General features: G+C 55.9%; 2 protein-coding genes across 9 annotated transcripts in view; both read left to right on the top strand.

Annotated features, from left to right (window-relative positions):
* Positions 1 to 2,129, top strand: part of UBL7 (ubiquitin like 7) — a 15,561-nt gene extending 13,432 nt beyond the window's left edge. For 7 of the 8 annotated variants that reach the window (XR_005723961.1, XR_005723963.1, XR_005723962.1 and 4 more), the window contains one exon: positions 1 to 156. This exon is cut by the window's left edge and continues 92 nt beyond it. Coding sequence is in view for 4 of the 8 variants with exons in the window: in XM_040257242.1 (XP_040113176.1) it covers positions 1 to 46 (46 nt within the window). In the remaining 4 variants the exon portion in view is untranslated. Of the gene's footprint in view, positions 157 to 1,529 lie in introns of those variants that run through there. The other variant, XM_040257240.1, reaches the window with a different exon arrangement.
* Positions 2,130 to 11,066: 8,937 nt separating this feature from the next.
* On the top strand, positions 11,067 to 35,414 carry SEMA7A (semaphorin 7A (John Milton Hagen blood group)). The gene is made up of 14 exons (XM_040257236.1): positions 11,067 to 11,412; positions 25,105 to 25,256; positions 26,033 to 26,074; positions 26,411 to 26,503; positions 26,724 to 26,808; positions 26,972 to 27,082; positions 27,680 to 27,819; positions 28,437 to 28,621; positions 29,502 to 29,610; positions 29,695 to 29,893; positions 32,675 to 32,802; positions 32,993 to 33,147; positions 33,339 to 33,400; positions 33,727 to 35,414. The coding sequence occupies exons 1-14, from the start codon at positions 11,241 to 11,243 to the stop codon at positions 34,086 to 34,088; spliced, it is 1,995 nt and encodes a 664-aa protein (XP_040113170.1). The 5' UTR covers positions 11,067 to 11,240; the 3' UTR covers positions 34,089 to 35,414.
* Positions 35,415 to 68,796: the final 33,382 nt, after the last annotated feature.

Genomic DNA, 68,796 nt, shown 5'->3' with positions numbered 1-68,796 from the left:
CATCCAGGCGGCCCTGGAGCTCATCTTTGCCGGAGGAGCCCCGTGAACTCCCTGCTCCTCCTGACCCCCAGCAAACTGCTAAGGCGGCTGCCCATGGGAAGCACTCTTGAAGGTGCCCCTTCTCACTCGCCCCAATACACCTGATGGTCGACCTTCTGCTTTGTCCAGTGTGTGGCCTTTCTGGCTGATCTGAGTGGGTAGAGGTGGTGGTGGGGCAAGCGTGGTGTGTGGGTTCTGGTGCCACGGCATCAGCTGGCCCCTGCTTCTGGGCCCCAGGTGGAGAAGCTGAGATCCATGTCCCGAGATGCCGTGTGATGCCCACACTGGTGTTTTGGCAGAAGTTTCCAGTGATAGCCTTCAGGCCCTTTGGTGCTCTGGGTGTGGCCTCCTCCGAATGTGCCCAGTCTCCAGGGTGGCTGCTGTGTATGGCTGTGGCCAGGAGAGCCTTGTGCTCCTGGAATGACTAGTCTGAGCAGTGGCCGGGTGGAAGCCCACCCCCCCCATCCCCCGCCATTGCTCCCTCTCCCAAAGGCTTGTGAAAGATTCCTTGTCCCTCCCCTGGCCTGGTCTCACCATGCACTCTGATGCCCGCTCTGTAATGATGCCAGGATCCAGGCCTCAGAGCCGTGCCAGGAGGCAGGGCCCACTTCTCTGTCCTGAAGGCATAAATACAAGAGCAGTTAAATAACAATACTAAACAACAACACCAACACCAACAGGGCCCAGCTTTCATGTTGCAGAGAGGGCACCAACTCCCAAGCTGCTGCTCCATCTGCCTGAGCTCTCATTCCCCTTGGCACAGCATTCCCTGGTACGTCGCAGACATGTCCAAGTTGAGCGGGTGGGTTTCATGTGCTTTGAATACTCTGTCAGGAAAAAACCCTTCCCTTCAGCTGGTGTTTCGGTGGGAAGTTGCTCAGAGGGCTGCTCCTGCCATGTGCCTTTGGCAGAGATTTCATCCGCAGCCTCCATGCTCACGCCATTCATCTTCTGCTTGTCACCTCCTGGGACAGAAGATTTACCCCTGATTAGGACTGTCTACTCTGTCCTTGCTTCTTCAGAACATTTACCTCTTAGCTCCCTTTCTGTCTTAAGGGACCACGCAGAGCAAGCCTGCTCCCTCTGCTTTGTGAGCTGGGCTTCAGTTCAGGAGAGTTGGGCTTCCCAGGTGGTGCAGTGGTAAAGAATCCACCTGTCAATGCAGGAGAAGCGGATTTGATCCCTGGGTTGGGAAGATCCCCTGGAGTAGGAAATGGCAACCCATTCCAGTGTTCTTGCCTGAAGAATTTCATGAGCAGAGAGGAGCCTGGTGGCCTACAGTTCATGGGGTCACAAAGAGTCGGACACAATTAGAGAATGCTCACACACAAGGAATTCACTTGCCCTTGGACATGTCCTCCTGGATTTGGCCCCTCGCAAGTCCTGTTCCTCTTTCCAGATGGCCTCCAGTCTCGGTGACACTTTACAGAGAAGTCCTTGGGAGGCTTCCCTGTTCCACATGTGGTCTGAATATTGTTTTTTCCTTCCAGAAAATGGGAAGTCTCCACATTTCCCAAGAGCTAATGTTGAGAGGTGTTTTTGCATTGGCTGAAAGGACTCAGAGCTCTCCAGGCTTCTTGGTGCCAGGCCTCTTCGTGCCTCACTGGTCTGCCTGGAACCCAACTGCCTCTTTGTGGTCGGGAGCAAAGACCAGGAAGCTCCATCTCCGAACCTGATGTGTCTGGCTTGTTTGTGATGGAAACAAAGGCCAGTTCCATCCTCACAGGCTTGTCTGGTCAAATGGGGCTGACACAGCCCTTCCTGTCCCCTTGACGCAGCCCGCCTTGAGCTGGTTTCCGTGCTGTGGCAACTTGCCCCTGGTCCCCAGGGACTGTGTTAGGTCCCCTTGACACCCCCCGGCCATTATGCTGCGGAACACTTGGGTTGCCTTGCCCTGTCCCTGGAACTGACTCCAAAATACCAGTTACACTGCTTCCCAGAATTGAACTGTCCCCACAGTTTCCCTTTCCCTTCTTTTGTCAGCTCTTTCCTCCACGGTCTGGGTATGTTGGCTTTGCTTCCTGTAGCCATGTTTTAAATAATATATTTTGGGTCTGATAAGTGCCCCCACTGAGCCTGGGGCTTTCCAAGGGCCAAGGACTCCTTCCTCGCTATTGTCCCCTTCATCCTTTCAACAAACATTCATTCAGTCTCTACTCTGTGCCAGTTAAACATGACGAGGGCCTTGCGCTCTCAGAGCCATGCCATTGGTAAGACAGACAAACGTGTTTACACTAAGCCTGATGAGTATAGGCCAGGCCGGTCCTGTGGGCTTGTGCTCATAAGAAATGAAGCTCGGTTGGGTTAGGGTGGTGTGTGTGTGTGTGAGGGACAGCTGCCTGGAGAAGGTGGCATCTGACATGAGGCCTGCCGCAGGTGAGGAGGAATTGGGCCAGAAGGTGTACATTCAGAGTGGGCCGGGAGCGGAGAGGACATGGCTCCTGGAGCCCCAGGTGTGAGGGTGGACTTTAGGATAGGCGGAGGCTGGAGCGCTTTCAGCCTTGTAAGGAGTTAGGATTTATCCTAGGGGCAGTGGGAAGTCACAGGAGAATCTGCACTGGGGGGAGAGCTGGGTTTACAGTTTAGAAAGGCCGCTGGTTGCTGTGTTTGAAGAGATGGGGATTGGGGCGAGCTTGGGCAGGGGAGACCAGTGAGGAAGCTGTGATCCACTTAGAACTGACAGTGTGATGGGCTGTATGGCAGATGCGGAGAAGCGTGGGTGGGGCGGGAAGGACTTGAGTCAGCACTGACATCTTGGCAAAGGTGAGTATATTATGATTAGCTCCATTTATTAGATGGGGGCACCAAGGTTGAGGTTACCTGTCCCTAGTGTCATGGTGGTACAGTGGGCAGATCAGCCTTGGAAGCTCAGGTCCGCTTACTCCAAAGCTGGCAACCTTCCCACTGCTGCCCATGGCTTCTGAGAGTGAAGTGGGAGGTGGAGGGGGCGGGTCTCATCAGGCTGAGGAGCTAAGGCTTCATCCTGAAGGCAGAGAGCAGCCTGTGGATGACTCTAGGCAGGGCAGTGGAGGCCCAGACTCGTGTGAGAGAATCTGACAGCTGCTTGGAGGCTGGATTTGTGGGAAGTGAGACTGGGAGTGGGAGGCCAGCTAGGATGCTCACTGCCTGCAGATGGGACACGGTGGGGGCCTCGACTAGAGTTGCAGCAGGGGGCTGGCGGGGAGGAGAGGGATGGGAGATGTGAAAGACCAGATCTGGGGGGCGGGAAGGATGTGAGTGGGTAGAGGGTGGTGCGGCAGGAGTGAGGCACTGGGCTTGGGATTCGGCGTACAAGACCAGTTGGGATATACTGAGCTGGAGGGGCCATGAGACACCAGGTGGGGGTGTCTGGGAGACAGCTGAAGGTTTCTAGGCTGGAGATAATGATCAGGAAGTTTTAAATTGAATGGGCCTGTGTCAAGAGAGAAAGGCATTCAGCTTTTCAAGGAAAGGCAGGAAAAGGGACACCCACTAAGGAGTTAGACCTTACAGCAAATAGTGACTGTTCAACGTGGGACCCGGAAGGAGATGATGGGCTGCTTCTGGGAAGGCTAGAGCAGGAGTCATCAGAGCTGGACAGAAAGAAGCTGGAAAGAACTGGACAAAAGGGGCATGGTCAGGTGGTATGAAGTACCACTAAGAAGTTTGGTGACCCAGGGGCTGACCTTGGACTTGACTGCTTGAGCCATGGTGACCTTGGCACAGAGCCCAGTTGCAGGGGTTGAGGCCTGAGTAGGTGGGGGCAGCGGAGGCAGGGAGGACAGAGAACCCTGGAGTACCTGAGCAGGGAGAGGGTGGTTGGAGGGAAGATAGGATGGAGAGTGAGCGTTTGCAGTTCAGCAGAGGTGAAGTTGGAATTGATCACGAGAACTTTTCTAGGAAGCGAAGGGGAAAAAAAGGAAGCGACCCCAAAATAGAATATGCAAATATGCAGAGATGGATGAGTTTTCTGAACAGATCCCTTCTCCTGATATAACTCAAATTTGGCTGGGCTGGCATGGGCTGGGCTGGCACAGCTTGCTGGGCACATGGGCCCCGGTTCTGCTCCTTGCCTCAGCCCCATATGGCCTGGGCCCCCGACCAAGCTCTGAGTCCTACCCTGAGGTGGCCTCTCATAGCCTCTGCCACAGCCTTTGGCAGTGAATGTGTGTTGAGGATGGGGGTGGGGGAGTGGTATTTAGGCCTCCCTCTATCTGCTTACCCAGCCTCTCCAAACCCGCTCGGGCCCTGGGTTGGGGTTGGATTAGCTTGGCTGTGCCCTTGGCTCCCCTTGGCCCGGCCATATTTTGGCTCCTATAGACTCTGAAGTTGCTGGTAACAGAATTCTGCCTCCTGTATGCCTGAAATGCCTTTTGCGGAGGCCCAGGCCCTGCCCTACTCCACCTTGGCAAAAGCAGCTCACAGCAATGCAGGGCAACAGTATTCATTTATCAAGCACCCTCTCTGTGCCAGTCACTGAGCTAAGCACTCACATATGCCATCTCAGTTGATCCTCACAACAACCCTGAAAAGTAGACATTATCCCCATTTACAGACGAGTGCTTCCCGTTAACCGGCCGTGACTGTGCCGGGAAACGGGCCATGCTAGAACTTGGGCAGGATTGAGTCCGTGCGATTCCATCAACGCATGCACCTGCCTGACAGGCCGGAAGCCACTCAGAGGGCCTGAAGGGTCTGCTCACTACTTATCCTTCCTGGAAGTAGAAGCCTGAGTCCTGGAGGGAAATCAGGCTTCTAAGTCAGACTGACTGAAGTGTAGGTCTCTTTTCCACGGAGAACCTAATCTCTTGGAGCCTCAGTTGTGTCCTGTTTTACATTTTCCCTCAACATATGTAAGTGGACATTGACAACATGTATACCAGAGATGTCAAGGCACTCAGAGCTGGACTGGTGAATGTTCCAGATGACCGATGGAGTTGAGATCCTGACGATGAGGCACCGCTGACAGGAGGGACGGAGACAGGGACACTCTGAGGTCCTGTGGGAGGAAACCAGAAAACCACTTGCTCTTCTGCATGATGGGGTCTCCTTCCTTCCCCTCGGGCCCAGATCCAGACTCAGTCTTTCTCAACCAGTCTCTCAGAAAGCCACTGCTGATGGATGGAAATTGGTTCAAGGACCACCCTAAGCTAAGATCAACAAGATTTAGCAACCCAGTATCTCAGCCCAACAAGGCAGTGCCTCTGGAGGGGCTGTAATAGGAGTGGAGAAGTCTTTCCAGTCCTTGACTCCTCTCTCTTCTAGGTGCTGTATCTGATCTACACCCCAGTCTCAGAAGGAGATGGTCACAAAGCAGACTGCCTTGGGCGCTCTCAGTAGGTGTTTGTTAAATGACTGGTTGATGATATCCTAGGGACCAACCAGGATTAGAGAGACCAAGTAAAGCCCCACGTGGGACCAAGTTGGAAATGGAGTTATTTACCCTGAAAAAAAAATATTTCAGGGGACATGACCTCTGTGTTGAAATATATGAAGGGCTCTATTCCAAGAAGCGTGATTAGATGTGGTCTGTGAGGACAGAGGCCTTAGAGGACAGATTTGGGACCACTGGGTAGGAGTCTTCCCACTGAGGAAGAAGCCTTTGTTTGTCAGAGCTAAGGAGATGGGCAAGGCTGCCTTGGGGGTAAGCGCCTCCTCACTGGATGTAAGCAGATGCTACGTGACATCCAAAAGGGCTGTTGTAGGGGCTCCCAGGTTGGACTGAACGGGCTCTGAGGGTTACTTCTGACCCCAAGAATTGGGGTGTCCAGGAAAGAAAGTGAGTGTGGGAAATCACGTGTTTGCATGCATTTCTTTTCCTCATTCAGGTGGCCCTAGCAGGCCTAAGGATCACATCAGAACCGGAAGGGTCCTGGGACGCCTCCTATCCTCCAGAGATTTAAAAGCATGTTTATTTCAGCCTACAAACAAGAAGCAAATGCAGAAGATAGAATGAGGAAGCTTTGTCTACTCTGGTCTAGATCAGATAGACCAGAGAGCTGCTGGTTTAGCCTCTCTTTCTCATTTTGTAAACAAAGAAATAGAGGCCTGGCCTGGGAAGGGTCTTGCTTAATGTGAGTCAGTGGCCAAGCTGGGACTTGATCACTGGCCTCCCAGCCATATCTGGTCAGGAGACTGTGTTAGTCTTGATGGATTCCGCGTGACTCCCACAAGATCCTGCTCTGCCTCAGGCCTTGGGCACCGAGAATGAAGCCTTAGAGATGGATCTGAGGGGAGGGGAGGGGAGAAGTAGGGTGGAGCAGAGGGAGGAGTTTGACTCCAGGAAGGCTTGGGAGCATGTAGAGTTGCCCCTTAAACAAACAGGGTTAGTGGTGTTGACCCACTGTGCAGTCGAAAATCCATGTATGACTTAAGGTCCAGCCTCTGACTCTGCTCTTCTGCATGTGAGGATTTAACCAACTGGGGATTGGTTAAATCCCATGCAGTTCCAACCATGCAGTTCCATGCAGTTCCAACCCATGTTGTTCAAGGGTCAACATTTAGTCTCTGCCAACAGTCCGCTCTGTTCTGAAATGGCCACCAGGTGGCACTCTCACCACAAGCCCAATGCCATATGGGCAGAGTTTGGGGGCTAGGAATGCTGGGCTGCCCCTGGAAGCCATGGGGGGCACCTATCATGTTTTGAGGTGACCTGAGTGCCCTTATGGGGCTTCCCTGGTGGCTCAGCGGTAAAGAACCTTCCTGCAATGCAGGAGACATGGGTTTGATCCCTGGCTTGGGAAGATCCCCTGGAGAAGGAAATGTCAAACCACTCTAGTGTTCTTGCCTGGGAAATCCCATGGACAGAAGAGCCTAGCAGGCTACAGTCCATAGAGTTACAAAGAGTCGGACATGACTTAGCCCACATGCCGTGATAGAAGGAGAAAAGTTGTCTGTCTTCTTTGCCACTCTCTTGTTTATCGCTGAATGTCCCCCCTGTGGATTTTTAATTTTTGTCTCTCAACTTGGCTGGCCAGACTCTGATTTGAGCAGTTTAAGGTAGGACCAGTCATATAAAAATGTGTCAAGAATGACTAGGACAGGGAACAGATGCAAGAATGAAATGCTGCTGGGAAGGGTTGACGCTCAGGACTAAGAAAGGTGGTGGAAATTCTGAGAACTTCTCCATTTAGGGTGATTCTGAGCTGGTTTAGAAGGAAGAGGTAGCCCTGGGTAGGAGGAGAGGGCTAGGCATTTGAGGGGAACATCCAATCAGAGGGGTAGGGGTGGGCAGAGCACTGAGGGAAGCATGAGGTGTGGTATCAGAGTCTGCATGAGCCGAGGAGGGCTTCCTCTGCCTTGCCTTGTCCAGCCCTGAGCCCTGACGTGGGCTGCCAAGAGCTGGGCCAAGTCCAGTGATGGCTGAGGCTGTTGTGACCAGGCCTACAGTTGTGATACAGTCATGGGCCTATACATCATGAGCACACAGTAAGTTGGAATTCCCAGCCGTGGCTTACATGACTATAAATATCTGACTTGTGAATTATTTTAAAACCGGGAGTTTCAACAAAAACTCATTTTTAGCTTCTGTTGAACACTAGCTGCCCGTTTCACTGAGTGTACTTTCCTCTGGCCTCAGGGCTCAAGCTGAGTAGCAGCTGCCCTGTAGACAGATCACCCTGGTCTCTCAGCCCCTGCAATGGGTGCTGGTGGTGATTGGGGGACAGGAAGAGTTGCTATTACTAGTAGCTGTAGGTCCTGGCTGGGCACCAAGCTCTGAGCCTCCTGAGGGGCTCTTGTGGGCTTGGGCTCCTTATCCTGCCATCCTCATACCTCCCACCGACCTCTTATTAGGGGTGGGTCATTTCTTTGAAGACCAGGTGCAGTCATGGACTCAGGGTTGGGGAGGGGTCAGAGGAAGCTTGGAGTGTGAGGAATGCTCCGAGTAAGGCCCTGAAAGGTCTTGCTCGGAAGGCTTCCAGGGCCTCCTGCGGCTCTGGAGCTCTGAACCTCACGTCTGTGTGTGTCCGTTTCTCTGATTCTGCAAGGGGTCGTCTTGGATTTGGCACTGCCTCCACAGGGAGAACTGCTTCAAGGCAGTTTTCTCCTAGACAGAAGCCCCTGCCTCATTTCTTTCTCCCAGCCTCCTCCCCGACTCCCCCCCAGGAGGAGCTGCAGGGAGGCGGAAGGCAGGAGGAATGTGCCTCTGCCTCAGACATGTCAGCATCCACATCTGTTGCTTCCTCTGCTGGTCCATTTCCCATCACTAGCTGTGACCATCCTTGGTCCAGGCCCCAAAGCCAGCCTTGGGCACCAGTGAGAAAGGCAGGCTCCTGTCCCTGGACCATTCTGATTTGACTTCCCTTCATTACCATGCCAGACCCTGGCGCTCTGCTTTCCCCACCCTGGGTACCTCTTCCCCTTCATGCCCAGAGTCTAGCTGCACTCTCCTGCTAGAGTTACTGCCCCAAATCACTTTTATGGGCTCAGTTCTCACCTCCCCTGGCTGCCAGTAGCCAACTAGTTGTGGGCTGCCATCTGGCGCTGGCCCTTTGCCCCTAGGTTGGTTGGCCCGGGGTGTCCACTGGTGGTGAAGCAGGTGCTGAGATGAACATGGAGGAGCCTAGCCAGAGGGCTCCCCCTTTGACAGGAGGTGGGACAGTCTTCAGCACTACCCCAACACCCCCACCCCAGCCTGGAAAAAAATTCCCTGGCACCTGCCCCAGTTTCCATCTGCTGCCCTATTGCTTGGGATGCTGAGCCCAGCCCCTGACCTGCCCTCCTCTTGAGCACCTGGTAACCTGGGCCCTGTCCGGGTCCTTCTGAGGACTGTTTAGGTCCAGCCACACACCGGAGGTATCCGCAGAAGGGTGGACTGCACTGAGAGCATTATGATAGAGAAGGTAGGGGTGTGGGTCTCAGAGAGATTGCCTGGGCTGCCATCCCAGCCCTCCTCTAATGAGCTGTGTGACCTTGGGCACACCTCTTCCTCTTTCTGTACCCTGGTTTCCATGTTTGCAAAAGGAGCCCAATAATAATACCTACCTCTTAAGACTGTGAAGATGAAATGAATTCAAATGAGGCTCTGAAACATGCACGGCACATAGTAACCCCAGCATGAGCTATTGCTATTGGAGTCCCTAGCTTGGTTCCATCAGCTTGGGCAGATCCCTCTCCCTCCCTGTGCCTCAGTTTCCTTCTCTAATACAGGGTTGTGTTCTCTCACTAAGGGAGACAGCAGAGAATGTAGGACTGGCTGGGAGAATGTAGGTGGAAGTGGGTTGTGTTGTGAGTTGCTGTGCGTGTGGGCAGTGTTATCATCAATTCTGAATTCTCAGTTCTTAAAGGCAGGGTAGGCAATTTCTTAATTTCCTTATCTTTTCAAAGAGGGCAGACACTGGAGCCATGCAGCTCAGCTGATGGGGCTCTGGGCTGGAAACAGAGTGTCAGTGTTGAGGTCAGCCTGGGCCAGGACATGCTGCTGGCTTCAGGGTCACAGGCTTGAGTGTAGGACCGGGGCGGCTGGGCTGTTCAGCTGTCCATGGCCTCCCTCTGTTTGGGGCTGTGTACCTCTGGGCATCAGGAATCTGTTGGCCCTTCCCAGTGGGCCAGGAACCTAGTTCTGCACTATCCCTGGAGGCATCTTGATTTCATCTTTTGGCCTCTTGGGGTGTCTTAGGGGCACTTAGGGAAGAAGGAGAGGATAACTGGAAACAAAGTATGGAATGGTATGGCCGAACTTCCTGGTGATAGCCTTTTCCTGGGGCTGCAGGCTGGGCAGAGGGTTGGCGCTGGGGCTGGGGCCGGGGCAGCCTGCTCCCTGTGTTTGGTGGTGCCGGCAGTGTGTGAATCAAGTCCAGCTAGGTGTGTGGGTCTTGGGGGCCCCAGTGCACCTCTGCAACTTCCTCCTCAACCTGTCTTCTCTACGGGCAGTCCACCTGAGGACAGACAGTCAGTAAGCAGTAGGTGGGGCTTCCCAGGTGGCGCAGGTGGTAAAAGAACCTGCCTGCCAATGCTGAAGACATAAGAGACTCAGGTTTGATCCTTAAGTCAGGAAGATCCCCTGGAGGACGGCATGGCAACCCACTCCAGTATTCTGGCCTGGAGAATCTCCATGGACAGAGGAGCCTGGTGGGCTACAGTCCATGGGGTCGCAAAGAGTTGGACACGACAAGCGACGTAGCACAGCAGGGCACAGCACCAGCACTGGGTAAGTGGATTTCCCACCATGCTCAGGTTGGGCTGAAGCACAGGTGGAGGGTCTGGGTCCTGACTGGCTCGAGGGAGAGGAGACTCCTTTACAAAGGGCAGACGTGGGGCTCGGAAAAGATGAGCTGATGGCAGAGTTGCCTGGGCAGTTCAGATGACTACAGAGGGATGTGGTCAGACCTGCAGGGGGTCACCACTGGGTCATCAGATTGCCTGCTCAGCTGAGCCCTGCGCATCCTGTGGGCAGAGAGCCCTTAAAGCTGGCCTGACTTTGTTTCCCCAGCAGTGAGTCCTGGGCATGCAAGATGCTTCCCTCTCTTTCTACTTGGGGAAGGGGCCTTCTTAATTATATCCCCCTCCACTCACATGGAAATGAGTTTGGATTTTCTGAGCATACACCAGCTGGCTGGGGGGGAGGCAGCCCAGAAGGCTGCTGGCTGGGGAAGGGAGGAGAGGGGAGGGGAGGGAGCCAGGCCAAGATGAAAATTCTGTGTTCTCACAGCAGAGCAAGGATGGGGCTCTGAGTGCTCCCCACAGATTATTGACCCTCTGCACAAAACCCGCCCCCCTTGCTTAAGGAAAAGCTTCTTGCTTCTGCTTATAGGCTCAGAGGAGCTGTGTCCACTCTGGCCAGCCTGTCCTCTGAGAACCACAGCTTTCAGGGTCCAAACACTTAGCTGACCATTAGCGAGGTTGTCTGAGCCCTCAGGAGAGGTCCTGCCTGACTTCTAGGCTAGGCTAATCCCTTTATGGTGTGGGGGGAGCGACTCTAAGGCCCAGAGAGGGGACAGAACCTGGAGCTCATCACAGAAGACCATAAGTCTGTCTTGCTCGCTGCCCACCCGGGTTCTGCCTGCCGGTGGAGTTGGCCAGAAAGAGGTGGTGTAGGTTTCCCTGGGGCGTGGGGGGGGGGGGGGGACCTTCAGCCCCCCCTTTGGGCTAGCCTAGTCCCGGGGGGGGGGGGGGGGGGGGGGGGGGGTCAGGCGTTTGACTCCGCCTCCTCGCACTGGCTTCAGCTCTCGCTCGGGCGCTGGCTCAGTCTGGCTGCTCTCCGCCGTCGCTCCGCTCCGGGGATGACACCGCCTCCGTCCAGATGCACCGCCCTCGGCGCCCCGCGAGTCCGCGTTTCCAGCCCTCTGGCTCGGTCCAGGTTCCCGCTGCGGCTGCTGCTGCAGCTGGTCTGGACGGCTGCCGTCTCCCAAGGCCACCCGAAGAGCGGACCCCGCATCTCCGCTGTCTGGAAAGGTAGGTGGCGCCGCTCGAGCTGCGGGGCGCGAGATCCAGTGCCGCGCGGGGCGGGTGCGGAGTGTGCGGCACCGGAGAGAGTGCGTGCGCGCGGCTCTGTGGGTCCCGGGGTGTCCCCGCCGGTAGCGTGTGGGTCCGGGTGAGTGTGTGAATGTGCGCGCGGCCACACCGGAGCAGGCTGTAACGCTGCGGCGAGCGAGCGGCGGGGGCCGGAGCCCAGCTAAGTCGCTCCAAGTCCTCCCGCAGCCGGGAGCCGCAGCGGCCGGGCTCAGGGGGACGGAGAGGGCCCTCTTCTCGGCCCTAGGCACTCACCATCCTCCAGCGCCCGGGCCTCTGTGCGGGGGATCCTTTCTTCCGCCGGGACCCCCACCCGGCTCTATCTTCCAGAGCTGCGGGCTCTAGCTGCGTGCGGGGGAGCCAGTGGGGCCGGCAAGGGGGCGCGGACCCTTTGCCGCCGCCGCTGCGCTCGGGCTGCGGGAACAAAGACCCCGCTGCCTGCCCCCGCCCCCCACCCCGGCCCCAAGCGCGGGCCGGGTAAAGGGGTGGGCACCCTGTGGAGAGCCCGGACAAGGTGCGGTGCAGAGGCTTCGGGCACCCGGGCGCTGCCTCTGCAGTGCTGGGACCAGCCGCTCCCCCCTTGTCAGCACGTGGCAGTTGTCACAGGGCTCGGCGCCAGCATGGGGGCAGTACCCGATGGGTGGGGCGCGGCCATTGGGACCCCCAGGCAGAGGACCTGGGGAAGGAGTGCAGCTTTTAGGCCCTCATGGTTGTGTGAACTTGGGGGACCGGAGTCTCCCCCAGGGGCGCCTCAGTTTAGACCACTGTACGTGGGTCGGAAAACCAGCTGGGTGGTTTGAGGGGTTTTCTGCCTCGAGGGACTGAGCTCCCCTCCTCTGCAATGCACAAAAATGCTTCCCCACCCCCCTGCCACTGGGCTCTGTCCCCATGTTCGGCGTCGGCGCGGCCCCCCTGCGGTGGTGGTGGACCGGCAGTGGGGGTTGGGGGGCTGGTAGATTTGGCCCCTCCGGGAGCTCTTTGATGCCTGAGGCGGTTTGCAGGGATTGCCAGAGCCTGAGCATTATCTGGGGCAGGTATTCTTAGCAGAGAGAGAGAGAAAAAAGGAAAACCCACTCCAAAAGCAAGTGGCCTGAACTGCTGCTGCGGTGGATGGAATGTGACTCGCCCAAGGTCACTGTGCATTGTGTGAGCTCACATTGCAGAGAGGGGGCTCTGATCTGGCAGGGACCAGAGCTTGTTCTGAGTTAGGAAGCGGAGAAAGATTTAGGCCGTTTCTTGGCCAGTTCTGCTACCCAGACAAAGATACTCCTGGTGCAAGTGGAGCGGGGCATCTGACCCCTGACTGTCCACTTAAGGTGGACACCAACACGCCCCTCAGTCATACCAGCTCCGCCCTGGGCTCTCTCTTCCTTCTTAGTATCCTTGTCTTTCCTCAGTCCGCTTAGCTGTCTTGGACAGCACGGCGTTTGTGCACTTTGAAGGGGATGATGGCCACATCTGAGTGTTCTAAAATCTCCCCCTGCCTGAGTGTTCTGAAATCTCCCCTTGTGCCAAACCCCTTGCCTTTGGCTCTGCTTTTCCCCATCCCCCAGTCTTCCCAAGATACCCTTTCACACACATACTTAATGCACACCCACCTTTTAGCACTTAATGCTGCCTTCCCATCTCATCGGGCACTTAGTTCCCACCCTGAGGCTATTTAAAACTGATTTCTGTCCTCTTACCCACTTTCCAAAGTGCTCTCTCTGCTGCACGCAGTTCACTGTTGTAGCCACACTGGCCATGCCCTCTGTTGGGTAATGCACTATTGACCCCCACTTGGGTCTGCCAGCCCCTCACCTTTCTTGGCCAAGAGCAATCTGTGGTCTTCTTCACTGGTGCCAGGCACCCCACAGGCCAGACAAACCCTGCCATCCACCTGTCCCCCAGGACCACCAGCTGGTAATGGTATGCCTAGCTGACAGCTGCCTCCTATTTCCCATGGAGTGACACATGGCAGTCGGACAGGAATGGGCTTGGGCAGGGCGAACCCAGGAGTAGGGTGAGAGGAGGACCCTCCCAGCCTTGCTGGAGGCCTAGGTCCCTGGATACCAGTGGGGTGAAGGGATGGGGATGGCGGCCTCCAGGAATGACTAGACCAAGGATAATGGTGGTTCTGGAGTTGCTTTTCCGTGAGGCCTAAACTGGGGTTTTAATTATAAGCCAGGACAAGTGTGAGGACTGGAATGGATATAGAGGGATCTTTTTCTCTCATTTATTTTCTGCCTCTTGAAACCCCAGGTCCTAGGGGATGATTAGATAAGGGAGTTCTGGGAAGGTCCCGGCCTGCTCTTGTCAGGGGGGTTGATGCCTCTCCAGCCTGATAAAGGTTGGCCCAGACCTGCCAGTTGCCCTTGAGCTCTGTACTTGTCTCTGACCCTCAGAGCTTGTCAGGGCTCTGGAGTTTTTCCCCCTAGAGCTGTCACTGAGACAGGGGCCAGTCAAGGGTGTGACTTTGTGGACCTGACTTCCCTGCAGCAGGAGCTGGAGGGGAGTGGTTTGCAGGTGAAGGCAGGAGGTGGGCATGCTTGTGTACCCCTCTCCCATTCCATCCCTGGTTGAAGGAGATGGAGGAGACCCAGAAGACCCTGATCTCCAAGGTCAGAGGTGAGCCAGCTTGTCCACAGCAAGAAGCAGAGCGCAGTGACCACTTATCCAGCTGGTTCTGCCATCTCCCTTGTCCAGTTAAAAAACAGGATGTTATTGTTGACTCGGCAGCTGCTGGGGGAGCCATTATGGGGCCACTCCCCAGGGCAGGGGGTTGTTGTCACCTCCTTTAGGGGATGAGGTCACGGCTGGGGCTCCCCAAGCATCACCATTTCCAGTGGAAATCCTTGCCCCCTTGGGGACTCGGATGTATTCATCATCTTCAAGGTGAACTCCCCTTGCAGAACAGGGTGGGGGTAGGGGGGACAAGTCCCAGGAGGAAGGGGAGTTTCTAAGCTGGATGAGATGCTTGGTGATGTCACCGGGAGTTTCCTGCTGGCTCTGTGGTCCCCCTTTCCTGAATAATGAAGATTCTAAGAGCAGGCTGGGATGTAAGAGATCCGGCACTGGCCCAAGATGACCATGATGAGGGAGAAAGAGATGGGAAGTTGGAAGCCTGGTTCTGGACCCAGCTCTGATGATTTTCTGTGTATCTCTGGGCAAGTGCTTGACTTTTTCTGAGCCTCAGTTTCCTCAAATTTCCAAAGCAGGTGTTTAGTCGCTAAATCGTGTCTGACTCTTTTGTGACGCTGTGGGCTGTAACCTGCCAGGCTGCTCTGACCATGGGATTTCCCAAGCGAGAATATTGGAGTGGGTTGCTGTACCCTCCACCAGGGGATCTTCTATGACTCAGGGATTGAACCTGCCTCTCCTGCATTGCAGGTGGATTCTTTACCGCTGAGCCATCAGGGAAGCCCAAAGCTTCCCTGTAGGAAGGAGCTGGTGGCCCAGTGATAAAAGAATCCACCTGCAATGCAGGAGATGCAGATTCAGACCCTGGGTCATGGAAGATCCCCTGGAGGAGGGCATGGCAACCCACCCAGTATTCTTGGCTGGAAAATCCCATGGCAGAGAGCCTGGCGGGCTGCAGTCCATAGGGTTGCAAAGAGTTGGATATGACTGAAGCGACTAAGCACATCCTTATCAGAACACTAATCCTTTGCCTTTCTGGGGCAGGTGGAGGCTGTAGTGGTCTCTTCAAACCCAAGCAGTGAGGAGAAACCAAAACCTGGGAAGTCAGGGGAACTCCTTTAGTTTTCTGTTCTTTCCTATCATTTTCCTTCATAAGTTGATGGCTGATCAGCTGGAGGAAATGGCTCCTTTGGTTTGTAACTCCGGGGGTGGGCATAGTAATTCAGTATTTTTGGCATTTATCATTTGCTGGGGCCAACCTTGTGCTGGTCCTGGGCCTAGGGAACCAGAAATGAGAAACTAGATGACTGCATAGGCTTCTCTGTGTGGATGAGACAAATAGGCAAGTCAGCCTGCAGTTACAATGCAACATGTCAGGGCCTGTCACAGAGGGCAGCTGTGGGGGTCAAGGAGGTACCTAATCCAGTCTGCACAATCAGAGAAGGCTTCCTGGAAGAGGTGATCGCTCAGGATGGTACATGGAATAGGAGCCAGCTTGAGAGGGGAGGGACAGGAGGAAGTACCCTGGTATGACAGGATTTCAGACCCCAGAACTTGCAACTAGGATGGAGAGGCAAGGAGCTGGGTGGAGGAACACTGAGTCAGCCTGGCCTAGGGGCTCCAGGAGGGTTTCTTGTAGGAGGGGGATGTCTGAGCTAGGCCACCTGGCCTTCCACAGCCAGCCCAGCAGCAGGAAGGAAGGACCTTGGTGGGCAGGGAAGACCTCCCTGTGTCGTAGCTCCCTGATGGGAAGCTGGGGCAGGTCCAGAGACCCCAGAGCTTTCCTGCCAGCTCCTGACCACAGGTGTTCCCTGGGTGAGGAGGCCCAGTCCTCAGCAGAGATGCTTCACGGGCTGAGGAGCTCGCCCAGCGTCAGCCAGGCCCTGCTGGTGTGGGAGGTGCAGATGGCCTTCCTCTGCCCAGCTTCCACTTCCAGGAACCTTCACCTCCTTACCCAGGGTGGATCACTACCCAGGCTGGGCACTTGGGAGAAGCAGGGAGAGCAGGACACCCTTCTTTGAGGAAGGCTGAGCCAGGACCCCTAATGTGCAGGTGGGAAGCCGAGGCTCAGCCTACGGGGTGGGACCCAGTGGCCTGCAAGGGGCAGTGGTAGGAGTGGGTGGCCCCCGAGTTGACAGCTCAGGCCCCAGCTGACGTCCTGTCCTCCACCCCCAGTGCCACTGCCGGGCAGTCTAGCTGTGTCACAAGGGGCTGACAGTACTTCCTCTGCTCTAGTTGACAGCTCTGGTTCCTCCTTTCTTGGTTTCCTTTTTTGGTCAGTCCTGGCTGTCCCGGAAGCCACCTCTCTTCAAGGGTGGGAGAGGAAGGGGGTCCTCCTAGAGCAGGGACTGTGGCCCCCAAATGTCAGAGGACTTGGGCTTCTCCCTTTCCTAGCCAGCCCAGGCTTGAGGGACCATTTTATCCATCCCTTTCTTGTTCCCGATGGTCAGTCTGCCTCCAAGCCCTTTATTGCACCCTCACCCACCTTGGCCATAGCTCTTGCCTCAGCATTCCCCACTCCCCATGCTTTCCTGCCTCAAGGCCATTGCCCTGCTGCTTGTTGCCCTGCTGGTCATTCCTCCAAGCACCCAACTTGCCCCGCTTTCTTCTTTTTGTTGGTTCAATCTCACTTCCTCCAAGGGCCTTCTCGGATGACTAACTCACACAGCCTGATGTCAGAAAACAAACGTCAGAGTTCACCTGGGCTAACCACTCATTCCACAGATGGGGAAACTGAGGCCAGAGAAGCCAGGGACTGGCCCAGCATCACCCAATGAGATGGGCGGAGCCGGGACCAGGGCAATGTCTTCCTCCCAGGACTGTCCTTGGCCTCAGCTCTTGGCCTCCCTCCACTTGTCTGTCTGTCTTCATGCTGCTGCTGCTGCTAAGTCGCTTCAGTCGTGTCTGACTCTGTGCGACCCCAGAGACAGCAGCCCACCAGGCTCCCCCGTCCCTGGGATTCTCCAGGCAAGAACACTGGTGTGGGTTGCCATTTCCTTCTCCAGTGCATGAAAGTGAAAAGTGAAAGTGAAGTCGATCAGTCGTGTCTGACTCTTAGCGACCCCATGGACTGCAGCCTACCAGGCTCCTCCATCCATGGCATTTTCCAGGCAAGAGTACTGGAGTGGGGTGCCATTGCCTTCTCTGGTCTTCATGCTGTGGCTCCCCAAACCCATTTCCAGTTCAGCTGGACCCAGACTCTCCCTGCCCCAGCGCTGTCTGCTCCTGGGAGCCTCAGCAGCTTGACCTCCTCCCTTCAGGACTTTGGATTTGGGCCAGCTCCACGCATTCTTCTGGTCTTTTCCTCGGGGCAGCTGGGCCTCAGGTCCTGGGAGCAGGTTGATCTGTGTCACTGCATGGGCTAATCGGGGTTTAACCGTCACGGCAGCCGGGGATTAGGCTGAGGCTGCCGCATCTCCGCACCCCTTCTGCCAATCATGGGTGAGGGCTCTAACCCAGCACCCCTGGGGGCAGCCCTCATGAAGGAGGGCAGCTAGTCTCCTCCCTGTATCTAGGTCTGTGTTCAGTTGCTTTTCCGGTGAGGGCAGAGGAGAGGTTCTGGGTTTGCCCTTGTAGGGCCTGCTGGTACCTGCAGAGGTGGTCCTGCAGCTTGTGACTAGAGAGGGCACCTGGGGAAGTCAGGAGCCTGGTGCAGCCAAGGACTGGGACAGGAAGTGAGAGCAGGAAGGGTCAGTGTGGGGTGGTGCAACCTGGGACGACTGCCTGGTGGAGGAGGAAGAGTCAGGCTAGACAGAGGAGCAGGGACGTGAAGTGGGGCAGAATGTGGCATAGATTGCTGCTTGTATCCTTGTCTTCTGGGCCCAGGGCTCTTTGCCAGCCTAGTGAGTGAGGAAGGTACCCTGTTGGTGGCCCAGGAGCCTGTCCTAAAGTGTCTCCGAGTCTGATCTTGGGGTTTGGCCTACCCTAGTCTTGCTTCTTTTTAACGTCCTCAGCTGCCCACACTTGCCTGTCCTGACCTTGCATTGGCCCCGGGGACTGGGCTTCACCCTCAGGACCCCACAGTCCAGGTGAAATTCCGCCAAACAATGTGATCTGAGAGAAGATGGTGTGTGCCAGATGGTGTATAGAACAAGGTCAGAGGGAGGATGGAACCGTGAGGCCTGGAGTAGTCTGGGACACTTCCTGAAGCCGGCGGGGGGAGAGGGGGATTGAGGCTAGATCTTCAAGCCCAGGTAAGACCATGTGCACAAAGAGAAGGGGAAAGGCGGTCGGGAAGGGAGAGCGCAAGCGAAGGGGTAGAAGCGGGATGCAGCCATGCAGCCATGGGAGAGAGGAGCAGAGATGGGCAGGCCTTGACTGCCCAGTGGAGGAGGTGGGCCCTGCTGCGACATGCAGTTGGGACCCGTGGTGGGTTCTTGAGTTGGGAGGTAGAAGCAGTGTTTTGTTTTGTTTTTTTACCCAGTGCAGGTTGGGCAGGAGCCTGGCCGGTTGGATGGTAAAGAAGGGTCTCTGAGCACACCCTCCCTTTGCTATAGCCTGCCCACACTGCACTGTGCTTCTATTCTGGGCAGAGATCATGGGATGCTTGTGTACTGGTCAGCACGCAGTGCGGCACACACCCCCAGGTCCCTAGTCCCTGCCTCCCTCAGGCCTGCACACCCACGCTTTCTTACACACACACTCTCTTTAGAGCGTCGTGGATAGAGGTCAGGCAAGTAGCCTCTGACCAGGTTCCACCCTCTCTGGTTCTCAGTCTCCTCATTTGTATGAGAGAGGCTGGCCTAGAAGCTTCCAAGGGCTCACCTTTGGAGCCCAGTGTTATAAACACAGGTTTCAGGTTCAGTCTGCCTGAGTGTCAGCCTCCACACCACCAGTGAGCTGGGTGATCTTGGGCAAGTTACACAACTTCTCTGTGTCTGGCTGCCCTCATCTGTAGAACGTACAGGGCATAATAAAAGAAGCTGCCTTCGAAGAGGTCAGTGATGATTGAATGAGTTAATACATCTGACACTCGAGTACTGCCGGGCACTTAGTAAATGCTGTGAAACAGTTAGGTGGGGGTATCATTGTTGCCTGTGTCATCTCCCCCTTTGGCATTTCTGATTGCTGATGAAATGCAGCCCTGGAAGCCTGGCCCCTGCCAGCTCTCTCTAACTGCCCATGCTGGCTGGCTGCCCTTGCTCTCTGACCCCTCCCTCCTTCCCCTCTGGCCCAGGCTAAGGCTGAGCTAAGGAACCTTCTGTTTCTCAAGGCCCCCTGTCCTGCCTGCCTCCTTTCATTTGGGGTGGTTTAGCCATCCTTTGCCCTCTCCCTGATCCCTACTCTGGCCCTGGGCCCAAGGGCAGGCCCAGTGTCTCTGCCTATCCTCTCCTTTGAAAGAGCTACCACCTGACTTCAGCTTCACTCTGGGGCTTTTAGAACTATTGAGCTGAAGAACCAGTGGAATGTGGGCAGAATCCGGACAGGACGTGGCTTCCTGCCTTCCCTGGGCTTGGAGCCTCCTCCCCTGTCTGGCTGGGCCTCTGTGCTAGCCTTCCCTGAGCCCCCAAATCTATCTTTGTTCAGCCCCGCCTCCAGCACACACTCAGCATATTCTCCACACTGCTCCTTACCCTCAAGCCTTTGCCCCAGCTCATCTCTCCAGCAAGCCAAGCCTTCTGGTCCTTCGAGAACAGTGGTGCAGTGCAGAGAGCACACAGCCCTTGGTGGCATGGAAGGCCCTTAGTTTTCCTGTCTGTAAAATGGGCAGGACAGGTGCTGTCCTGCCTTCTTTGCAGGGTGGTTGGGGGGATTTGGTGAGCTAGTTGGTGGAGGCAGATGAGGATGTGGTTTCATTGTTGCCTGGACCTTCAGAAAGCCGTCTCTGACTTATCCAGTACTCACAACCCCACGCTTTCCCCCAAATGCCCCCAAGCTTAACCCCGAGTGTTTTGATCTAAGTCACTGCTGCTGCTGCTGCTAAGTCACGGTGGGTCATAAAACCTAGACCTTAGCAAGTACCAGGCCCTCCAATCCACTGAGGAGGAAGCCACACTCAGGAAGGCCGAGTCCCTGGTCAAGTCACGGCCACCCAGCTGCCTGGCTGCCACAGGGAGCGCAGAGAGAACCCAGGCTGAGTCCGTACGTGAGGTATGCTTCCCTGCCACCCACGGCTGACCTTGATGGGTGGGAAGACCCTCCCCCGTGGCTCAGCACACAGCTCACTGTTCCCACGGTTGATAAAGAGAGGCACCCCTCCCATGACCCTGAGTACCGCCTCAGGGTTGCCACCTGCCCCAGCACACCAACTCTCTGGCAGCTGTCTGGAGCCCTGCCTGGCCGAGTGTTGCCAGCACCCCAACAGCAAGCACAGCCCTTCCTTAGCACAGGCCCATGCCATCACATAAACTGGGCTTCTGGATACAAGGAGCGGCTTCCCAGGCCCTCCTCCCTGCCATTCTGCGAGAGGCAACGATGAAACATTTGTTCCTTTGCCCCTCACCTCTTCCAGTGGAAAGGTTTCTGTCATTCAGAGTCCTACCTGGAAGGATGGTGGGTGGGCGATCCCTCTAGTTACCAGGCCAGTGACTTTTTCCTTGGCTAGCAAGGGAACGTAGGGTAGAGAGCAGGAGATGACACAGGGCGGCCGAGAGAAGGCGATGGCCGGCTTTGGAAGATCAGGACGCTCTCATGGAAGTCCAGGCTGTGGTCCTGGGCTGGAGCAGGGCGATGAGCTCCAGAAACCTGAGCCGCTGCCTGGCCCTGCTCTGTCTCCCTAGTTCTGTGTCCTGGGCCAGTGGCACCGTCTCTCTGGCCTCTGGGCCCCTCAGCTCAGCCACTGTTCCCTTCCCTTCTCCTTGACTTGTGGGCTTCCACAGGATGGTGAGCCTGAGGGCTAATTCCTGGGCCCTGCGTGGGCCTTCCCTCTTCTTCCTCTGGCGAGGGTGTGAGGTGGGTCTGGTGATCCAGGGTGGGGCCCGACTATGGGAGGAGGCTCCTGACAGCTGTGGTTGGGCCTCCAGTCTGAGGGTGGCCTGGCTCTTGCCCCTTGCCTGGGCCTCCCTGGCTGCCTGCTGCAGGCACTCCCTGCTGGATACCGCATTCCTGCCATTCTCGGAGCCTGCCCCATGCCTGCTCTCAAAGGGCTCCTTGAGGTGAGCATTCAAGGCCTGTCGGGTCAGTGGGTCAGCTTGGAAGGCTGTCCTTGTCCAGACCGGACTGTGGGCCCATCCCTTGTTGCTCCCTTCACAGATAATGCCACTGCCCCCCATTCTAGCGACCATTCCCCCTCCCCTGAGCAGCCCTCTTTCACGGGCAGTGAGGATGCAGGGACGGTGAGGACCAGAGCATGACAGCACCCAGCGCTGATGAGGAAGAATGATGCTCCAGCAGGCAGCCCCGCTTTAGGAAAACCCCCTCCACAGAAGGTCACACTCGTCCCAGACAGTCAGTTGCTGGTATTGTGCTGGGAGGGTGGGGGCCTCCAGAGGGGTCTGGTCTGATTGGTTCCCACAGGATCTGAGCCCCAGGATGGCCTGGCTGGGGGCCTGATGGGGGAGGGCTGCCCCCCTGACACCTGGCCATCTTCTTGACCCTCATTTCTGTCTGGGGCTGGGCCTAGTGAAGAAGGTGGGGGCTCAGGGGGCCACAGAGTCTAGCTGGGTACAGGGCAGCCTGAGTGTGCCCTTTCTTGGTCCAGAAGGAGCCAGGATTGGCATAGAATCACATGGGGGTAGGCGGCTTGTGCCTGGCTCGCCTCTGGGGCCATGCCTATCCCGTGCGTCCCTAGCCCTCTCCCCTGCCTGAACCCCTGGTTATTCTGGGAGCTTTTAGCTACCACTTAGTCAGCCACTAATGCGTCAGGCCGGGGAGTGAGGGGGGAGACACGGTGCCAGACGGTGCTCCTTTTAGACTTCCAGGATAGGAAGTGGGGGGGGTGGCAGGGCTGGTCAGACAGGGCGACCTGGGGTGCTGGAGGAGAGGAGGCTCTGTGGATCCTGGCCCTGCTCATTGGAAAGAGAAGGCAGGTCTGGAGACTGAAGGGCAGTGGGTTGGTGTAGCCTTGGTCCCCTGCCTTGCCCTTTCCCCATCACCACACTGGGGGCTTCAGCCCACCTTCCCCATTCTCCTCTCTTTAGGTCTCTTCACCCACCACACTGTCAGCTTCCCCACCTTTGCTCAGGCTGTTTCCACTGCCTAGAAGTCTCTTCCTGCCTGTTTCTTACCCATCTAGCATAGGTCTGTCTGCTTTCTCCATCCTTTTGGATTCCTAAGGAAGCAAGAAGACATATTTAGGGATGCAAAACTGAATCTCTTTAGGAGCAGGCCCCGGCCTTGCTCAGCCCCTGCTGGAGTGGAGCCTTGAATGCCACCCCCTCCCCTCTTGGTGCTAAGGGGCCACAGATCCTGGCCTCCAAGACTTGGTGCTGCCTTCACTTCCAGGCAGCCCTCCTGCCCCTGAGCCCCTCAGCCCCCGCTCCTGTGACCTGAACAAAGCTTCCTTTCATGTATTCATTGAGCTGCTGCCGCTCAGACACTTCCCCTGCACAATCAGGCCCTTTGAGGGCCTCGGGCAGTGCGGGAGCCGGGCTGGGGCTGGGGTAGGGAACGAGCCAAGGCCTCGTCCTGGGGCCGAGCTGGTGCCATCTCCCCCATACACATCACCAGGCTCAGAGCCGGGAGGGGCGGGCGCCTCGGGGTCAAGGGAGGCAATGCTCCTGGGCTCCTGTTTCTTCCATTAAGATGAGGTGAGCAGTTCCTGCCTCCCTCTCACTCCTGACCCTGAGAGCCACAGCCAGGATTTGAGCGCAGCGGGGCTCACGCTTGCAGATCTGTGCAGGGCTGTCCTGTCATGCTATGCCCAGCAGCACCCCCCTATGCACCCAGCAGCCCCCCAACTTCCGTGCAGCCCTCACCCTCCCTGTGTGTTCTCAGCGACACTTTGTGAGCATCCTGGAGTCTGTACCAGTTTTGCTTGAGCGCCATGGAGACTTGCTCTGGTGTGGCTGTTTCACCCCTCCAACTGGGTTCCAGGGTAGGGACGGGCCTCCCTGCAGAGCTTGCTCTCCAGGGCCAGGCCACAGCTTTTCCATCAGACTAGACCGCCCAGGACAGGCTGCATCTCCTCCTCACTTGGGTGGCCCTGTGACCCCAGACACAGGCTCCCTCAGGGCCCCTCCTGTGCCCCTTCCTCCATGACTAGGGCTGAACATTGGCTGTGCAGACCCCTCCTCTGAGGCCGTGAGCTGGGGCGACTGTTTGGAGGTGGCCAGCGTGACCTGAGCTTGGGTCTCCTCCCCTTTGGCCTCTGGCGGGCCTCAGATCTCAGGTTCCAGCCCCACATCTTCAGGCCCAGACATATAGCTTTTTCTGGCTGCCTGGGCGTCTCGGGGAATAGGTGGGGAGCTGGGGCCACAGACTGTCTCGATTCCGGGTTAGGCTGCGGGGCCGGTGGTGGCTGCTCAGGCTGCGGGTGAAAGGGGAGCCGGAGCCAGGGCGCTGAGTCAGGAAAACCTTGTGTCTATCCCCAGCACTCAAACACTCTAATTTTATCCCAGCTGCTGGGGCAGGGGAGCCTGCCAGCCCTAGCTGAGCCCTCACCAGGTGAACCCAAGGGCTGTGAGCTCAGCGCTTCTCTGTGGCCTGCAGTGCTGGTGTCTTCATGAGCATTCCTGTCTACCAACGCTCAGTCTGGATGAGCCAGAATCTCCTGCCTCCAGTGCGACCTTGAGCTAGAGTGTCCCTGAAGGCCCTTGGTTCTGGCCTCTATACAGTGAGCTGGGCCACAGCTGAGGTGGAGTCTGAGAATAGCCTGCTTGCCTGTGTGACCTGGCCATGCAAGAATGTATCTTAAGGAAAGGGGGTGAAAGTGGAGAGGGTGGGCGTTGCAGGGTGGAGAGGGCACTCTGTCCCTGCTGAGTGCAGAATCAGGAAGAATGGCTCAAATGGCACTGAGGGGGCCTGGGGGCAAAGTCAAGGACAGGGCAGTTCTTTTCTGTCTGGGCTGAGGGTGTCCTGCTTGGGTGTCACTGCCTGCTGCCCTTGAGTTTGCTGCAGCTGAATAAACAGTGATCAGGCTGAGGGCACGGGCTGGTCGGAGGTGGGATGATGCTAGTTATGGCTGATTGCTGAGGGCGCTGCCACAGGCTGTCCCATTCCTGTAATTTAGCCCTGCAACCAGGACGACCTCAGCGATGTCACCGGAGATGAGACATCTTCTCCCCGGAGGCAGTGGCTGCAGGTTTCTTTTTGGGGCAAAACTGTCCCCATCAGCCCTTCTACTTAAAGGCCCAGGCTATGCTCCGCGAAGGGCCCCCATCCCAGAGTTGCGGGGAAGTGGGGGCTGGTCATCCCCCCGGGAGTGAGCTGGCATCCTTGTGAAACCAGGCCAGACCAGTCCAGGGCAGAGTACAGCTTGGGGGCAGAAGCTCTGGTCCCTGGCCTGCTACTGCCCGTGTGAGTTTGGGCTGCCCCTCTCTGGACCTTTGTTTTTCCATCTCTAAAATGGGAGGAACTGGACATTAAGATTACTTTCTGGCTTTTGATCCTTACTGACCTGCTCACTCAGGAGGTGGGGTAGGCTGGGAAGGGTCAGAGAGGGCCTCCTGAAGGAGGGGAGAGGGTTCCGAGCAAAGTGATTCCTGGGAGCCTGAACTGTCCATGGGGTTCTTAGAGGCCTTGCTACCTGCGGGAGGTGGAGGTGACTGCTTGCTCTGTCCTAGGCAGTAGAGAGCCTCAGAGCAGAGTTGAGGGACCTCCTTTCCAAGCCCAGCCCTCTTGGGAGCAGCAGAGTGTGTGTGTGTCGGGGGGGAGTGGGGTGGGTGGTGTCAGTTCTTCCCAGGGGTCCTTAAATTCTGTCCCGACTCTGAGGTCATACATATTGTAGGGTAGGGCCCTTGGCTTTGGGGTGAGGACAGCTGGTTGCCAGCCCCTACCAGAGGGCTCCTCTCATTTCCTGCTCGCAGCTCTGAGTCCAGTGTCTCCATAGCCAGCTCCAAGCTGGTGGATGCGGTGTGCGTGGAGGGCAGGCCGGGATCTTCCAGCCTCAACATTTTCTGCCTGTTGTCTTTTCCTTAGGCCATGCAGGGCAGGACCATGTGGACTTCGGCTCAACTGAGCCACACACGGTGCTTTTCCATGAGCCAGGCAGCTCCTCCGTGTGGGTGGGCGGACGCAACAGAGTCTATGTCTTTGACTTCTCCAAGGGCAGGAACGCCTCCATGCGCACGGTGAGCCTGGACCCTCCCCTGCCCCCTTCTCTCTTCTTCCTTCCCCATCTTCTTTTGATTGATTAATTGATTGATTGTTTTGGCTGAGTTGGGTTTTGCTTGCTGCGTGTGGGGTTTCTCTCGTTGAGCCCGGTGCGCGGGCTTCTCCTTGCAGTGGCTTCCCTTGTCTTGAAGCACGGGCTGTAGGGCACGGGCTCAGTAGTTGTGACACACGGGCACACAAAATTAGTTGCTCTGTGGCATGTGGGGTCTTCCCAGACCAGAGATTGAACCTGTGTCCCCTGCATTGGCCTGTGAATTCTTAACCACTGGACCACCAGGGAAGTCCCTTTCCCCATCTTATCTCCTCTCTGGCCTTGGTGAGAGGCTTCAGGGAATCTGGGGGAGCTGGCATGTCTTCCCCATAAGTGGTGTCTGGGGAAAAGCTCCCTGAAAGTGGTCCTGACTGGCCTGGGTGCTGGGGTGATGTGGAGATAGGCATGAAGCTAACAGGCCTGGCCGGGTGGGGAGCGCTGACTAGGGAGGCCTAGCAGGAAGCGGGCCTCCCAAACCCCGTGACCCTGTCTTGTGAGATTTCTGGACTGGCCCGAGAGTTCTGGGCTTTGGCTCTGGGTCTCAGGCTGGGTAGCCTGTGTGATCTTGGGTAAATCACTCCCCTTTTTGAAGCCTTAATTGCTCATCTGTCAAACGAGCCCATCCTGAGGATGCATGGAAAGAAGCTGGGGGCATCTTGCCCCTGGCAGGTGGACTCACATCCTCCCTCCCTGTTCCCCCAGGTGAACATTGGCTCCACCAAGGGGTCCTGCCGGGACAAGCAGGTGAGTGGGGTAAAGGGAGTGCAGAGAGGAGGCTGGTCCCCTTGGAAAAGTCCCTAAGAGCCTGAGGAAGGAGGCCTGGCCCTGTCTTGGGAGCGGCAGTCCAGGAGGAGAGAGGCAGCCCTGTCCTAGGGTTCCTGGCCTGAGCAGGAGACACTCCTTCCCTAAACCATTCCTCTGTTTTTAGGGTGGTGGGAGTCAACTGCATTCACTCGGGCTCTCTTTAGAGATACCTCCTGGGCTTAGATTTCTAAAGCCTTCTTTCCCAAGACTGAGGGTCCTAGTGCTAGGCCTGCCAGGGCCTCCAACCAACTTCTTGCCTTCTCCCTTTCCTGGCAGGACTGTGGGAACTACATCACACTCCTGGAGAAGCAGAACGAAGGGCTGCTGGCCTGTGGCACCAATGCTCGGCGCCCCAGCTGCTGGATCCTGGTGAGGAAGGCCCTCCCTGTGTGCCTGGTCAGCTCACCCTTGTCTGGGTGGGCTTCTGCCCCCCAAGGTGGGAGGAGGTGGGTGTGGCGCTCTGTGGCTGGTCTCATCTTGTACAGAGTTCCTGGGAGGATGGGGACCGACCCTGGCTGAGTAGCTGGCACCCATGGGAGGCAATGACCATGGGACCACGTGGCATTCTGACCCCCTTGGTCTCCCCCAGGTGAACGACTCTGCGGAGTTTCTTGGGGAGAGGAAAGGTTATGCACCCTTCAGCCCGGATGAGAACTCTCTGGTTCTGTTTGACGGTAGGGCCATTTGACAGTAGGGCCGTGGCTGGAGCAGGCGGGTGCCCTGAGGGCAGCTGCGCTGGGCTGGGGGAGGGCGGTCAGCTCTGTGCCTGGTCCAGGCCCCATGGAGGGGCTTCCAAGAGCTGCGTGCCCTTATCCGTGGCCCTCCCACTGTGCCCAGGGGACGAGGTGTATTCCACCATCCGGAAGCAGGAATATAACGGGAAGATCCCTAGGTTCCGCCGCATCAAGGGTGAGATCGAGCTGTATACCAGTGACACCGTCATGCAGAGTGAGTCAGACTCCCACTGGGCTGGGCCGGGCCAATGAGGGTGTGTGAATGCTCAGGGGTCCTCATGTTTCTGGGGAGTCTCCCTGAGGGCTGCTAGGGCCACAGGCCATCATTAAAGTGGGAGTTGGGTGCAGTCCTGAGACAAGAGAGCCAAGGAGGTGGTCCTGGCCAGGAGCAGGGGATAGCAGAGGTGAAGATGTGGGGGCAGAATGGGCCTGACACCCTCTGGAGACACATCAGAGGAAGCCCCAGACCCATGTGGTGTCCTTGGGAGCCACAGCATGTCCCTCTGCTGAGCTCATGTGGGGCCATACCTACTCCCTCTTCTACCAATTAGGCAGAGGTGACATAGAGGCCCCCAGGGACTCCTCCGGGTCCCTAGGCATGAAGTCATTGCTCCTGGGCCAATGACATCTTTGTAGGAGAGGGCAAAACAGGTGAGGGGTGGGGGTGCAGAGTCTTGGCCCCCTTGGGGTGTTGGACCTGGCGTTCTGAAGTTTATTCCTGGTGTGATTGGACGTGGGTTTGTGCAGACTCAGGGGCTGGGTCCTCTGAGAGGCTCCCGGCCTCACACCCGTTGATATCTGTCCCCGGCAGACCCGCAATTCATCAAGGCCACCATCGTGCACCAAGACCAGGCCTATGATGACAAGATCTACTACTTCTTCCGAGAGGACAACCCTGACAAGAATCCCGAGGCCCCGCTCAATGTGTCCCGAGTGGCCCAGCTGTGCAGGGTGAGCCAGAGCAGGGTGGGCGAGCGAGTGTGTCTGTGCCTGAACGGGAGTGAGTGAGTGTGTGAGTGCCTGTGCGTGTGCAAGTGTGTGAGGGAGTCTGTGGGACTGTGGGAGGAAGAGGGTGTGCACAGGAGGGTCGGTGCATCTGTGAATGGGTAGTGATGGTTGGGATCACATGCATGTGTGAGGGTGTGCACAGGTGTGTATTCGTGGAGAATGTGTGCGAGCACATGCATGGGAACAAGCGTGTGTTGACGTTGTGTGTTTCACCTGCGTGAAGATGCTGGTTGTGTAGGTCTGTGTCATGTGTGTGTGTGAATGTGTAAGAGTGGGCAGACGTGTGTCTGAGCCGGTGTGCTCGGTGGGGACCTGACCCCTGCACCCTGCAGGTCCCCACTGTGGGCCCTGTGCCCTGGGTCAGCCAGGCCTGCCACCTGGAGCCTGGCCTGAGTCATGGGGCAGTCCAGCCTCGCCCCTTGGCAGGTCCTGGCCCTTTGCAGGGCCTCTTTTCCTCCTCAGAAGCCTGGATGCTGGCCTTCCTGGCATCATGTGCCCTGGGTATGTGGGGCAGCCCAGGCAGGTGCTGAGGGACCTCCCCCTCCTCTCCTCCCTTCCAGGGGGACCAGGGTGGTGAGAGTTCACTGTCGGTGTCCAAGTGGAACACCTTCCTGAAAGCCATGCTGGTGTGCAGTGATGCTGCCACCAATAAGAACTTCAACCGGCTCCAGGATGTCTTCCTGCTCCCCGACCCTAACGGCCAGTGGAAGGACACTAGGGTCTACGGTGTCTTCTCCAACCCCTGGTAAGTGGCCTTGTCCTGGGGCTAGGCTGGTGAGTGTCCAGTGGGGATCAGAGCACTTATGCCTTGTCAAGGGGATGGCTGATATGGCAAGCACAGGGATTCCAGGCTCAAGGGACAAGGCTGTTGCTGGGCCTGGGTTGGCCGGACACGGTGCTCAGGAGGATGTGCATGCTGGTGCGTTTGTGAGTCTGTATAGACGGCTGTGTGCACATGTGCCATATGCATGCTCATGGCTACTGGGCCTGTGTGTCCGCTAGCTGTGTACGCAGAGCGGCTGCTGGGCCCTGGGAAAAGACTGCTGAGGCCTCTCAGGGTGCTGGGTGCTATCACACCTGCTCAGGCATTGCCTGTGCCTGATAATCACACCTCTTAATCACTCTCATTGATTGAAAACAAGGCAGCCCTAAGTGAGGGTGTGAGGGGGGAGGGTGGGGGCAGGGTGGGGAAACCAAGACCCTGCTCTGGGGCTCCCGTGTGGATGGACCCAGCGGGCTGGGAGGAGGACGGGGTTCTGGCCTCCGTGGCCATTAGCATCCCAAGGATGAACATGTTGGGATTCCTCCTGCCCTGGGGTTGACCTCTGAACTCAGTGGTTCCGTGACAGAGTACAGGTTGTGGTTTTACATTGCAAAAGAGAGAAATTAGGCTGAACTTCCCGTCCCTCCCTCTTTCTGTCCTGCCTCTCTCCTTTCAGTGGTATTTGCTAACACTCAGTCACTGGCCTTGGCCTCCAGGAGAGTCCCTGCTGTCACGGAGCTCGAAGGCCAGGAGGCTTGGTCGCTAGGCTGTAGTTATACTCCATCTGGTGCAGGGCTGGCCTGAGTGAGTGGAGATGGGCGGTCCTGGGCCTCCCACTGAGGTGGTCTCTGCATCCCCCCAGGAACTACTCGGCTGTCTGTGTGTACTCCCTCGGTGACATTGACAAGGTCTTCTGCACTTCCTCACTCAAGGGCTACCACTCAAGCCTCCCCAACCCACGGCCTGGCAAGGTGAGCAGTGACACCCGCCCTGGCCCAGGCTGCGACCCCATCTCCCAGCCACCCCACTGATCTGGACCTGTTCTCCTCGCCCAGTGCCTCCCAGACCGGCAGCCGATACCCACAGAGACCTTCCAGGTGGCCGACAGTCACCCTGAGGTGGTGCAGAGGGTGGAGCCCATGGGGCCTCTGAAGACACCACTGTTCCACTCTAAGTACCACTACCAGAAAGTGGTTGTCCACCGCATGCACGCCAGCAATGGAGAGACCTTCCACGTGCTTTACCTAACCACAGGTAAGGGGCTACCCGGGACCCCCTCTCCAGTCTGCTTGGTAAAAGTGAGTATAAAGAGTAATGTCATTAACATCTAGTTGGATAGTTATACCTGGAAGGGAGAACTGAGTGGCTAAGAGCTGTCAGGAGTTAATATGTGTAGCTGTGAAAGAGTCAATCAGTGAGGGCTTCCTCGAGGAGATGGGGCAGAGGGAGGAGGGCATCGAAGGCTGGAAGGTACCTGGATTCAGAGGCAGAAATATAGTGAGTGTGAGCAAAGCTGGGTGTAGCTTGGTCCAGCACTCTGACTCCTGAGGATGGTAGGAAGAGATGTGGAAAGTCAGGTGGAAGGGCCTGGACCCAGGTGTCCTATGGGCCTCTGCCAGGCAGAGTGAGGAAACTGGCCCCTCTTGCTGTCTTTGAGATTATGCAGGTAAGAGGAAGCATCTGCTGTGGGATGCAAAGAGTTTCATGAGATGTGAGGAAGGGCCTCCAGACGGCAGTGCCTTTGCAGGGTCTTGCAGAGGACTGCGGGGCCACCTCCTCTTCCCTAGATGGGCTCCCTCTGGAAGTGGGGTCTGGCTGGCCCCAGAAGCAGAACAGAACATTCTGAAAGATGAGTCTGCATCCCAGAAGGTCACTGGCCATGAAGCAAACAGCCCTGCGGTGGCTTTAGAGCAACTTCCTGGTCCCAGACTGTGGGCGAAGATGCTCTGGGAGCAGGCATGGAGATCAGTATTGAGGGGAGGGTGCTATAGGCCTTCCTTAGGACTGGGTGCTGGTGCCATCAGAAAAGCAGTGTCTCCCCCAGTGCCTAACACCTCTGGGGTCCTGTAGTCTAGGCCTCAGGCAACCCCCTCAACTGCACATACCGCCTATGTGACTTTCTGCTGTTGCTTCACCTTGGGGTTTTCTCAGGGTCACGGTGGCCTCATTGGTGTTTCAGCTCTTAGGAGTCTTGGGGAGAGTAATTTCCCGTTCACAGGCTTGGCTTCTGAGTTGTGAGATCCACCACCCCTTGACTCCTCCATTCATCCTGGCTCCACCCACTGACCCCTGTCCTTGCTCTGCTCCCTGGCTCCACTCACTAACCCCTGTCCTTGCTCTGCTCCCTGGCTCCACTCACTGACCCCTGTCCTTGCTCTGCTCCCTGGCTCCACTCACTGACCCCTGTCCTTGCTCTGCTCCCTGGCTCCACTCACTGACCCCTGTCCTTGCTCTGCTCCAGCAGCAGATGGCCCAGCTATTGTGACCAGCCAGCAGGATAGAGCACTGGGGGCGGGTGACGATGTAAGACTGGGAGCAGGAGCCAGGACAAGGCAGGCTGGTCCTGGGCTGAGGGAGCTGTAGGCTCCCTTTCTGCAGACCTGGAAGCCGATGCACTTGAGTGATGAGGGCATTTGTCTCGGTTCTCCCTGAGGGCCGTCAGAGAGATACTGTTTTGGAGTTTGCAGCATGGAGGATTGGGGCTGGATGGGAGATAGGACTTTCTGAGCCTTCTGCAGAGAATAGGAGGCTCTTACAGCTGGAAGAAGCTATGAGAGGTTGTCACCGGGCTGTGTGGAGGAGGTGAAGGGCAGTGTGGGTGTGAAGGTAGTGCGTGGGCTGGAAGCCTGTCAGACCAAGGGAGCCAGGGACCACATCCCAGAACCCGCAGAGGGGGGATTGTGGACGCTTAGAGGTAATGTCCCCGGCAGGCAGTCATCTGATCATCTGACTGCCTTTTTGGGGCAAGTGATGCCCTGGGAAATTGGGAGGGAGGGAAAGTGAGGTAGGCTATTCTAGAAACTGGGACAGCCGGGGAGGTAGGATTGGGAAGACTCAGGGGTCAGGATGCCCGTTAGTCCCCGACAGGAGTGAATGGAGAGAGCTCCGGGCTCTGAGGCAGGCAGCTTAGTATATGACCTTGGGATCCCCTATGTGGAACCTAAGGTCCTTTTCAGGTCTAAGATTTTAGAAAAATAAAAAAATCCCCTAAGACTGCATATGCAGTATGGAATCCTGGATTGGATCCTGGAACAGACAAAGGACATTAGCGGAAAAACCCGTGAAATCCCAATAAAGTCTGTAGTCGACTTAATCATAACAAACCAGTGTCAACTGCTCGGCTGTGACAAACCTCACAGTCACACAAGATGCTAACCTTCGGGGAAACTGAACAAAGGGTATATGGGAACTCTGGACTGTCTTTGTGACTTTTCAGTACATCTGAAATTATTCCAAAATAAAAAGTTTATTTCAAAGAAAGCACATCCGAAAGAGTCCAGGAAACAGAAGAGGTTGGAAGGGTCTGGTTCTGCCTGCTCTGGGTTCCAGTCACCAGTTGCGTGACCTTGAGCAAGTTGCGTGACCTTGAGCAAGTTGCTTGGTCTTTGTGAGCCTCATTTCCTTTCCTTTGAAGTGGGGATGTTGATACCCTCCTCCCAGGGGAGTGGGGGGTTAAATGAAGAACTGTAACCGATGCGTGTAGCTGGAGGCTTGGCAGTGCTTGGGCACGTGGGACTGCTGGTTCTCTCCTCCGTGCTCCGGCTTCCCCTTGCAGCCTTGGGGAGCCCAGAGCCTCCTGGGATGGCCTCCCTGGCCCAGTCTTGGAAACTTCCTGTGATATCTTTGGGCCCTTAAGACCCCCCCCCAGTCATGCTGTCCTTTCCCCACCCTACCCCAGTCCTCTGACCCTCGCCTGAGCCTTGACTTAAATAGCCCTGCCCACCTGTGTCTTTCCTGGTCAGCACAGCCCAGGGGGAGGCTGCCTGGCTCTGCTGTGAGGCTCCCGCCTGCTGACCCTCTGCTCTTCACCCACAGACAAGGGCACCATCCACAAGGTGGTGGAGCCAGGGGAGTGGGAGCACGGCCTTGTCTTCAACATCTTGGAGATCCAGCCCTTCCGCCGTGCGGCCGCTATCCAGGCCATGTCACTGGATGCTGACCGGGTGAGCCTCCCCACCCTCAACCCGCCCTGTGGGGCCAATGTGACCTGAGGACAGAGCCTGTCTGTGTGTGACTCACATGTCCTTTTCAGGGTCTCTGGGCCCCTGGGCCTGCCAGGCAGCTGGACCTCAGCCTGGGAGCTTAGAACTCAGTTGGGGTCCCTGACCTGACTGGTCATTTTTTTCCTTCCAGCGGAAACTGTATGTGAACTCCCAGTGGGAGGTGAGCCAGGTACCCCTGGACCTGTGTGAAGTCTACACCGGGGGCTGTCATGGCTGCCTCATGGCCCGCGACCCCTACTGTGGCTGGTACCAGGACCACTGTGTCTCCATCTACAGCTCCCAAAAGTATGTTGGCCGGGCCCCCTGCTCCTAGGAGAAAGCGGACACAGCAGTGGTGCTTGATGGGCGGTGTCCCTTCTGGCCAGACCCTCCTCTGAGTGGGCACCACTGCTGCTACTGGTCAGGGGTGAGACCAGGGAAGGGGCCGGGCCTGTGGCCTCCTGTTTTCTTAGCCTCTCTCTTCCTTCCAACTCCAGGCCAGTGCTGCAGTCCATCAGTCCAGTCGAGCCACACAAGGGGTGCCCCAACCCGAAGCCAGGTACCTATCTGGCCCATCTCAGAGGCTGCAGTCCAGTGGGGGTGGTATATTCGTGCCCCAATTGCCCTGTCTAAGGGAGGCCAAATCTGGTCCTGGGGGCTCCAGACAGATGGGGCAGGACAGTCCTGTGGAAGGAGCCCCCTTGGTGTGGGGGTTCTACAAGGAGTCGGGTGAGGGAGGCAGGGGAGAGTAAGGAGGAGGAGGGGGGCTGGTGTCCCCGCGTTCATTTAGAAGCCTTGGCCTTGGAGCCCGATCAGTGTGGGAGGACACAGCCTGCCCTGGGAGCCCACACCGCTCCTCATGGCTCCCTCCCCCTCGCTCCCCAGAGCAGGCCCCGCTGCAGAAGGTTTCCCTGGCCCAGAACTCCCGCTACTACCTGAGCTGCCCCATGGAGTCCCGCCATGCCACCTACTCCTGGCGCCATGAGAACAGTGTGGAGCAGAGCTGTGAGCCTGGCCACCAGAGCCCCAACTGCATCCTGTTCATCGAGAACCTCACGGACCTCCATTACGGCCACTACTACTGCGAGGCCCAGGAGGACTCCTACCTCCGTGAAGCTCAGCACTGGGAGCTGCTGCGAGAGGACAGCGCCATGACCTCACAACTGCTGGGCCACGCCTGCACCGTGGCCACCAGCCTCTGGCTGGGTGTCCTACCCACACTCATTCTTGGCCTGCTGGTCCATTAGAGCCTCATGGGGCCGGGTGTGCTGCAGGCTTCTGCAGCCCCGAGGCACTAGAAAAGTCTCGCACCCGGAACCGGCTGGGCCCAGGAGCTCCTTGTCCACCACTTCTTTCCAGGGGGACCGCGTAAGCCTGATGGGGGACACCGGGCCTGCAGATGGCCAGCCGCAGGCGGCTGTTGGGCCCCCGTGGGGCGAGGGTGTTGCAGGCCACAGAACGCAGGCTCTGACTTTGAAGCTGGGGCCTTGATGATGCAAGACTATCTTTTGGAGATTATTTTTCAAAAACTCCTCAAACGGATGAAATGCAGTGATGCTCTTGGCCTAAGAGCCTGTGGGCCAGAGAGTGGGGTTTAAAAAGAGGAATGGCGGACCCCATCTCTGGACCTTAGGGCTGAGGCCCGAGTCCTTCTGGACTCGCTAGACCCAGATCACCCCCTCATTCTCCCTCCTGCCAGGACTCGGGGAGGCTAGTATTCCTGCAGGCCCAGGGCTGCCCTCTGTGACCTCCTCATCAGCCCTGGGTCTCTCTAGGCAGCTGCCTTGCATGTTTATTGAAGGATGTTTGCTTTCCGGACGGAAGGACGGAAAAAGCTCTATTTTTATGTTAGGCTTCTTTCATGTATAGCTACTTCTGACTGCATCTGTATGAAATACCAAAACTACATGCGGGGTAGGGTGGGGAGGGAGGGGTTGGGGGAGGGATGGGTCATGGGGGGGCGGGGGGGGGGTCTCGGTCTATGGCTCCTGGGAATGGGATGAGAGTCCAGGGATGGGCATGGGTTTGAAGAGAGAAGCATGAGCTGGCTCTGCCCTGGGAGCCCAGTCTGAAGGGGACGTTCGTCCATGCCCCTGGTCGGGGTGGTTGCGGGAGGGGGTGGGATGAGGGAGACAGGGGAGAATGAAGGAGAAAACTGAGCCCTAGGTTCACCGTGTTCATTTCAAAGGAGGAGCCAGGTCCTCAGGGGGAGGTTTCTAGGACTCTGCCCTTGGCATTGGGGGTTGGGGGGCGGGGGGGTCCCCTCCCCTCCCCTCAGCCCCCTTCCCCAAGGGCTGTGCTTCCATGCTCCTAGCCTCCCACCTTCAGCTCAGGACTTGTTATAACTTAGGCTAAACTGTGAATTCCTGTAGGGACGGCCTGGGCCAAGCTCTCCAGGTGGGCGGCTCTGCCATGTCCATGGATTTCAGCAGAGAGCTGGGCCCTTCTCTGGCTGTGTCTGGCCAGCCTGGGGCAGGGCCTGGGGCTGGTGGCCTTCCAGCTTCGGCCCCTGCATCTCTTCTCAATGCACTTTAATAATGTAACATATTACTAATAAACAAGCTATTTATTTACCTGTGCCTGCTCCTTGCCTTCCACGCCATTTGGTCAGGGGCTGGGGGTTCCTGTTCATGACTCAGCACCTCCTGCCCCTGTGAGCCTCACCCCCTCTCCCGAGAGCCTTGGAGCTGAAGGGCTCCTGGTTAGCGTGAGGCAGGAGTGAGCTCTAAACCCACAGCTTTCGAGCACTGCTCTGCCTGTCAGGCAAGGACCTGGAGCCCAGACACTCCTGCACCCCACCTTTCCTCACCTCAAGAGCGGGCCTTTTCTCCTTCCCAGCCTCCACCCCCTGACCACTTCCCTGGGCAGGCCTGGCCATGCTAGAAACAGCCTCTGGCCTCCCTGCCTTCAAGGGGCCCATTCTGGGAGATAAAGCTGATCAAATAAGACCCTGTGGTGAGGGAAGTGTCTGGGCCAGAGGAGAGAGGGCTGGCAAGGGCCAGCAGGCAGGCAGGGGTCAGTGTGTGTGCAGAGGGGGTGGCTCCAGCAAGGAAGCAATGGTGGGCAGGCTTTGTGTGCTAAGCGAGCTTGGCTTTTCAACCCCCAGGGCAGTGACAGTGCTGGAGTGGGATTTGTGCCTTAGAAACTCTTGAACTCCCTTCAAGATAAAGCCCATAGGTTTTAAAACCCCGGAGGATGTGTGAAAAGGGGTCCCCTGAGCTAGGGGTGGGAGATGGGGAGGGGAGCTAGGGGCTGTTCACGGGGATGGTGGACATAACTATGGCAGGGCCAGAGATGGAGGATGGGGGCCTGGGGAGGTGTGCAGAGAGGGACCCAGGCATTCTTCCCTCCCCTCTCCTTTGTTCCCCTCCCTCCTGCCCCCTCATGCAGGCTTTTGGAGATTCTTTTTGGCTGTGCCATGCAGCATGTGGGATCTTCCCCCATCAGGGATAGAACCCATGTTCCCTGCATTGGGAGCGCAGAGTCTTAACCACTAGACTGCCAGGGAGGTCCGATCCAGGCCTTTTGGGATTTGCTGGGAGATTTTCCTGAGCAGTAACTCCTGGAGAGGGGACTGTAGCAGACTAGGGATAGTTCCCCTCTTTGAATCTGAGCCCAGTTTCTGGCTGCCTCACAGACCCCCGCAGGGCTGGAACTGCCTGCTCCCCTTCTGTCTGCCCTGCGCTCTCCTGGGCCAGCCCCATGCTACAGGTTCTGCATGGTTCTTCCCTCTCCCATATGTGCCTTCCCAGGGTGACCAAGGTGGCACCAGGTACTGAGGCTAGGAGTTTGGGCGACCCCAGTGAGCTCTGGGCTGGGGGCAGAGACCTGGGATCTCCATCACCCTTGTGGATCCTGGGCAGACCTGGCCTTTCCCGATCTTCATTCTCTTCCTATGGAAGAGGACGGGGCTGGACAGCACCTCTGAGAGGCCCCTTCTTGCACACTGTAAGGGGATCTAAGGCTAATTTGGCCTTTGGAAAGAGCTCAGGGTCAATGACTGGGTTAGTCAGTTCTTCCAGGTCATAGCTGGGCCACAGCAGCAGCAGGATAGACTGACCCTTCCTCAATCCCTGGATGGTGGAGAGAGCAGAAGGAGTGGGTTCTGGGAGTGGCTAGTGGGGAAAGTGGGTCTCAAGCCCTGATTGCCAGGCAACCTCTAGGAGGTCCCTGCCCTCTCTCTGGACCCCAGTAAGTGCCCTCTTTCCTGTGGTGAGTCTCTTGGCTCCCTTGTGGGCCTACATCAGGGGACCTGAGGGACAGAACACACTCCTTTGTCTCTATGGAGGCACCCCAGGAGAGGCCAGGCGGGCAGGAAGCCTGTGCCTCAAGGCATGAAATGAGCCCATGTAAATCCCATGTAAATGAGCCTGTGGGGAGGGGCTGGCCGGGCCCTGGGCTGCTGCCCTGTTTTCCCCTGACTGGCCAGCCACACAGCGGGCCTTGGGGGTGGTGTGTGGGAGGACTATAGGGTTGGGCTCTGGGAGCATGGAGATCCACACAGTATCACGGCAGCAACACCAGCCTCTTGGAGGCCAGGTCAGGGACAGGAGCCAGGCCTGTCCTTCTGCTTTCTGTCTTGTGCATCCCTCCCCAGGGGCACAAAAGAGAGCAAGACAGAAAAACCAAAGCTCAGCTTTCCCGGAGAAGTCGGCGGGGGATGGGGAACTCTTTTATGCCTCCCTCTGCTTCATAATTCTAAGGGCCAGTAAAGTTTTCACTAAGGTGATCAGTGTCCTGCCATCTCATGGGCCAAGGCTACTGCCTTCTCATCTCTCTGCTGCTTGACACCCTTTAACAATTTTCAGCATTCATAGCCCTAAGCGACCTGATCTTCTCCAGCCCCTTTTCTTCTGCACCTTTTCTTCTCTCAGTGCCTCCCCTAGAATGCCAGGAGGAGGATGGGCCTAGGCAGAGGTTGCAGAATGACCTCACAGGAGTCCTAGACCCCACTCGGCCTCCATGTCTCTACTGCTCAGTCCTGAGCTGGGGGGAAGAAGGAGATTTAGGGGGAGGGCACCTGGAATCAGGCCCTGGGGTCCTGGCGAGGGGAGGCACAGGCCCTCCCCTCAAGCCCTTGCAGCCTGGTAGGCGAGGCAGATACGGAGCTGGGTAGTGACTGTACTTGAGAGGGTCCAAGGTGGGAGGAGAACCAACCCATTTTGGGGGAGATGTCAAAGAAAGTGCAGAGAGCACCTTCGAGGGTGAGTAGATGGTGGAGAGGTCACTGCTGAATGGAAGAGGGAAGAGCATTTGCAAAGACCTGGGGGCGTGCAAGAACTTGGGGGGTTATAGGCTCCGTTGCAGCAATGTGAGCTCCAGGAAGACAGAGGAACGTTGTCAGTTGTGGTCACAGCTGCATCTCTAGCACCTGGAAGAGTTCCTATGATACATTCTTGTTAGATGAATGAATAAGATGGAAGAGGGGTGAGCTTCTGGAAGTGAGATTAAATTATTCCATCAGTTCCTGGGGCCAAGGCCCTAGATGTTTATCCGGTAGGTTCTAGGGAGTCTCCGAAGGGTTTTGAGCAGGGGAGGATGATGGGGATCTGAGACCCAGTTTTTCACACACTGTATCCCTGCCTCCTTCACTCCAAGCTCACCACTGCCCAACACACACACCCTGACCCCCACCCCTACCCCACCCCCGCCGCTCCCAACACACACCCAATCCTCAGGCATTTCCAGCTGCCTCCACAGCCCTATTTTAGCTTCTCACTATCTGGAAAACCAAGTGGAGAGTCTGGGATGGGTTTTCCCAGCTAGGGTCTGGCCAGGAGGTCTGTGGGTGTGGGCTGGTGGAGTGCGCCTGAAATGGCTAATTCAGGCTCAGGAAACACTCTTCTGTTGATATTATTGAACTCTGGGAGGAAGAGGCCTTGAGGAATAAAACAAAAGCAAAACCCACATTCTCAGGGTCACCAGTGGCCATGAGCCAGCCCACACGAGAGGAAAAAGCAAAGGCTCACTTCCAGGAGATCCTTGTTGATGTACTAATATCTTTCTGTAGGATGGTGCCCATGCCAGAATTGCTGGACCCACACCTGATTAAAATCCCAGAAGTCAGGCTGGCAGTTTTCTCAGGTTGGGCAAGATGAATGGGCTCAGAAGATGAACACATACGTGCTCGGGGTTGGGTTGATAACACAAAGGCAAACACATGGCCTTCAACTTTATCCAGCTCAGAGGTCCTGTCCAGGTCCATGGCAGACACCTAATCAGTCATGGCTTTCCTTTCTCCTGAGCTCAGATGAGCAATTTTCTTTAGAACTGCCTTCTAGAACAAGCCCTTGAAATGTAACTCGACTGAACTAAAATGCACTGGAAGGATAAAAAGACAAACTGGGGTAATGTAATATGAATGAAGATGTAATATGAAAAAAATAATTTATCTTATTAATAAATTATTATGTTGATTACACGTGGCAGTGAAAATGTTTTGGATATATTGGGTTATATAAAATATATTATAAAAGTCCTTCTTCCCTGTTCCTTCTAACTCCTGTTTAATTTGGCTATTCAGTTCAGTTCAGTTCAGTTCAGTTGCTCAGTCGTGTCCGACTCTTTGCAACCCCATGAATCGCAGCACGCCAGGCCTCCCTGTCCATCACCAACTCCCGGAGTTCATGAAAACTCGTCCATCAAGTCGGTGATGCCATCCAGCCATCTCATCCTCTGTCATCCCCTTCTCCTGCCCCCAATCCCTCCCAGCATCAGAGTCTTTTCCAACGAGTCAACTCTTCTCATGAGGTGGCTAGAATATTTGAAATTATCTGTGTGGCTCAAATACACTTCTAGTGGGCCACACTGCGGTAGCATACCTGCTTTATGAGGGCATTTTGTCATTTTTGCTCACAGCTAACCTTGGAAGAAAAGTTATGACTAACCTAGATAGCATATTCAAAAGCAGAGACATTACTTTGCCAACAAAGGTCCGTCTAGTCAAGGCTATGGTTTTTCCAGTGGTCATGTATGGATGTGAGAGTTGGACTGTGAAGAAAGCTGAGTGCCGAAGAATTGATGCTTTTGAACTGTGGTGTTGGAGAAGACTCTTGAGAGTCCCTTGGACTGCAAGGAGATCCAACCAGTCCATTCTGAAGGAGATCAGCCCTGGGATTTCTTTGGAGGGAATGATGCTGAAGCTGAAACTCCAGTACTTTAGCCACCTCATGCGACGGGTTGACTCACTGGAAAAGATTCTGATGCTGGGAGGGATTGGGGGCAGGAGGAGAAGGGGACGACAGAGGATGAGATGGTTGGATGGCATCACTGACTCCATGGATGTGAGTCTGGGTGAACTCCGGGAGTTGGTGATGGACAGGGAGGCCTGGCGTGCTGCGATTCATGGGGTCGCAAAGAGTTAGACACGACTGAGCGACTGAACTGAACTGAACCCTCCATCACCTGGAATAGTGTCTGGCACATAATAGACACTCAAATGGTTATCTGTGGATTGAATGAATGAAGCCTTGTCAACATTGCTCTTCAGGGAGCTACAACTGAGTGATCAGATGGAATGTATTTGCTAACCTGCTAGAATCTCCTGTCTGTGTTTTCTGATTTTAGAGCTTCATCACCCTCTCCAGCTTTTCTTGATACCCAGGAGGGGCAGCTGGAGGTGAACTCGGGTGAATGCCCTGCTCCACCAAGGGTCCTCTGAAAGGGAACTTCTTGTTCCTTCTGATGAGGAAGCAGAGCAGTGTGCAAATGATATGGAAATCCTTCCTGGGTGTTTGCATGTCTGGGGGTACTGGGCATACTTCCGGCCCACTTCCCGGCCCCAGCTTCTGGTCTCTAGGGACAAAAGAGAAAGCTCTGGAGACGTTGAGCCGAGGCCGCTTTAGTCTTTTCTCAGAGAGCAAGGGCTGTAGCATCCTCGGCTCTCCAATCCATCAGGAGCCTAAAAATAGTCTGCAGTTCCAGCCTCCTCCTCAGCCAATCGAGCAAGGCTGGGCCCTGTGCCCTCCAGCTCCTCCACAACCCAGACTGTCTGCAAGGTCTGCCCTAGCCACCAGCCCCCATCTCCCTGGCCAAGGTCCAGGCCCCTGGGGACCCTAAGCTCAGCGTGCCCACTGTCAGGCCTGATGAGGGTCTGCCTACTGCTCTGCCCTCCTAAGCAGACGGGACCCTGGACCCCTGGACCCTTGGACCTCCCAACTCTGTGCTCTGTTCACTCTCCTGTTCTTGAGGGGATGTTGGCCAGGCACAGAGGAGGGGAGGGTGTTCCAGGCAGTACAACCAGCACCTGTGAAACCCAATGGTATGAGAGGCCATGGCACTTGGGAAGAGGTGAGCCATTTGGAAGGGCTGGTTGAGCGAGATGGGGCTGGAAGGCGGTAGGGCAGGTCTGGCAGCTACCTCCCTCGCAGGTATGGGTACTTCGGGTATCTCTGTCCTGCCCCACGGGGATGGAGCTGTACCTTTTCGATGTGGCAGCCCATCTGTATGGGCTGTTGCCCTTCTGTCCCTGCCAGGAGGAGTGTTCAGTGCCAGGCACCTGCTCGCCTCTATGGGCCTTCTATACCGATGGTCTATGGGAAGCTCTGGTGCCTTCCAGATCTGAGCTTCTAGAGTCCCTGCCTGCTCCTCAGGGCTGCAAGTAGGCAGGTGGGGCTCCCCACTGAGGCCCAGAGGAAGGAGGGACTCAGGGCAATCTGGAGCACTTGGCAGAGCTGGGACCGGAACCTCTGAATCCTGATGCCTAGCTGGGACCTAGCCCTCACTCTGAGGCTGGGGGCACATCCTGGTCGGAGTGTAAACGATGTTGTTTGTGGGCCCCCACAAAGGGGAGGGCCTTTCCGGTGGCAAGAGTGAGAGTGCAGCTGATGCTGCTAGTCCATGACGGTTCCCCACTCGAGCTAAGCGGGGTCCCAGGTGCAGGAAGTGGGGGCAGCGGATGTCACAGACACTTTCCGTTCCTGGGGGAGTGATTCTGGGGGAAATGCTCAGGTCATGGAGCAGTTCTTTCCATGTGGTGCCCAGAGCCTTATTTCTGAAGAATTTTCTTGCCTGACATCTTCCATTAGTCCTCAGAGGCAGATAGCCAGTGTGGGCATAAGCTTCCCCCAGCAGTGAGATGAACTGATGAGGCCAGAGGAAGGGAGCCAGAGCTACCTGGCCCATCAGAGCCTGGCCTAGAACCCAGGGTTCTTGCCTTCCCCCCAGCCCCTCGTACCTCTCTCAAGCACCCTCCCCCAAGGAAGCAGAGGTGGGTGTGATCTAGACGAAAGAGATACTTAAGATGTTTGAGGTTTCTCACTCCCTACAGCTCCCCTCATTTCCCAGCAGGTGGGAGCCCCGCTCAATGTTCACAGAGGCCACCAAAAAGGGTCGAGACTGTTTCAGGACTTTTGCTCCTGGTTCTGGGGCCTGTCAGAGGTGCTCTCCTCCCCCAGCCATCTGAGGAATCCAGAGCTGCAGCTCTCCTGTGCCCTGGATAGCATCCTGGGGACCTTAGACCCATTTCCGAAGTGAAGAAACCACAGACCTGGGTGAAGACCCAGACTGGCTCTGTGAGTGAGAAGGTGTGGGATTGCTGACATCTTAGCCCTGATACATCTTTTCCTGAACTCCACCTGCTTACTCACCTCCCCTGAGACACCCTCACTCCTACCCCAGGTCATGGGTAGAAACACAGGCAGAGCGTCTGTGTAATGAGAGAAGAGTCAGGTGCCCTGGTAACCAGGGCAAGATGGAACTGCGGGCTTCTTTATCTCTTGTGTATACAAATAACAAGCACATGGGGCCACACACATTACCTGCTCACGTGTACACACATGCAGACATGCACATCTGTGCACGTGCACACCCATTCATAGAGCCCTCCCCGTTGGGGTCCTGTCCACATAGTCAGATAAGGGGGGGTGGCAGTCGTGAGGCTCTCTTTTTGTGTCGCTACAGCCTCAGGGTAGACCCACATCTAATTTCTCAGCTGTTCCTGCCTCTCTGGCTCGGGCAACTGGGAGCTTGAAGACCTAGGCTGGGAACGCCCCCATTGATATTTGGGGAATTTAGTGGGGATCACTGGGCCAACAAGACCTATAGAGAGAGAAAGAGAGAGAGGTGAGCAGAGGAGATGGAACAGGAAGATGCCACGTGGAGCTGATGCTTGGCCCAGAGTTCTGACCCTCCCCTCTTGGTGCTCCTTCCCTGTGGGCCTGCTGAGATGATCTATGACCCATCTGGGAACTGGGAACAGAGGAGAACTGGACCACAGGAGGCCCAGGGTGCGGTGGCTGCAGGCAGGAAGGCTAACTGAACGTGTACCCCACCCATGGAGAGCTGGGGCTGGATGTCCCTGGCGAGTACATGGGGAGGTCATGGGCGCAGAGGGCCTCTGTTCCCATGCTTTCAGGACAATGGGCCAGATAAGGCCAGGTACTTTGGTTTCCTGGGCGGGCCAGGGCTTTCCTGAAATACCCAGACTTCCTGGTCTCCCAGGGTTGAAGCAATGACATGGGAAAAGAGGGGATTGTGTAGGCAGGAAGCCCTGGGACACACTGAAGGCCTGCTCTGCCCTTGCGTGCGAGTTCAGGGTGGTCCCCAGAGCTGTTTTTGCCTACCCCACCTCAGCACATGACTGGCTATGTGTTCAGAGCTGCCCACTTACTGAGCACCTAAGTCCAGGCTCTTCATGCAGTAGACTTGTGAAGGGCAGGAGGAGCCAGGGCTGGGCACCTGGGAGGGGGTACCTGTCCCCACTGGGGCAGGAGCTAATGGTCCTCCAGGGGGCTGACCCAGCAGCGGCCCAGAGATCTCCTGAAAGGTATCACTGATCTCCACTCTTTGGCAGCAAAAGGCATTGGTCAGCCAACCACCTGGCTGGTCTTCAAAGGGCAAGATTCCGAGGGCAATAGTATAGACTGGCTAATAGTGACTGTACACCATTTGCTTGGGACTGTTCTAGAAGTTTTACATGAATCATTTTAGTTAGTCTCCTAACCAGCCCTATGAAGTTGATACTATCCATTTTATTAGTTAAAGGAACTGAAGCACAGAGAGGTAAGCGGTTTGCCAAAACTTCAAAGCAAAAAAAAAAAAAAAAAAAAGGCAATTAATCCTGTCCCTACAATAACTGGAGTTTCAGGCTGTTTTATGTGATCTCATTCACTCATTGTGTAGTTATGTATTAAGCTCCTCTGCTGGGCTTATGGTTGACATAGGATATATACAGCAGAGGTAAGCATACAGGTAGGTGGGAGATCACTCTGGCAAAATGAAAGAGGTCAGGCCTGGGTCAGTCCCCGGGGACCAGGGCTCTGCCCGTGCCATCTGCTCAGACCCGATGCTTGGACATCAGAGGATGTGACCACTCATTCTAAAAGGCTCAGCGTGGGGAGGGCCACCTGCCAGTGAATCCTCTGAGGGACAGAGACAGGCTGTGTGGGGGACCAGCTTCCCTGCTCTGGCTGGAAGGCTGTCACAGGAAGGTGGGGAGGGGATTGGCCTTTTCCTTTTGCTGTTTCCCACCAGGACCATTTCAGGGAACAGCTGCTTTGGGGGCTAGAGGGAGCCCACATCCTGCTTCATTACCATACCGAGAGCATTTGAGCTCAAGGACCTCCATTGGGGCCCAAAGCTGAGTAAGGTTGAATCAGGCTGACTCAGTGGAAACCTCTGCCCACTAATGTCTCCAAGCCGGATACTGCAGTCAGACCAAAGGAAGAGCCTCCCAACTGCTGGTCCATACAATGTTGGAGTGCAAGCCAGGGGAGAGGACTTCCGGATGGTGCCCCAGCCTCAGGTTCTGTCGTACCTCATCCTACCCTGGCAGGCAGACTCCTAATGGGGAAACTGAAGGAGGAGACGGGACCCATGTCAGAGCCCAGACTGCAGCCAGTTCCCTAGTCCCTTTGTCATGAGGGTACCTGCCCTGAAGCTGGGACGCAAGGAGAGGGCTTCATCCTCTGACAAGGCGCTCTGGATCTCTTTTCCTCCTGACTACTCCTTGCAGGCTGATTCTGGGGGCAGGGCTGGGGTGTGAGAGTGTGGTCTTCCCTGGGACAAAGAATGGCTCCTGGGGATGGTGTTTTCAGAGAGACACAAATAGATGAGCAAACAAGCCAGCCAGACGGGTTTGGCCTTTCAACTTGTCCCTAGGGAGGTTGTTTGCCTTTATTTATTTATTGAGATAAAATAACCCTTTTGAAGTACGCAATCTAGTGTGTGCCAAGTCGCTTCATTTGTGTCCAACTCTTTGTGACCCCATGTACTGTAGCCCGCCAGCTTCCTCTGTCCATGGGATTCTCCAGGCAGGAATACTGGAGTGTGTTGCCAAATCCTTCTCCAGGGGACCTTCCAGACCCGGGGATGAAACCAGAGTCTCCTGCATTGGTAGGCGGATTCTTTACCACTATATTTACATCACTGTGGCCACCATCATTATCTCATTACGGTGAACATGATGTCACCCCAAAAGAAATTCCATATCTATGACCAGTCACTTCCTCTTCCTCCTGCCCCCACTAATTGCCTCTCTGTCTTTATGGATTTACCCATTCTGATCATTTCACACAAATGGAACTATACGTGTGGGCTGTGTGGCTGGTTTTCTCTCACTTAGCAGAATGTTTTCAAGATTAATCCATGTTGTAGTATGTATCAGCTCTTCACATTTCTTTATTGTCGAATACGAGTCCATGGTGTGGATATGCCATCTTTTATTTATCCATTCATTAGCGCATGGACGCTTGGGTTGTCTCCACTTTTGGGCTGTTATGAATAAGGCTGTATGAACATTGGTGTGCAAGTTTTTGTATGAACATATGCTTTTGATGCTTTGGGAGTTCTACTTACCTGGGAGTGGAGCTGTGGAGTCATATGGTGATTCTGTATTTAACTTCTGAGAAGCTGCCCAAACTGTTTTCCACAGAAGTTATACCATTTTACATTCCCATCAACTGTGTGTGGTTCCAATTTCTCCACCTCCTCACCAACACTTTGCCTTTATTCTTTCAGCACATATATTGTTGAGCACCTAGCTGGCCTCTGGCTGTTCTGGCAGAGCCAAGGGGACACAGACATAAAACAGTGGCAGCTGGTGGTGAGTGAAGGAGTAACCGGGGGCCCGACCTGCGAGGGACAAGCAGGGCAGGCTTCAGATGTGACATTTATGCCGTGGCCCCCAGTCCCTGCCCTGGCCCTCTTCCCAGCCCTCCTGCCCCTGGGAGGTGTTTAATGGTCAGGTGCCAAATGCCTTGGTGCTGCTGATCTGAAAATTCCCCTCCTTGCCTGAGCTTCACCCAGTAGAGCCTGTCCCTTTGTGTTGAGCCCTCATCTTTAGCGGCCCCATGTCAGCAGCCTGAGCCAGATGAGGAAACTGAGGCCTGAGGGGAAATGATTTGCCTAGAAGACAGTGGCAGAGGGAAGACCAGAGCCCAGATTGCCAAACTCCCAGTATGACATGCTCTTAGCTCTTCTGGGATGAGGCTTGGGGTAGCATGAGGCTGGGGGCAGGGAAGAGGAGTTGGCAGAAGCCTGAAAGGGGAGCCCAGGGAGCAGGAAGCCAAACTTCGAAGGTTTTTCCCAGGTCAGGGGGCCGAGACGCTGATCAGCTTTGTGCGAGTGAGGGGTGAAGAGGCGAGGTCCCCAGGCCGCTCTGACCAGTTTCTCCTCCCCCCAGTTTCAGTTGTTTCACTTGCCCCTTGAGACCCTGGGGTTGGGGGTGCATTGGATGATGTTGGGGTGACTCTTGGGGTGAGCCCATCTTCTTCCTGGGGGTGGGGGTAGGGGACGGGCCCAAAATCGTCTATGAGCCACCTCCGTCAGCCTGCCTTCCTGTCCCCACCAGATCCCACGGCCTGAGGGAGGAGACCGGAGGCCTGGCTGGGCTCAACCCCAGTGGGTGGGGGTGAGCTGGGGGGGGCCTGGCTGACTGACAATGTGACGATGTTGATGGCCTCTCCCACTTTCACATTTGGAGCCTCCAGGAAGTAGTGACCGGACCCAAAACAAGGCTGGGGGGATGTTTGCTCAATGAATTCATACTTTATAGGATTAAGTCAAAATGCGTTCACTCTCTTACTCCAAACTCAGTGACTCACCGGTCCCCACAGTAAGTCCCTGGCCATACCAGGTGTTGTGGGCCAGTGGGGATAGGGTGGGATGCAGTCCCCGTCCTCCCAGACAGCAGGAGAGGCCCTGGTTCCCCCACCAGCACACTCAGGGCAGTGGAAAGCCAGTGGCGGTGGTGCTGATGGGGAGCAGACAGCTGGGACCAGCCTGAATGGGGTGCCCAGGGGGGTGGGCTGGCAGTCCCAGGCCCTGCCTGAGCCTGGAACAACATTTTGCATCTCCCCATGGTGACCTGACCTGGAGGAGGGCATGGCAACCCACTCTAGTATTCTTGCCTGGAGAATCCTCACAGACAAAGGAGCCTGGTGGGCTACAGTCCGTGGGGTGGCAGAGAGTCGGACACGACTGAGCAGCGAAGCACAGCACACGTGGTGACCTGAGCTCAGAGTCGGGGCGGGGGAACGAGAGGGCGGGTGGGGCTTGAGAGACACGTGGTCTCTCCCATCCTTCAGAGCCAGCAGGCCGAGGAGCATGAGGGAAATTCACGCCCCAGATTTATTACAGGTAGTCCGCATCTGGGGCCTTGGCTTGGTCAGGGAACTTTGTGGCTCTGTGGGAGAGGTGTCTGCCTCCATGTCTTTGGTTCTCTGGGGTCTCTCCAGGGCTGGGGTACATCCTTCAGGGGCTCTGGGCACTGGCAGAGGGACCTCAGACCTGCCTTGACTGTCCCTCATGCTCCTCGACCTGCCAGCTCTGAAGGATGGGAGGGACCACATGTCTCTCAAGCCCCACCCCTGCCCTCTCGTTCCCCGCCCCCACACTTCATTTCTTCTCTTGGGGGCTCAGCTCACGCAGGCTCAAGCTATCTCTTCACCTTGTCCCTCGGCAGCCCCTAGGCCTGTCCCAGTGGCTGCTGTGAAGAAATGTGAGTGGTAGGGGGAAGTTCAGAAGATACTGTCCTCAAAGTGCCTCCTGCCGCCCTGCCTGCGTGAGGCCTCCCTTCCTTATCATGGATCTTCCGTGGGGCTTCAGGGACGATTTTCAGCTCTTGAGCAAAGGGCCTCTAGGGACTGTCTTTTCCTCGGGACTGCTCTGCTGCTGTGGCAATGTGGGATGGGGATTTTGACGTCGCCAGGGACTCAGCATGGCTGAAACATCCCCCGGGCCAGCTTAGCTGCCCAAGCATTAGCCCTTGGGGCTGCCACAGCCAGGCCTGTGGCCCCGTGAGGACAGAGATCAGGATGGCATCGTGCCTTGGGGGTGAGCCCTCCAGTGGGGGCCAGAGCCGTGATAGCAGTGAACCCAGGTGGGGGGCATTTAAAACCAATGAGATGTAGAGCTGATTCATTTTGCTGTGCAGTAGGAACTAAAGCAACATCATAAGGCAGCTGTACTCCAAAAAAAATTAATAAAAAAGGATGGAAACTAATGAGGTACTACCTTAGGCTGGTCAAAGTAGTTCTTGATTCTGCCTTTGTGGACAAGTGGAGTCAGCTGAAGAAAGGAGCACAGAGAAACTGTGTGGTCAAAGGTGCAGAGGCAGCGAGCAGTGTGACCTATTGGGGGAAGCACGAGGGTTTCCATAGGACTGTCGGGAGTGGAGCGGGTGTGTGGACTCTGAAGGGCAGAGGGTGAGCAGAACAGCTCAGAAAAGACCCCAAGGGCTCAGGCAAGGAGCTGGAAACTTCCCTGAAGCCAGCAGTGTCGGGGAAGAGCTGGGACCCTCCTGGACTCCCTACACAGCTGTGCAGGGAGGGCCCTGCATGAAGCTGGCGTGGCAGATGGCAGCCGACTCAGCTCTGCCTCTCTGAGGGCCAGTGGGAGGCTGCCTGCCCACATAAGCCACCTCAGCTGTGGAGTGGCCCAAGGTTGGCTCCTCTGGGCTGGCTTGTCCGATCCCTTCATGAGCTCAGGCCCTACTTCTGAGGGCAGACAGGTTGCAACAGAGGGGAGGGCATGAATTCGGAATCACTCAGTCCTGGGTCCACATCCAGGCTGTGAACACTAGGTGGTGAGATAGTGAGAAAGCAGCAGTAACACAAAGGTAACCTGGCTAGTGACCTTTGACCCCACCATCCCACCTCTGGGACTTTGTCCCACAGAGACACCTGTAGACATACAGCTTATGCACAAGACCATTCACAACGGTTGTGAGAGCTAAAGATTGGAAACACCCTCTCTACCCATCAATGTGAGACTTGCTCAGATGAGGGTATGTCCACAGAATGTGAATGCTTTCTATGTATGAATGTGCAAAAAAGCTCTGGGATTTTTGTCAAGTCAGAAAGCAAATTACAGGTCACCTAAGTGCAGAGAAAAGAGATCATGTCCAGGCCAAGGGGACAAAAGCAGTATGATGTGTTCATGCCCATGAAGAGAGCTCAGTGTGCCTGGAATGAAGGGGCAGTTTCTGGTGAGTGAGATGGAGACTAGTGTGGGAGGGCCCCTAGTCTCAGAGAAGAAACAGAAAATCACCAGGAGCCAAGGGACAGTTTTCAAAAGGTGCTGATCGACTTTTTCTGGTAATAAGATCTGGCAACTGTAAAGCAGGAACTCCCACTGATAATGTGCTTTATATACATTGCCTCCTTTAAACCTCTCAACAACTCTAAGCCCCATGAAGGAAGTGTAGTCGTCATCCTTAGTTTACAAGTGAGGGCATGGAACTCATAGAGTTTAGAGGACTAGCCCAAACTCACACAGCAGAGCCAGAGAAATAACCCAGGCCGTCTGGCTCCTGAGCCCACACCTGAATTGCTCTGCTATCCTGGCTCTCAGAATGGGGGCCTGGAGCGAGGTACCCTGAAGAGTCAGGAGGCTGTTATAACAACCCAGACAAGAGGCAGAGAGGGCCTGGGGGGAAAGTAGTAGCTTTGAGGATGGGGACTTGGGTGTAGATTTGAAAGCTTTCAAGGGGGTGGAAACAAGATCTGATGGGGAGTGGGGTGTGGCTACTGGGGAGGGGGAGGAGTCCAAGATCCATTCATTCATTCATTCACCCACCTTAGCAAGATCAAGTGCCCGGTGGGTGCCAAGCACTGTTCCAACAACCGGGCTTGCCTCGGCCACCAACACAGAAAAAAATCTCTTAAAGTGCTTTCTTTTTAGCTTTAGGTGGAAACAGACGATATACAATACACATAATAGCTATGTTAATTATAGAGTCTGGTAGAACTGTGGAAAAAATTAAATAATGCGAAGAGTGACTGGCAGTCCTGGTCAAGAAGACTTCTGAAGGTTTAAGTGGGGTGGTCAGGGTGAGCCTTATCAGGGAGGTGATGTTTGAATGAAGACAGAAAGAGGGTGAGGGAGTGAGCCTTGCCGAGACGTGGGGGAGGGGCATTCTGGCAGAGGCGCGGGAGTGGGAACACCTGGAACGTCTGTTAGACCCCAGCGGGCACCCGGGCAGAGGTCTGGACGGGGGATGGTGGGAGGCATGTCTGGGTGTCTGGACGTCAACACCATACCTGGCATTTGATGTCTTGAGACGGGAGGAGATCAGGAGGGAGAAAGTGAGAGGTGGTTGTAGGTTTCAGCATCTGGGCCAACCATGACGTGAAAGAGGAAAGAGAAAGTCTGGGGAAGAAGACCAGCTGGAGTGCCTGAGGGGCATCTGGGAGGCAGGGTCCCGCCAGCACTTACACTGTCTGGTCTGGAGCTCCTGAGAGAGGCTGGAGAGGCAGTGTGTTAAGGATGCAGGAGGAAAAGCTGAGGGTGAAAGAGGCCTGTCTCCTCGGGGTGGGCGTGAGGGGCAAAGAGAGGAAAAGGCCCAGGACAGAGCCCTGGGTGGGGACTTATTTAAAGGTGGCATTGGGAGGAGCGGGGGGAGCACCAAGAAGGGGCCGGTAGGGGCAGCGATCAGAGAGGCAGGAGGAGGTCTGGGTGTGTGTCTCAGGAGTCAAGACGGCTCATGTTTCAAGAGAGAGAGGAGTGATCAGAAGCATGGAACAATGCTGAGAAGCACAGAGAGATGTGGGCAGAGATGGGGCACAAAATAACAATCGGGATGTTGCCAGTGACCTTGGTGGAGTGTTGAGTGGGAGTCAGGTCTCAGGTTAAGAGGTGGGAGGCAGTTGGCGATGGTGGTTTGCTTTCAAGAGCTGCCAGGCAGAGGCTGGAGGTTGGGGTGAGGGAGCTATTGAGAGAGGGTTCCAGTAGGATGGGAAAGACTCGAGCAGTGGGTTTGATGCCAAGAGGCAGCAGCAGGAGGTGGGGGATGCAGGCAAGACAAAGTGGAGGCCGACAAGCTCCCGGAGCCTCTCTGGGGCAGGTCTGAGGTGCTGCGCTCCTGCTTCCTTCTGGTTCCCATCCCAAGGAGGGAGGAGAGGAAAGTGACCTGCGGGGGGTTATGGGAGGGGAACATGGACAGAGCCTAGCGGCAACAAAGGCAGGAGCAGAGGGAAGTGCTGACATCCTTTACAGAAAACGTGATGGCTGTTTCCACCATTGTAAGAACGTAAAGGAAACCTCGTGAAAGCAGGCGTGGGGGTGCCTTTTGAAAAGATTTCCTGAACATGCAGGTTCAAGCCCTGCTCCCAGCCTGTCCTGACCTCACACCTAAAGCTGGTGAACCTCGGAGGGCTCCCCCAACAGAAGGGCTTCCAGTGGGAGCAAGCCTACAGACCCAGTGATGGAAGCAGGGTGGGTGGGGTGGGAGGGCAGCCTTAACCAAGAGCTGGAGGCAGGGGAGCCTGTAACATCTGGAAAGCAGGGCCAGAGGCACTGCCGGGGAGAGAGGCCGAGGCCTGACTGCAGAGACCAGCCGACCAGGAGAGAGCATCGAGACTCTGTGGTGCCCAGGAGTCTCTGCTGAGTGTGACCCAACCAGAAATGCCCACTGGCCCTGGGTCTACCTGGTGCCCCCAGCCTGGTGGAGCCTCCAGGGGCTCACTGCCCTTTCCAGTGGTGGTTTAGTCAGTCAGTCATGTCTGACCCTTGCGACCCCATGGAGTATAGCCTGCCAGGCTCTTCTGTCCATACCAGGCTCCTCTGTCCATGGAATTTTCCAGGCAAGAATACTGCCTGGAATGGGTTGCCATTTCCTTCTCCAGCAGATCTTCCTGACCCAGGGATTGAACTCAGGTCTCCTGTATTGCAGGCGGATTCTTTACCAACTGAGCCACTGGGGCCATCTCCAGGGCCCAGGCCAAAAGTGCAGGGAGGCAATGGCTGTCTGGGGGTGTGGCGGGGGTTGAGGGGAGGGGAAGAGCTGCTTTGTCATCTCTTCTCTTTCTGGGCACACCTGGACCTCACCTACTTAATCTTCAGAGCTACCCACTGGCTCAGGGGTGGATATTCCCCCTCTGGCCCACGGTTTCTTAAGAAACCCCCTACTTCTTTTCTTCAGGGAACAGAAACTAACCCTGTTGGTATTAACTAACCCTGTTGGTATTAAGTGAAGTGAAGTGAAGTGAAGTCACTCAGTCATGTCCGACTCTTTGCGACCCCATGGACTGTAGCCTATCAGGCTCCTCCGTCCATGGGATTTTCCAGGCAAGAGTGCTGGAGTGGGTTGCCATTTCCTTCTCCAGGGTATTAACTAACCCTGTTGGTATTAACCCACCTTGAAATGAGTCCCTACCCGGGGTTCCCCATACACACACACATACATGCTTCTCACCCTTGTGTGAATAGGGGCCAGACTCGGAGACAACTCATGACAGAGGGGATGCTGTCCTCCCCACTCAACAGGTGGGGAGGCTGAGGGGGAGACACAGTGACTAAGCTTAGCCAGCATCACAGGGAGAGGTGAGGTCACTGATGTGCCGTGGAGAGGCCTGGCCAGGGTCCTGCGTTATCTGCATGTGGCTGGCCACACGCTCTCTTGTGACAGCGGACGTTCTTAATCTCCCCCTCCTATTGAGGGTGCTGCTTTCCCGGATGCCTTGGCTTCCTGTGGCTCTTACAGACATGAGAGAGTTCCTCCTACCCTGGTGAAAGGTGCTCAGGGCCTGAGAAAGGCTCCGAGGGGGTATTCGGCACGTGACCAGCTTCGTGGACACTCTTCAGTTCCCAAGGCACCCCACTGGGGGCTCAGCATTGACCCCTGATGGCCAGAGCTTGGGGTCCAAACATGAAGGCTGGACCAGACTCCCAGTTGTGACTCCCAGCAACCTGCTCTCTGCTTAGCCCTGCTGCTACTGCTGCTAAGTCGCTTCAGTCATGTCCGACTCTGTGCGACCCCACAGACGGCTTAGCCCTAGTGCCCCACAAATGCCCCAGTCAGAAATGCTCCCCACTTCTCTCTGCCTGCTTGAATAGAGCGTGCAGGCTCTGGGCTCAGGGATGAAGTTTTGAGGCCACCCATGTGACCCTGGGCCAGAACTGTGACTGCTCTGGACCTTTGTTTCCTTACCTGCTATAGAGGGGTGCTCACAACGACACTGTCCCCAAAGGGTTGGTGAGGACTAGGGGAGATATTTCCAGAGCCTGGCTCACAGGAGGTGCTCAGAAAACCCTGCTTCCTTTCCCCCAGGTCCCCAGTTTCCTGGGACAACCCCCCACTGTTGGCTGCTAAGTGCCAGGAAATGGGGAGTGGATCTTTAGGACTTGGCCCTGCTCGTGGGAGCTGAGGGTTCACCTGGGTTTTAGAGTTCATGTCCCTTTTGGGGCCTCCCTTAGGAAGGAGGCCACAAGCTTCAGAGTGAGAATGAGGAAGTATTGCCTGAAGCGCCCCTGACAGGCTCACCCCTGACATATGTGAAGCTCAGGGAAGAAGTACAGATGGAGGTCTAGAGAACAGATGTCTAGATATTTAAGTCATAATCAAGCTTTGTTGTTCATTGTTGAGTCGCTAAGTCAGGTCCGATGCTCTGGGACCCCATGGATGTAGCCTGCCAGGATTCTGTGTCTGTGGGATTTTCCAGGCAAGAGTACTGGAGTGGGCTTGTCAAGACCTCCTCCAGGGAATCTTCTCAACCTGGGGATCGAACACGCATCTCCTGTGACTTACTTCTGCATTGCAGGTAGATTCTTTACTGGTGAGCCAGCAGAGAAGCCATAATCAAGTAGACACACTGCTAAACAGAATATCCTCCAGCCTCCTACACTGGCAAACACATCTTCCTCATCACCTGGAAGGCCAGGCTGCATTCAGAATTCTTGGACTCGTGGAGCCCAGGGCTGGAATGTGGCGGCAGTGGGAGAGCCAACCCCCCGGCCCCTCCCTGGGCCTCATAGGTCACGTCCCCAGGCTGCTGGTCCACGGTCCATCCACACACCTAGCAGCAGCTGTCCTTGAGGAAATGCCCATGCAGACTGTGGGGCAGGGAACTGGGGGTCCTGCACTGGGAGGAGGAGCAAGACCCTGCCATCAGAGTTGAGTCCCCTTGGCTCACAGACTTTCTCCACTTCTCTTGGGGAGTGAGGCCAGAGGAGGGCCAGAGTGTATTCTTCTGGAGTGCAGGCTCCAAGGCAGGGGCCCTTCTTGCCTAGGCCTAAGTTTGATGCTGCCCCTGGGATGCTCCCAGGACCTGGCTCAGGAGAGAATGTCTCCACCCTGCTTACATCCCAGGATGTGAAGCATCCCACAGCTCCAGTGGTTCAGTTGTTAAAGAATCTGCCTGCAATGCAGGAGACCCAGGTTCAATCCCTGGGTCAGAAAGATCTCTTGGAGAAGGGAATAGCAACCCACTCCAGTATTCTTGCCTGGAGAATTCCATGGACAGAGGAGCCTGGCAGGCTACAGTCCATGGAGTTGCTAAGAGTTGGACATGACTGAGTGACTAACACACACACACAGAGCCCTAGAGGAGTGAGGAGATGCAGGGAGCTGGCCCTCCCTGTGCCCCAGACACCAGGGCTCCTGTCCAGCACCAGCCCCTCCCTTCCTACCCCGCACACCCCAATTTCCTCTTGCAGTGGTGGGGAAAATGCAGCGGGGAGGTGGGGAAGAGAGTCTGCCACTGTCTGCCCCCACCTCTCCAGGACCCTGACCTTCCCCTGCCTACTCTGGTTCTCTGCACTCCTGGTGCTAAGCCCTGCAGGCAGTGGGCAGCCCTCCCTAGCTAGTGCCGGGAAAGTGGGACACTGACTCTACTTTAGCCAATGTTTCTTGCTCACTCAGCTGAAAAGCCACTGCTTCCCTGAGGCTCCTAACCTTCATCGGGCCTGGCAGCTCCTTCCTTGATGCCATGTGACAGGTCCGACCTCAGCGATCCCGCACCTGTCCTGCCGTCCATCCTGCTCCTGGGTGCCTCTCTTACGGGGGCATGGCATCTGCCACAAAGCTGCCACCCTCCCCCATTGGTGCCACCTCCCTTTGGGCTGGGCAGGACCCATTCTCAGCTCCCATTACTGTAGTACCCCCTCCTGCCTTAGATGGGGTGAGGTGGACAGACTCTGCCATCGGGATTGAGAGGCAACTCAGAGACCTTGTCCATGGGGAGAAGCCAGCCCTGGGCCCTGGGATTTTGTGGGAAGGCTGATGCACGCCCTGAGCTGTGGCCAGGAGGGGCCTGTGCCGATCCTGTTCCCAAGTATGTGACCAGGAACACTCTGGACTGGACATTCAGGGGGAGCTGATCTCGAGCCTCCTCCTTCAGCCACGTGGCCCCTGGTACCATCTGCCACCTTAGGGATGAGTCCTGCACACGAAACCCTCACCCCTACCTTTGTTCACTGGTGGCCTTTCTCTTGCTGTGACAATATCACCCCTGCCCTCAGCTGACACAGCTCCCTGGGGGTGGGGACGGTGGGGACAGGATCTGGCACCGGATGTGGGGTGCCCACCTCATCCCGCCAGGTAATGGAGGAGAGAAGGAAACACACCCATCACCCCTGGGCTGTGGGCCACCCTGGAGGCCCCTCCTCCCTCCTCACCTAGATGGCCCCTGTCCCCTTCCTGGTAGGCCACCCCTCCTGGCTGGCTCAACAAGGGGGACCAGTCTCCTGATCTGTCGGTCAGTGAAGGGACTCCATGATGGGGGCAGTGCCTGGGATAGTCACCACGTGTGGGGAACCCACATTCTCCCCTGCAGGCAGCCTCCCTGGGTCAGGTGGGATGCAGGTAGGCGGCATTAGTCTGAGAGGAGAATCACTGAGCCTGTCCTCTTTTCACACCTTTCTTCTGCCGTGCCCTGCTCAGCGCCATCCCCCTCCTTGTGGCCCTTGAACTCAACAGTGCCCCCTTCTGCGAAGCATTCCTGACTGCAGAGCTCCCACAGCCAGTCTGGGTGGAGGACCCACGACCGATTCCTGGTAGCTCGCCTGCGTACTTCCTTGGTCTTATCCTGCCACCCTTCACACATGCCCAGCCCGTGGGGTCTTACAAGAGGTGACAGGCTTATGATGCTGTCAGGACTCACCTATGCTTCAGTCACTCATCTGAGAGACAGGCACACCCTGCCCTCCACTCCATATCCCGGACAGCATGACCCAGCTGCATCCTGGTGGGAAGCACCTCCCTTCTCTGGGAAGGGCTCAGGAAGAAATCGAGGATCTGACCTCATGTTTGCATTTATCCAGGCCTGTCTCAAGCCACCAGATGTTGCAGGAACTTCTGCAGGAGAGGGGGCAATGGGAAGGAGAACCCAGTGGGCTACTGAACCCATCCCTAGCCCCTTTGGGGGGCAAAGCTGTCCTTCTCTCTTTCTGGGGTTCCAAGTTGAGGGCTAGCCCAGGCTGCACAGTGAGGCTGCCCATGAACTATCCCTGACACATGTTAGAGATTTGCAGGGGACAGAACACCAGTGGATATCAGGCTTGGAGCCCACCTGAGGGCTGAGAGAAGCGAGCTGACACAGAGCGGAGGCTGCTAGGACGAGAGATGTTGGGACACTGTGTCCTTCTGGGAGCATTATTGAGCTGGGCTTGCAGGATGGGCTGGAGGACCAGTCATTTCCTCTTTCTGGATTGTGACTTTCTAATGAGATCATCCCCTACTTTACTGCCCACCTGGCGTCGCAGGAGCAAATGAGGTGAGGCAGAGACTGAAAAGCATAAAGGTGGCATTATTATTAGTAGGAGTCATATTTGACTTGCTAATTAGCTTCCTAAAAATAGCCTCATTTATTATAGCATGGGAGAACCCTAAGCTGGATCTGGCGCCCTGGATTCTGCAGCAGCCTTGCTATGTGACCTTGGGCTGGGCCCTGACCCTCTCTGGGTATCTGGTTCTAGATGGAGGCTAGACAGTCTCTGAGGGCCATAGGCTGTGAGTGTGAACCAGCTGTCAGATGCAAACTCAGGGAGGAGGGCTCCTCTGAGGGACTGGATCAGGGTAATTGATGTCACTGAGGCTGTCCCTGGTGCCTGCTGGGGAATTTACAGGGGTCTTGAGTTTGGCCTTGATCTTGGAGCCTGGGGGCAGGTTGCCTGCCCAGTTCCCACAACAAAGCCCAACCATTAGAAGGCTCTGGGAGAAGGAAATGGCAACCCGCTCCAGTATTCTTGCCTGGGAAATCCCATGGACAGAGGAGCCTGGAGGGCTACAGTCTATGGGGTCGCAAAGAGTTGGACAGGACTGAGGAGAGGAAATGATCCCAGGAAAGTTGAGGCAGTAGCCAAAGGCCCTTCTAGATCCTGGAGCTACTGAAGCCCGTGAACCTGAGGGCCTGTGCTCTGCAACTAAAGAAGCCACCACAATGAGAAGCCTGCGCCCCGCAACTGGAAAGTAGACCCTGTTCGCTACAACTAGAGAAAGCCTGCAGAGGAACAAAGGTCCAGCACAGCCAAAAATAAATAAATAAAATCATTCAAAAAAAGAAAAAGAAAAAAGAAGTTTCTGAGATTGCAGATGAGAAGGGTCAGAGAGAGAGGACCTGGGTCCTTGTGGGGCGGGGTTGGGTGTAGGTGGGAGGGGAGGGGCTGCAGACACACCATGGGACATCCCAATGGCTGGGAATCCATTCACTCACTCTTGTTTATTCAGTGTCTACTGTGTGCCTAGCGCTGTGCCCCAGTCTATGGAGGTGATGGAGGCCGACGTAGACCTACTTCCGATCTAGCAGGGGAAGCAGTCATTCACCACTTACCACACAACTGACCCGCATAGAATACATACAGCTCTGACAAGGGCTGGAGAGAGGGATGCGTGGCACCAGCGCACAGGTCATGGAGAATTTGATTTGCTTTGGGAGGCCAGGGAAGGCTTCCTGAAGTGACATGGTTGAAACTTGAAGACGGTAATAATAGGACAAAGCAGTTATTATTAACAATCAGTAATAACTGGGCAAAGCAGGGGGTGGCAGGGGAATTTCAGGCAGAGGGAATAGAGGAACCAAGATGGGTAAGAAGAGAAGAGGCTGAGGAAGAGCTGGGGTGGCTAGAGCAGAGAGGGGGCCCCCAGGAGGCTTGCCTTTACTGACAGTGTCAATGTGATGAAAGCCCCTGGAAGAGGGAGGAGACTTTTGATTTGAAGCTTTTGTTTGGTCCTTGCCAAAGGTGCTGGCAGGTGACCACAGTGATGGTGATGGGGGTGGGGTGGGCGGGGCACCCTATTTATAATGTAAAAACCATTATCAGGAGCTGGGCCAGACGCAGACGTCAGCGACAGCATGAGGCAGCGGGAGGGTCCGAGTGACTCACAATGCAGACCTGGATATACACCTTCAAAATAAAGCCTGCCTCCCGGATGGAGTGTTTCTCCCTCCCCTGCTTCCTTGTCTGGTTTCGGCTCCGGGAGGAAATGCCCCCTGTCCAGCCCTGTGAGTCACTGGCCCCTCCAGGGAGTGCAAGCCTGGGACCTGCCAGGACTCTGCCTTCTTGTGTCCCCACTCTGATTTTCCTTGCCCCTCTGGGGTGCCCGCTGTGGCTCCCCGGCCTCTTGCCCCACCTGTCAGCTCCTTCTGGGCAGGAGAGCCAGTCAGCTTGTGTGTGACTGGAACAACGGGCCCTTACAGGAGGCTTTCCCATAGACAATGCCCAGACTTGAGTGGATGGGGACACTGATGGGCTCTCGAGAAGGGTGATGCTGAAAGGGCCCCTGGGAGACTACCTTCTATGTGGCACAGCCAGGCTGGGTCCTAAGGGTTGGGGAGGGTATGACTCACCCCAGCAAAGTACAGACACCTGGATGGGACCCTCCAGCTTCCTGGGCATTTTAAATCTTGGGAGAGGCAGGGTTGTGGGGTCTTTCAAGCCCCCTTCAATGTCCTGGGTCCTGCTTTGCCTCCTGCCCTGGGACTCTTGCCCTTAGAAGATGGACCTCTGAGACTTTGAAGGGAGGCCTTGGTGGACTTCCCTGGTGGTTCAGGTGGAAAGAATCTTCCTGCAATGCAGGAGGCCTGGGTTTGATCCCTGAGCCAGGAAGATCCCCTGGAGAAGGGAATGGCTACTCCAGTATTCTTGCCTGGAGAATCCTATGGACAGAGGAGCCTGGTGAGTTACAGTCCATGGGGTTGCAGAGTCGGACCGGACTGAGCGACTAACACTTTCACTTTCTTGATGGGCAGTGAGCTTTACATCAGAGCAGGGGTTTCAACTGGCACTGGACTCCAGGAGACTGGTTATAGGAAACCTCTCTAGTGAGAAGGGTCTTTGGGCCGCTTCGGGGTGACATGGAGCCCCCCTTCCCCAGGGAGGCCATTGCCCTATACTGAGGTCTCTGCTAGGGGCTTGGAGGGATCATCCCCCCCGACTCCCCTCCTTCGCCTTCCTGGGAAAAACCCCTCCCTTCTCCTACGGCAGGCCTAAGAGGGCGGTAGACATCCAGTCCATCTCGGCTCACAGTCCTGTCATCCTCCTTGCCCCCAAAGAAGGATTTTGCTCCAAGGACGAGTCCTGGGACCCATAAGGGGCACTCAGGGTGGAGACCTTGGCCAGTTCCTTCTTATGTGTAGCCTTGGTGTGAGACCTCCCTCTGTGCAGGGGTGCAGTCTAGGAAGCTTTCTCTCCTCTAGAGAGCAGAGGGTAGAAGGAGTCCTGCATCTCTAGAATGTTCTCTCAGTGGGTGGGCATGTAGGAGGGAAAGGACTTCTTTTCTCCAGTGCTCCAGTGGAGAAACTGGACTCTGAAGGAAGAGAGGACATGAGGACAGGGCCCACGAGTCCTCATGCTCAGCCACAGGTGCTCTTCCCACCCTGAAACCCTGTTCTGCCCCTCTGCTCACCTACCCTTGGACCTTGGGAAGGACCCCAAGGTCCCCCAAGGAACTTGCCAAGGTCTCCACCCTGAGTGCCCCTTATGGATCCCAGGACTCGTCCTTGGAGCAAAATCCTCCTTTGGGGGCAAGGAGGATGACAGGACTGTGAGCCGAGATGGACTGGATGTCTACCGCCCTCTTAGGCCTGCCGTAGGAGAAGGGAGGGGTTTTTCCCAGGAAGGCGAAGGAGGGGAGTCGGGGGGGGATGATCCCTCCAAGCCCCTAGCAGAGACCTCAGTATAGGGCAATGGCCTCCCTGGGGAAGGGGGGCTCCATGTCACCCCGAAGCGGCCCAAAGACCCTTCTCACTAGAGAGGTTTCCTATAACCAGTCTCCTGGAGGGGGAGGGGGCTGGAAGCCTAGAAGTTTTCACTCCTGGGGCAGCCCAGAGAGGCTCCAGGGGCTGGGAGTTTCACCCAGTCCCCTGTGGTAAGCCCAGGGAGCACAGGGAGCTGCTGGGACCTCAGAGGCTCTGACTCTTGTTTTTCCCCAAGGCCCGGCTGTGTGCCCCCTGAGAGATCCAGGGCAGCTCAGGACACTGAGAGTGGAATTCGAGCCCCAGCCTAGGAGGCAGGTCCCAGCTGGGCATCTGGCAGGCTCCATGGCCTGAAGTAAGTTTCTGTTCTTACCTGGGCCTCAATTCCCCCATCTGTACAAGGAGCAGGGTGATTCCAGGAGGTTTCCCCCAGACCGCAGCTTTAGGGCCCTCTCCCAGCCTCACTTTCACCCCCATTCCTGTTCTCCTGGGCCCCGCCCACCTCTCTCCTTGCTGCCTGGCAGTCTCCAGCTCCGGGAGCCCTCCCTGGGGGCACACCCACCCGTACCTCCCCTCCACTCTCTGTGGCCCCTCTCCCCACTCCATTCTTGACCCTCCCTCTGCCTCGGGCCTGGTGGTCTAAGCTGACTTAAACACTTCCTCCTTCTCACCCTGATGCTATGTGTTCTGAGCAAGTTCCTGATGGGTATGTAATGAGACCATAACATTATTTTGTTTGCCCCCAGTAAAATGGAATAATAACACGCAACTCCCAGAGGTGTTATGAGGATTAAACAAGCTAATGACGTTTGCGAAACAGCTTTGTAGGTGGTGCGCCTTTGTGAGAGGCCAGCTTCCCCACCCACTGCCTGCAGGGCCGTTCCTGTGCTGGTGGCATTCGCTGGCCACAAGCCCACCCCCTGAGGGTTGGAATTCAGGTCAGACCCCTAAAGAGTTGCCCCGTCCTCTTTCTCAAGGTGAGAGAGGCCTGAAGTCTGGTGAGAGGGGAGGACTGAGCCAGGCAGAACTCAACTACTTACACGTACTAAAGTAGTCCAGAGGCTTGGTGGGGGCTGGAGCCAGACACCCCCTGGGCAGGGGAGGTTTCAGTTCTTCCGGAGAGAAGATGCCAGGCATCACCTGGCACCATCTAAGATAGCAAATGGATCGGAGACTTTATCCTGAAGCTTCCCCACTCATCTGAGGAACAAGCCCACAGTCTTCAGTGGAACATAGAAGGTGTCAGGGACCAGGCCTCTGTTGCCTTTCTGCCTTATCTCATCTCTCTTCCTCCTACCAGCTCTGGGCACTCTGAATTCCTTGGGAACCACGCTGTTCACAGGTGATCCTAGGCGAGGGGTACTAATATTAGGTACAGGGTGCAGAGATGCCGGGCTACCCTGGTGGCTCATGGGTACAGAATCTGGCTGCCGGTACAGGAGCCATGGGTTCAATCTCTGGGTCAGGAAGATCCCCTGGAGCAGGAGATGTCTACCCACTCCAGTATTTTTGCCTGGAAAATCCCATGGATAGAGGAGCCAGGCAGGCTACAGTCCACTGGCTTGCAAAGAGTCAGACATGACTTAGCAACTCAACAACAGAGATGTCAGGTGGCTTGCTCAAGGCCTGTGAGCCCAGCTAGCAGTGAGGAACTGGGAATGGAATCCACCTGGAGCCACGTACCTGATCTCCATGCTCTGCTGCCGCTGGAGCCTCAGGGGAGGAACCAGCGAGGGGGCTTGGCAGTGTTCTGGGTGACAGGATGGAGGGCTGAGTGGGGCAGAGCCGGAGGTTTTGGAAGAGAGAGATAGATTTGGGCATACTTGGGAGAAAGAGAAGGAAGCGCTGGAATTCGAGGCTCTGAAGCCTGGGAAAGCCAGAGACCGGGCCAGGAGAGCTGGCGGCGGCCAGGTTAGGTGTGGTGTGGGTACAGGTTGGGGGAGGGGCACAGGTCTGGGGTTCGGGAGCAGAGCCACCTGAGAATTATCTGTCCAGAGCTGTGAGACTGGACGCAGGCACCTAGGAGCATGTACGGGGAGAAGCCCTGGGAACCACAAATCAGGGTCCTCCCAGAAGCTGGTTGGGGGCAGCGTGGTGCAGTGAGAAACCAGACAAGGCCTGGGGGCCAGCCGCCTGTCTGGGAGAGGACCAGTGGGCAGCAGGGCTGGTTAGTGCCCCCAGGACAGAGGGGAGAGCAGCCCCAGTGGGGAGGGTGTGAGATGGGAGTTGTGGGCAGGAATTGCCCAGAGGGTGGGTTCTCTTGATTTGAGGAAGAATTTTCTCATCAATGGAGCCCCTGAAGATAACACAGGCTTTTTCTTTGGGCCCTGAGCTCCCTGTCACAGGAGGCGTGTGAGGCAGGCCTGATGGCCCCTCTGTAGAGAGGAACTGTTTCTGTGGGGATTTTTGCAGCGGGTGGTGAGCGAGGTGAGGCCAGAGAGTCTGCATCTGGTCGGGGGGCATTGCTTCCTCCACACTGAACTGACCCCTTCCTTGGCTGCAAGCTCGGACTTGTGTGTGACGGGCCCCCGCCCCTCTGCAGGTCTCAAGCCCTTTTCTTGGGGCGCTTCTCCTGCCTCCTTTCACCCCATGCCCGCTGCAGGGCAGGCCTCTGAGGCAAGGTTTCCTGCCTGTCATCACATGAGGAGAATTACCTCAGAGATCCAGCAGCAGCCTCAGCGCCCTCCCCACCCCACCCCCACCATCGGCCTGAGGGCTGCAGTTGACAGGCTGGCCCTGGGGAGGGGGCTCCCGAGATGTTTCCTTAGATGTATAATTGAAATTGCACTGCTTGGTAATTAGGAGACGTGGCACACTGCTCTATAAATGGCTGTAATTATAGTTACTTTCTGCAGCCAAACAAGGAGTTTCAGGGATCACCTGGGGGAACCAGGTGAGAGGGGGAGGGCAGGAGAGGTGAAGACTTGGTTGAGGAGGGTCTGCTACGGGCCAGGCCCTCACCTCCAGTTGACTATACTCACAAAGTCCCTTCCAGAGACCCCTAGGTGCTCTAGGTAACTGACTGGCCTGGAGACCATGTAGTTCAAGGCCCCAGTTAGACAGAAGGGAGAAGTCTGGAGAAGAAGGTGATGGTTTAGCTGCTGAGTTGTGTCCAACTCTTGTGACCCTATGGACTGTCATCCGCCAGGCTCCTCTGTCCATGGGATTCTCCAGGCACGAATGCTGGAGTGGGTTGCCATTTCCTTTTCCAGAGGATCTTCCCAATCCAAGAATCGAACCTGGATCTCCTGGATTGCTGGAGGAGAATCTGCATTACCAGCAGATTCTTTACCGATTGAGCTACAAAGGAGGAGACTTGCCCCAAATGAGAGAGGCATCAACCGAAGAACCTGCACTGGATCCTAGCCTTCCCTCCGGCAGACTGAGCCTTTCATCGGGGGTTTTGGTCCATGCCAAGCACTTTCTCCTCTCCTGGTGTTTCCCCTCTACCTGCTTCAGCCTCACACACTTCTCTCCCTTCTCTCTAGACTATATCAGGTCGCTGTGTGATGGCACCTCCTCCAGGAAGCCTTCCCTGAACCTCTGGGCAGGGTCAGAGCCTCCTCAGGTCTCCATGGCCCCGGTATTTCACTCTGTCCTCCAATGACAGTCCTACCCTGTGGACCTGTCTTCCTTAGCAATGATGGTATTGAGGTCATGGATCCCATTCAATTCCCAGCAAGGAACCGGAGATGGCTTGGACTGGCTTTTGAGAACTGGTGGTTAAGTGTTCAGGAATTTTGTGAACTGGGTGTTAAATGTAGCCATTGTTAGTGATTAAATTATATAAACCTACAATTAATTTCATTAAAAGGGGAAATACACATAAGACCTCATCACTTTCTAATTTTTTTACTGTCTCCTATGCTCATAAGGTGATAGGGCTGTAGGGACACCCTCTACTATGGAGTGAACCAACCCAGCCTTCAGCAACATCACACTGGTGACTGGACCCCGGCCATGGTAGGAATTTTGACACCACAGAAATGGGTAAATTCCACACATCTCAGAGAACTGGTTGTTAAACATTTTCCAGCTTCCCATTCAATTCATCTGTGACTGCCTGCCTTGGCACACAGCAGGGGTCAGTGGAGGGCTGCCCAACAAGAGGGGAGAAAGAATTATCTGCTTCCAACACCTGCCACCATTGCTGACTCTGGCTGCTGCCCCATTTTCCCCTCAGGGCTCTGAGGGAGGAAGGCACAGGCAAGACCTAGGGCGGGGGCCTGCATCTTTGGGCACCGGGGAAGAGGGGTGCCATATTGTCCAAGACAGGGCTGAGGGGCCCCAGAGAGTCGGCAGGTGTGGGCGGCCTTGGCAGGGCTCCTGGATAACTGGGCCTGGAGGAGATCTTGCTATTTCCTCTCCCAAACGGTCATGGCAATGTGCCACCTTCCTGCACGCCTTCCAGCCTGCGCAGTGAGCTGGCTTCAGAGAGGGTGTCTGAAGTCCCCTCTCTAGCCGCACTTTGGGTAAGAGTTTGTCCTTTCAGGTTCTTTCTTTAAAGTGGCACTCCTGGACTTCCTTGGTGGGGCAGTGGATAACAGTCCGTCTGCCAGTGCAGAGGACACGGGTTCGTTCCCTGGTCCGGGAAGATCTCATGTGCTGCGGAGCAACTAAGCCCCTGCACCACAACCACTGATTTCGCGCTCTAGAGAATGTGAGTTTCAACTACTGAGCCCGAGGGTCTCAACTACTGAAGCCTGTGCACCTGGAGCCTGTGCTCCACAACTAGAGAAAGCCCTGCTAGCCACAACTAGAGAAAGCCCACGCAAAAGCAACGAAGACCCCAGTGCAGCCAAAGATGAAATAAATATTTTTAAAAAGAGGTACTCCTCTCTTTGAGGAGCAGACCCTTGAGACTCCCAGGTCAGGGATGAGGAAAGCGGGAAAGCTGAGCACTGCCTACCCACTGCCTCACACGCAGCAACCCTGCTCTACCCACAGTCTACAGAGGGTGGTACTGATGAATTTGCTGTTCAGCAAATTCCAGGATTTCCTGTAGTTTTGTAATATATTGATTCTCAACCAGGGGCAACCTTGCCCCACCTTCCACCCCCAGGGCACATTTGGCAGTATCTGGAAACATTTTTTTATTGTCACAACTGGGAAAGTGGTGTTGCTGGCATCTATTGGGTGAAGGCCATGGATGTTGTTAAATATCCCACAGTGCACACGAAATGTCCTCACAGGAAAGAATGATCCAGACCAAAATACCAATCATGCCAAGGCTGAGGAACACTGACCTGGAAAAATGTACCTGGGCACACATAGGCATAATGTCAGAAGCCTCTTCAGGTAAACAGCTTGTTCAAGGTCACCCAGCAAGTTCTCCTATGACCCATGCAGTCAGCATAGAAACAGCACACAGCAGCAGCTCAATGAATGGTTGTTAAATCAGGAAGAAAGCCAAGAAAGGATTGGACTCTGGCTTGAAACTCCTCTCTAGGTGGTCCTGGACATGAACCCCAGCAACGTGCTCTTGATTCTCATTGGACCCCAACCTCTCAGCAGCCATCACCACTCTTGACCAGCCCCTTCTTGACTGCGGTGAGGAGGACTGAGCCAGGCTTATGGTGGGGCAAGTAGGGCTGTCTGAGGATGAGCAGAAGGGTGGGTCGAAGCCAGCATCACACAGTTGAACCAAAGAGGCCACGCGGTGTAGGGGTACACCGTGGAGGTGGGCACCCAGGGGTAAAGGAGGCCTGGGTCTTGTTGCAGGTGGTGATGAGAACTGGTGTTGCCTCCTCGTGGCCCTGTAGAGGGAAGCTCAGATTTTCTGACTTTAACTGACAGGTGCCCCAAGGTCCTTAATTAGTTAGAAGCCTTGTCTGATGCCTGTATCTGGAACGGGCCTTGGAAAACACACAGGGCTTATATGTGTAAGGACCTCAGCTGACCCCTCCATTCTCCGTCCTATTCACAGAAAGAACTGCACAGTGTGAGGCATGCAGGCTCCACAGCTCTACTCCAGGGATTATATCTGGGATTTACTCTCTGGCCATGTGACCTCAGGCAAGTTACTCAACCTGTTTCCTCACCTGTAGAATGGGGTTAACACAACTGTATCTGTCTCATTGGAGAAGGAAGTGGCAGCCCATTCCAGTACTCTCACCTGGGAAATCCCATGGACAGACGAGCCTGGCAGGCAACAGTCCACGGTGTTGCAGAGTCGGACACAACTTAGTGACTAAACAACAATCTGTCTCACAGGGTTGGTGGGAGGATCGAATGAGGTAGTTTTTTTTACAAAGCACTTAGAAGGATGCTTGACCTAGAGTAAGCACTCAATGAATGTGAACTATTGCTATATTGTTTTCATTACAGGTGCAGGTGGAAACTAACCAATGGCTCTTCCCTCTGGCATCTCCATCTCTCTGCTGCCCTCTAGTGGCTACTGACTGCACTGTTCTGAAGGAAGGCAAGGCGGTTAATTTGCTGTGTCCACAAAGACAATGTCTTCCTTTGGATTTCAAAGGAAATCTGCTTTTGATTGATTAATGGTTGATTCTTGGATAGAGTCAAACAACTAATTTCTTCCCCTTCCTCCCACAGATGAGTAACTCATCAGTGGATTGGCATTTGCGTATTAGTTTGCTTGAAGCAGTACCCTGCTACAAGAGGGCAGTGTATATCTTCTTGATAGTTAAGATAATTGATCATTTTCTGCTTTTACAGGTGTGACAAGCTTTGACCCCAACACATTTCTGCAAACGTCCTTATCCACCGGCTAAGGCTAACATTGCCCACCCACACCCCCAGTGATGGGGCTTACCTGTCAGTATCCTTAAATTCTCTCTTTCTCTCCCCGTCCTACAGCTTGATGTGTAAAATAGTAGAGAGACTGTCTGTTTTGCTCAAAGCTCTATCTCCGGTGTCCGCCCACCACAGGCTGCAGCACATAGTCGGCGCTCAGTACATGTGTGTGGAATGAGTAGCGCACTCATAGTGACCAGGTGGCCATGTTGCCCCCCTCTCCATCCTCCCCCTCTACAGACACTGTGAAAAGCGAAAGCACACCACTGAAGGTAGGGGTTCTGTGCTGGGCGCTGGCTGTGCGAAGCTAAGTGCGATGTATCCGTGAACCCTGGGGAAAGATTCTTTTAAAAGGGAATGATGAAGGTAAAGGGAGGGCATGGCTGCTGTGAGAGGTGGAGGGCAGGTTGGAGAAGGTCTGGACACCTATCTGGTTCGGCTGGTGGTAGGTCAGTGAGATCAAGGAGAAGGGCAAGCAAGAGACCCGGGGGAGCCCCCTAGTTCTGGAAGTGACAAGGCTACCAGAGGGAGTCTGGAGCTTGGTCTTCCGCAGCACACCTGTGCTTGGGGACAACGTGGCTGATGCTCACCCCAGGTGCGGATCAACTCTGTATCTCCCGCCCTGGCCTCAGAGCAACACCTGAGGTCCGTGCATTGTCCCCAAGCGTTTTTCTCCGGGTTTCACATCTCTCAGCCACGCCTTTGATCCCACCCCCTCACCCCCAGCCAATGCGAGAACCCCAGCAACCCCCCACGCCCAATGCGGAGCTTCTAGACCGAAGCCCCGCCCCACCGCCTCCACCTGCCGCCGAGGCGTGTGGATTGTTCTGATTCTGGGTCAGCCGCGGTCTTTCGCAGAAAATCGGGCCTTCGCTTGCACCACCCCGTCCCAGCCTAGGCTGGCAGAGGGCCCAGCATCCTTGTGCCTGTGCCAGTCGTAGGCCCCGGGGCCCAGCGGGAGCTGCCCGGGATTGCCCTTTCTGGGGGCGGCACCCTCTCCACCGGCAGGACACAGATTTCAGGAGCAGGGCAGGGGAAGGAGCTGTAGCGCGCGGGCTGTAGCTTCAGCCGACTCCTGGATCCCTTTGACAGGCCTCAGGCTCGTCTGACAAATGGGGTTTTTCGGCTGCCGGGATCCGCTCTGGGACCTCCTATTACTGCTAGAGCAGACTTCATAAACCAAATAGGCTGGCACCGGCTGTCCTGTGCCCTCCCTGCCTCTGCGTAGACTCAGCCTCTCTCCTGTCCTCTGCCTCCCGAGCCCACCGTCCTCAAACCCTGGCCGCTGAACGTCCCAATCTCATGCTGTTGCCGTGGGCTTTGGCTCCACCTAGTGGCACAGTGTTTAACTTCAGAGGTGCTGACGCTCTGGGGCGAGGGAGGCGGCTGGTACACTGGGTACCTTAAAGAGATGGGGGGAGGACAGAGTGACGTTTCTCTGCCTCAACTCTTGCTGCAGACCTGGCTGAGGGCTGCCTCAGCCCAGGCCCTCCCTCCTGTTCCGAGGGGAGGCTGGTACTGGGAGAGGTTCTTACCAACCCCAGATGCCCCTGCAGACCCCTCTGCCTCTGTGTGGAGAAGGCTTGGGTAACACCACGGGGTGTTCCGAGAACGAGTGCCCCTGCCTTTCCTGGCTACATCACTACCACCCCTGCCTCCATCCCTGGGTGACACCTAGCTGCTGCTGCTGTCCCAGGGCCACCCCAGTCCTGGGAGATCCTCCTTCCCTTCCCCTGAGTACTGGCACACAGTCCAGCTCTCTTCCCACCTTTCCTCCTGCCCTTATTCCAGCTCCTTCTCAATGATTTTCTGTCCCCAGCCTCTCCCTCCTCTCCTCTCTGCATCCACC

The sequence above is a fragment of the Oryx dammah genome, unplaced genomic scaffold, assembly GCF_014754425.2.
Source record: "Oryx dammah isolate SB20612 unplaced genomic scaffold, SCBI_Odam_1.1 HiC_scaffold_16, whole genome shotgun sequence".
In the NCBI taxonomy this organism is placed as follows: Eukaryota; Metazoa; Chordata; class Mammalia; order Artiodactyla; family Bovidae; genus Oryx; species Oryx dammah.
Note: the sequence above shows the minus strand (reverse complement) of the source record. Positions and strands in the feature narration are given on the sequence as shown.

Excerpts from the sequence above, each read along its gene's own strand:
- SEMA7A (XM_040257236.1), top strand. The coding sequence starts at position 11,241 with ATGACACCGCCTCCGTCCAGATGCACCGCCCTCGGCGCCCCGCGAGTC. Across the intron at positions 25,257-26,032 it reads GGAACGCCTCCATGCGCACG|GTGAACATTGGCTCCACCAA; the intron begins GTGAGCCTGGAC and ends CTGTTCCCCCAG. Across the intron at positions 27,820-28,436 it reads GAGTGGCCCAGCTGTGCAGG|GGGGACCAGGGTGGTGAGAG; the intron begins GTGAGCCAGAGC and ends CCTCCCTTCCAG.